The sequence below is a fragment of the Aulonocara stuartgranti genome (assembly GCF_965226115.1).
Source record: "Aulonocara stuartgranti genome assembly, chromosome: 9".
Taxonomy (NCBI): Eukaryota; Metazoa; Chordata; class Actinopteri; order Cichliformes; family Cichlidae; genus Aulonocara; species Aulonocara stuartgranti.
The window spans coordinates 254,880-326,968 of record NC_138960.1 but is presented as its reverse complement, the minus strand read 5'-3'; the positions used below and the strand labels follow the sequence as shown (position 1 = coordinate 326,968).

The following is a 72,089-nucleotide window of genomic DNA, read 5'->3' as shown; positions in this document are numbered from 1 at the left end:
TTTTATAGTCTCTAGTGGCCCCCAGCTAGTCGTAAAAGCCAAAACATCACATTCTTTCTCTGTTACAGCGCCTAAGTTATGACCTCGGCAGTTGTTTCTCTGCTTTCTGTAAGGTGGGGGTGTGGAATGTGGTCTGTCTATCTCCCCTGTCTTTAGACACAGAGTCTCCTGCTTACAACCTTCTCTTCATGATTCAACAATTAAGCATGTCAAGAAAACAGTGTAACACATTCCCAGCAGATCAAGGATACAGAGTGATGCACATTTATCTAATGAACTAATATGTGAATATGTTCTGTTAACTCAAAAGTATAACGAGAACTAAACTACATACAGCTCACACACTCTATATTAAAGGGTATAATATGGTCTACAGCAGTATTCTAATTCAACTACTTTGATTACATATATAAGGTAACATATAATAACAGAATAATATCACAATTCCCCCTTTGATCTCTTTTCTTCAAAGAGATCACTTACAACATGCACTCCAGCATTGCAAGGTCCAGGTCTTCTTGGTCCTGAGGCCCTCTGTCCACCTTTAACGGGTGGACCATCTGTGGGATGACCTTCAGTGTTCACGCAGTTCAGATGCAAGCAAAGTTAGATTTACAACCATAACAGCAGTTACAGATGACACTCCCATCACTCCCCAATTCTCCCACAGCTTTATTTTGGTGCTCCAGTTTTCCACTCCCATTTTAATGCCCCCTTATACCTTTCAAATGTACTTAGACTAGAACCTCTTTCTAAGGAGCTTTTAACCTTTATTTTTATTGCTGCAGCTACCAGTGTCTTCCAGTTGGGTGATTCTCAGCTTCTTTCTTCGACCTCCGGGGTTAGACCACCCTTTAGTCATTGCACAGTTCTGGGGATTATTCTGCCCCGATTTCAAACAAAGATCTGTGTGTTTTGGGGTCACCGGCGTGTCCCCCTTTTTGCCAAGAGCCTCTTGAACCTCGTTGGTCTGGTGTTCCTGGTTCTCGCCAACCCCTTCATGGTTATTGCTGTGTTTGTGGGATCCATCTTGTCCAGGAGCTCAAACGCCATGACACTTGACCCCAGTTGCTGTCTCGGCAGTCCCTACATCTGTCTCTGCTGTGAAGGGTCCTCACATCTCCGGGTCCCCGTCTGGTGTCTGTTCCTTTCTCTGCAAGAGACAGAAAACCAAAACACCTCTCTCCCTAGCCTTGATAATCTAATATTGTTATCCATTGTTGTTCTAATGATTCAAATTTGGTTCAAAATATTATGTTCAGGACTTATTCTAATCATAATCTATGTGTGTGTAAAAGAAATCAAAAATTAATGAACCCTTTCTAAGTCTAACACATTATAAGCTTAAGTTTTACCATAGCTACATTATTAAACACAAAAATAAACTCATAGAAATTTTCATATCACCATTGTTTGATGTTCAAACTCAACTTCCACTTCCCCCTTTTTTGACACACTCCCATGTGTCAATTCACCGGAGCTAGACACTTAAAAGAGAAGGTTAGTGACATCATATCTCAGAAAGTATCTTCAATCCCGGACATTTCCCTTCTCCTTATGTAATAAAGTCTGTCATCCTTCCATGCCCTGGTAACTGGTCCATCCAGAGCTGTAACATTTTGAAATGTACATACAACAAGCCAAACCACACCTTGGTCACACCAACCCTTTTTCTGCCCCGAAGATGTCCAATGCCATCCTAGTATGGACTGTCAAAAGTGGCTTTAACGCTGACTATCCTGACAATCCATTTTATAACGTTTCCTGGTCAGATTTGCCAATCTCTGCACCAGGGTTTTAAACTTTTCGCCATTTCCATTAGTTGTTATTTTTATTTAGTTTCGACTCCAGATTTTCAATTTTTACCAGTTGTAATTAGTTTTTACCAATTCTTTGCTAGTTTAGTGTAGTTTTTATTTTCTGAAAATCCTTAGTTTCAATTTAGTTTTATTTGTGTTTTGCAAAAATTAAGTGTAACAAAATCCCAGTTCCATCATATCAGTCATGCTCTTCTGGTTATCCTTGGGTGTTGAGACTAATAACTATTAACTCTTGCCGCACCGAGTGGTCCTAATTTTGGTTGAAGTGAATTGATAACCTTTTGAAGGCGATTGTTTCACACCTTTATTTAGATGTCCCAGTCCTGTTGTCTCGGGATACATCACGCTGCCTTATCTGGGGTTAGCTGTTTTCTGGGGATGCGGGTTGAGTGGGTGAGCTCTTCAAGGAGGGGGAGTGTGCTCCCCCTGATGAGGTCTTCTAGGTAAGCTAGGTTAACCTTCTTGTGTGAGCTTTTCAAGTGCACTTTAAGGTTAGTGGGACTTTTAGTTTTATAAATGTCCCTCATGACCCCCTGATGACCCAGTATTTCATTTTTGCACACTGTAGTACACATTTTAGTTTTTGCTTGTAGCTCGCATACTCTACTTGCCACTCCTCTAAGTCCTGATGTTTCTTAGAGAGGGCAACAGTACCTTTAAAATTATATCACATGTGTGGGGGTGTGGCCTTGCCAATTGTTTTGCCCACCTTTTCAAAATGGCTGGCGTGCCCACTAGCACATTTCATGGAAAAAGAAAGGTAAGCTTGATATTTACATTTAAAATGTTTTGTTAAACTCAGATTTTTATTTTATTCTTTTTGCAAGTACCCCTCCTCGGTGGCGAGAAACTGTTGGTGTGGTCAAGTGGGTGCTCTAGAAACAAACGCTCAGGACAGAACAGTTATCAGTCATGTACTTCCTACAAATTTTGCATATGTTTTATTTCATATTGATCCTCTGAGTGTAATGGTACATTTTAATTTGAATCTATCCAAACTAAACACAATAGGTTTTCTTTCTTTACTTTGCTCTTGTTCTTTTGCAGTACCACATCCTATCAAATGTCCCTGTCAATTATATTCTAGATCTAATAACTTACTATTTCAAATGAGAACCTAAATCACGTGGACCAATGTTTATTATTCCATATCTCTATTCTGAACGTGGCAAGCCATTCATAGGTATTATTAAGGTTTTGGCGATTTTCCTCTATAAAATTTACTTGACTTTTTACAGTGGCCTGCTATGGTTAATAATAACCTATTCCAGTCATGAGTGGTATCAAAAGTCTTCTCCACTGTAGCATTTGGCATTCCCAATAATATAACATGATACCTTAATCAAAACACAGCTAATATAGCACAGTTTTCTTAATGCAAACATCAGTAACTCAAAATCAGCAACCACAGTGTTAAGTCTGCAGTTCATACTTATGTGAAGCTACAGTCTCCTCCTCCAGTCTCTCTTAATCCTCCTGCTCCTGAAAAAACAAAACAAAGCGAAGCATCCACCCTTCTCTTGTCCGCTGGGTGAATTGTTTATTGGCATTTACTAATCCTAAAGTGGGTGCAGTCATTGTCTCAGTATCAAGTCAGTCAAAACTTTTAGTCGTCAGTCCATCACAGTCCATTCACATGCATACCTCCATACACATTCATACCAGATGTTGCTGATAATGGAGTCTCACACGCAACCTATTCGAGCATCCATCACCAGCAAGATGACGTCATCATTTTAAAGGAAAACAATTCCTTGTTGTTTTTTTTGGGCCGGATTGACTCGGTGCAATCCTTTTAGACTCAGAACTTCTCAGTGTTCCCTATAAGTGAATTTCTCCCAAGCCAATTACAATCATGGAGAAACACACTTTGCAACTGTTTTTGTAAGAATATTTCATAGCGCTTTAAATCTCAATCTTTCAGGCCTGGTTTAAAGAGCTGATTGTTAAATCATGAACTCCCAAAATATCAACATATCACCACCGGTGGATCACACCTCTCAGATTTTCTTATCTCAGTGCACTGTAACAAAAACGAAAACAGACATAACCAACAAAATACTACTAAAATAACACAAACTAGGGCCCACTGCAGACATGTCCAAGCATAAAACTATCCCTCTCTCGCTTACGAGAAAGAACACAAGCCAAAGCTCACTGATAAAATCAAGCTAGCGCTAAGCAAAACCAAAAAATCAACCAGAAATTCACAGGAACATTTTGCTTCCTGCCGGGACAATATTGTGTGGGAATGAGAACCTCAGGTGCCGTAACACCTTTCGTTCCTCCTTGAATCAAATCTCAATCACAGAAAATGCCGTACTCCGACCTAAAACTTACACTATTAATTCATCATTTTCACTCTGTGCCACTGTTCCTCATCAGGGCTGTGTGAAGCACAGCAAAGAATTCAGTCAAGGCCTTGAGCCATAAACAGACATCATGCACAGACATTGTTTTCATAACCAAACCGTTTTAGAGCTTATTCCTAAAATCTACATAAATGCCCTCTGAGTGACATATAACACATTCTAAGTAATCAATGGTAATCAATGGCTCCTCATAAAAATTATGCATTGGGATGTTTGTGTGCAGCATTTTGCATATCAGCATAAGCAAAGCATTCTTCATTGCATCAGCGTGTATGTGTGTGTGCATGTGGATCACTCTTCATTGCACAAGCGTGTGCATGTGTATGTGTGCATCACTTCTCAGTGAATCAGCATTCCAGTGTGTGTGTGTGTATATGTGTGTGTGTGTCATTTCTCACTCACTCAACGAGTGCACGTGTTCATGTGTGTATTTCACTTCATTCTGAATCTGTGTGTTTGGAGACGTGTGTGTGTGTGTGTGTGTGTGTGTGTGTGTGTTTGTTCATCACTTTCCTGTTCTGGTGTTCTGGGTAAACCACTGCCTGAAGCGTGCCCTGGGGTCCTGCCCCCCTCCTTTTCAGTTTGTTTGCGACCATTGCTGCTGCTGCTGCCCAAAGTTCTGTCCGTCCTGGTTCTGACCCCAATTGGGGCAGTCCTTTCTCCAGTGTCGATGTTCACCGCAGGTGAAACCTGCATCTTCTTCTGTGTTTTTTGTCCATTCTGAGGTGCCTTCTGACCTCAGTTACTCCTCCTGTCTCGGTCACGCCCTTTTTGCCGCCCGATCATCCGTGTTGGTCCATCACTGTCCTGCACAGTGTGAATGCAAAGTTATCAAGGTCAGCATTCTTTCGCTCTGCCTTACTTTTCATTCGGGCTTGGCAGGCGTCTCGTCACAGCTCTGTCAGCTGACGCAGTCTGGGAATTTTCCCCCGTGTAGTGAAACGGGCCTTAGGTTTAGTGCTCTCCGTCTCGGCTGCATGAGATCACATTCCTGCAGGTCTGTTGACATTCTCAGGTCGTTGTTGTGGGTCCAGCTGTTGCAGCATTTGGTCAGTGTCACGTATGGGGGAGAGCAGGAGTCCAGTCAGCCTCGGCTTTCAGGGCCGGCAAAGCAGCCTGTAATTAAATATGTATAGAAAAAACAAAAACAAAACAAAACAAAACGCGTGTGACTATTAAAATCATCGTTTGACTCAACCCTGCTGGACCAGTGTTGTTATTGTGGTTTTTTCTCTTGTCTCCATCCCCAATTTTGAACTCGTAACAGCTTGGGGGCTCGTCCTGTGGTATTGGGGTGGAAGTTGGAGGTTTGGACGGTCCGAGGTTGTCGAACGGACAGGCACAAGCCAGTGGTCTGACGTGAGTGGGCATAAGCCGGCTTATCCAAAGGTAAGGCACTACCTGTTGAATTATTTCCAAAGTGTGCCAAATTGGACATGATTAAATTAAAAGTCTACTCACTGAAATTACTGGTAGAGGGTCTGTTTTGATTTTGATGAGGATCCGCGTGTGTCTAATGCAGTTAAAGTCGGTTAAGAGTGTTTAATGCAGTCGGAAACTGCTAGGAAGAATAAATGCAGTCGGAAACTGCTAGGAAGAAATACTGGGTTTAAGTCCCATGAAATTGAGTTAAACGCTCAAGTAGTATGGTAGGGAATTGGTCATGTCGTTGGTTAAAGTCCAAATTGGTTATAAGTGTGGACCTGTGTGATTATAAGTGAGGGAAAGGCTCCATTGACCTCTAGGTTGCACTTGCCTTAGTCAGACTCTTTTATTAGGGTTTTATTAGGGTGTTGACTGTTGTTTCAAGGTGTTATAAATTATTATAGGATGGCAGTTAGAGGCTGCTAAGAAGCGCATAGCCCGGAGGTTACGCTCCCTCCTGGCCGTGGACGCGCGGTCTTGACCTGTCGGCGAACAGGGGTAGTTCAGTTTGGCTTATCTGTGGGGTACAGGGCATCCTGGAATAAGCTAGGAGTTAGAGTCTCCTCACCGTCGGAAACGGTGTGATGTGCTTTTTTGGACACAGTTAAATTGAGTTAGGGACTTTAGAAATTAGGCCAGAGACTGTGGAAACAGATACTGGGATTGGCTGCAAAAAAGTTATCTTTCTTTGGTGAGACCCGTTATGGTAAAATTTGTCGAAATTTGTTAGGTGCTAAATCTGTCAGGCCTTGCATTGGTTGTAAATATAAGACGTCTTTGTAATATAAAATAACAGAGCTTTGTGTGAGACTGTGTGTGTGACGTGCAGCTGCAGCGCTGCGAGCTATTTTTAGACGGTGTGTGAACATGCAAATGAGGTGGCTGCTGTGAAGCGCACAGAGGACTTTTGCTTGCTGTTTAGCGTGTTATTGAGTTTTATAATTATGATTTGCAAACAATGATACATGCCCGTAATTAAAACGCTGATTTTGCTGATTATGAGATTACAAATAAGGTTTTGAATGACTTCGCTGAATGTTTGATGTTTGGCTGGGTTTTGATATAGAAGTGTCACAGGCTGGGTCTCCGACCCAGCACTCTGAGTTTTCTTTGTATTTTTCTTATTTTTTGATATGTTATTAGTTTTTGTGTTATTTCCTATTTGCCTTTAGTTTAGGCAGTTATTGTTCCTGGGTTTTCTATGTTTTGGGGTTTTGTATTTATTCATCACGTATTAGGTCTGTTTAGTGGTGTTGTCATGTTTAGTTTTAGTATTTCCTGTTTTATTCTGACAGTGTCATGTGTTCTTTGTTCATTGTGTGGATGCTTTAAGCATCCACACTATTGAGTTCCTCTTGGGACTTCCGTACACTTTTTGGCACTTAACTACTTCCACAATTTTCAGCTGATTTTCACCATTCAAATTTTAAAATATTCTGCTATTTCTGCTAATTCCTGCTATGTCTTTTGGTATTTTTCACTATTATACTTTTTAAAATATTAAGCTTAATTTGTCCCATTGAAATGAATGGGAAACTTCTGCAATTCTGCTCAAATTTGCTTGTTTCTGAAACGTAACTACTTCCTCATATTTTCACGTAGAACAACCATTCAAACTTTAAAATGTTCTCAAATTATTGGGCTATTCAGGTATAAATCAGCTTTTTCAAATCTTTTACCGTTTTATTTTTATGCCTCTTAAAGTTTTGAGTTGCAAAATTGTGATTTTTCACAAAATACATGCGTTGTTATGGTTGCTATGCACTTGGCTTCCAGTCTGCCACTGAAGGTTTTGCAGTCTTCTCTTCATGTCCGAACAACTTCTTGCTACTTGCTCAATCTTCACTCAACTTCCACAAATTATACATCAAAACGTAGGTATTTTTGCTGGGTTTCCAAAAATGTCACTATCATTGTTGTGGGATTTATAGAATTTTGGCAAATCTCCTCAGACCAACACAAAGTCGCAAAACTCTCCATAGAAAGTCAATGGAGAGCTTGTTCAAAATCACCGCTTGATTTCTGTAATGAGAGGCATATTTGAATCGTCATATCTCCTTAACGAAGCAAAGTTAAGACATAAGGCTTGTCCCAGTATATCTTCAGACACTCCTGACGCTCACAATTCAAGAATTATTTTCTAACCTATTACCGTTCTGAAATGAGTTAGATTTGTTTGAAGGTAGGAAATTCGTCCTTCACTCAGATTTCTTCAGATTTCAAACTCTGGAAATGAACCACTTTTTTCTCTCGTCATATCTTTTTAATGGATTTCCACAGAGACCTGAAAATTTCCATGACTGTTCACCAAAGCGTGCTGTCTCTTACGGTGAAAGAATGATATTGATACTCCAAATAGATTTAGAGTTAGAAAGCGTTGTTTGAGGGCAAGTCAAGGCAGTTTTTGCTTTGCTCTACTCAGTTATGGTGCATTAGAAGTCAATTATCTTTAATAATTCATATTTTAATGATAAATTGTCAACACTTTAAGATTCCCCCATCTCTTCTGAACAAAACGGTGTAAGAATGACCGTTCTAGCCCCTACGGTTAGGAAATTATGGTCATTTGTTTGAGGGGAGTCGTCATTATGAGAAATAGACTGCAAAAATCCTGTGTCTCTCTGTGCTGCGTGCACCTGTTTTGGCGGGAAAAAGTGCACAGGCTCTCTGATTGGTGGATTCAAATTCAGCAGCTCCAAGGCTGCTTGACTGAGCTAGAAACTTACTTCTCTCTCTCTGTGTGTGTGTGTGTGTGTGTGTGTGTGTGTGTGTGTGTGTGTGTGTGTGTGTGTGTGTGTGTGAGAGAGAGAGAGAGAGAGAGAGAGAGGAAGCCTTTTTACGGGATGATCTCATTGTAAGATTCAAATTCAATATATTTAGACTGGTTGACTGAATTGGATCTTGTGTGTGTGTCTCTGTGTGCATGTGTGTTTCCATATGTGTCCATATTTGTGATTGTGTGGCTGTTATATATTTTTTTGCTGATTTTTTTTTCATTTAACAAGTATATTTGAGGGACCCTCAGCATGTTCAGCATTTTTTCAGCTGTCCATTTTGCTTTTCCAATTTTTCTGTTTAACTTATTACTATTGTGCTAAGTGGTGTGTGTGTGTGTGTGTGTGTGTGTGTGTGTGTGTGCGTGTGTGTGTGTGTGTGTGTGCGTGTGTGTGTGACAGAGAGAGAGAGAGAGACAGAGACAGAGAAAGCCTTTTAATGGGATGATCTCATTGTAAGATTCAAATTCAATATATTTAGGCTGAGGAATTCAAATCCACAAATCAGGGCCTACACAGCTTCCCAGGCAGCCAATCATATATGTGGGCTCAGGCATTCAAATTTGCATATTGGGGAATTCGTGGCTTCTAAGTCAACAAGTCATCCATGTCATATATCTCTAAAAATTCATATTTTAATGATAAATTGTCAACACTTGAAGATTCCCCAATCACTTCTGAACAAAACGGTGTAAGAATGATCTTTCTAGCCTCTACGGTTAGGAAATTATGGTCATTTGTTTGAGGGAAGTTGTCACTATGAGAAATAGACTGCAATAATCCAGTGTCTCTCTGTGCTGTGTGTGTAAACAGAAGCACCTGTTTTGGCGGGAAAAAGTACACAGCCACTCTGATTGGTGGATTCAAATTCAGCAGCTCCCAGGCTGCTTGACTGAGCTAGAAACTTACTTCTCTCACTCTGTGTGTGTGTGTGTGTGTGTGTGTGTGTGTGTGTGTGTGTGTGTGTGTGACAGAGAGAGAGAGAGAGAGAGAGACCAACTTTAGGGCAGCATCTCATTGTTGGAAAAACATATAATATATTTAGACTGGTTGACTGGCATAGACCCTCTGTGTGTCTCTCTCTCTGTGCATTTGTGTATACATATTTGATTTTATGTGTAATTGTTGGCTGTTCCTTCTTGTTTTTTAATTTATTTTTATTTCTTTATTTTCCACATGTGAACAACAATTAGTTTTGAGGGAACTTAACCATATTCTGGTTTTTTTTTCATCTTGTCATTTAACTTTTCCAATATTTCTACTTCAGTTATTGCTATTCTGCTCAATCATAGTATTTGTTCTAAATCATTGTTATTATGCTATATTGTAGTATTTCTGCTAAATCATTGTATTTCTACTATATTATATTTTTCTTTCTAAATATAGCATTTCTGCTATATAATTGTATTTCTTCCAAATTATAATATTTGTGCTAAAACATAGTCTTAATTTAAAATTACAATATTCATAGGTCATCACAGTGTCTCTGGTAAATCACAATATTTCTGCTCTGTTGTACTATTTTTCTAAATCATAGTGTTTCTGTAATGTTTAAGTATTTTTGGCTAAATATATTCTTTCTGTTATCTTATACTATTTCTCCTAAATTCTTGTATTTTTGAGAAGTTATCATGTTTCTGGTAAGTTACAATATTTCTGCTAAGTTCTGCTATGCTATTGTATTTCTGCCAAGTATTATGTTTCCTCTAAGATATTGCAGTTCTGCTAAATTATTACATTTTAGCAATGTTCCTTTGCTTCTGCAAAGTTTTTACAATTTCTGCAACTTTTCAGCTTTTTCAGCTACTTTTTGCATACAGCTTCAGCTTTAAGCATCCACACTGCATTTTCGCAGGAAATGCAAATTTTTCTAGTTGTATTTAGCTTTCCTCTCCTGGTCCTGTCATTAGGTTTATGTCAGTCAGCTGTTCCCCCATGTGTCTCCACTTCCCCTGATCACCTCATGTATGTATTTAAGCCCTTTGTTTTCTGCATGCCATTGTCAGGTCGTCTGTTTATTTTGACCTTAGTCTTAGTCGTTGTTAGTTTTCCTCACCCTCAGTCATAGTTATGGTTTTCGTCTGTCAGTTCTACATTAGTCTTAGTCATAGTCTTGGCCTGTTATTTTCCACCACAGTTATAGTTATAGTTTTTGGTCTTAGTACCTCTTAGTGTTTTGTTTCTTAGTGTTTTGACAGTTTGCTTTGGTTTCCTGGTTTTCCCTTGCCGTTATCATTAAAGGATCACTTTTCTGTTCAAACTTACAACTCATCGTCCTCATCTGCTTTTGGGTCCTGTTTCATCACACATCGGCGCACCCCGCCGTGACAGTACGACCTGACCAGTTATGGACCCAGCAGACTCAGCTCTCACCGAGTGTCTGGAGGAGACGGTTCGGATCCAAGCGATCCTCAACCGCGTCTTCACAGCACCCGATTTGAAGAGCAAGCTTGTGATGGTAAACATTGCTGAAGCTATTATGAAGAGGGATCCCCGCCTCCTCCAGCTCCCGGACTCACCTGCCATAGTTGATGCCTTTACGAGGATAAAGGAGATGCTGCAGGCCCAGGAACTGTCGAGTCATGTAATGGCTTCCAGCACCTACCAGTCACAACAACCCCACAACCAGTCGTCTCCACTGCTGCCTCTAGAACCTGAGTGTGTCCGTGTCGGTTCGCTGAGATTCGCCGCAGCGTCACCACCTCTCAGCTTACCAGTTTCCACGCCCTCATCACAGTCTCGCCATACTCCTGCCACAGTCCAGCGCGAGGAAGCGCTGGACACCATAGATTTGGACCACGACGAGCGTCAGACAATACTCAGCGCTCTATTGGAGGAGGAGCTCCGGTGGAAGCCATGGCTCATTCCGGAGCACGAGCCCTCTTTCTGGGGTACTCGACTGGCTCTGGGGGGACCTCGGAGTTACCAGGGACTTCCACCCATTGCTCCATCGTCTTCCACTCACAAGAAAAAGCGGCGTGCGCGCCACCGACGCTCCGCACCACGAACGCAAGTGAGTGACTATATTTTCTCCGGAGATTATTGGAACGGACACTGCCTTTCCGGGTCATGAGCCCGGCTATGATGAGACTGTTTTCACTGGAAATGCTAGCCATCAGGCTCAGCTAAGCTGTTGTGGGACTGCTATCCAGGCCGGTTTGGAGCCGGAGACGGAGGTGCAGCTTGTGCAGCCTATTTCAGTGTCAGCTGGAGGGCCCGGGGAGCCCGTCCGGCCTCACGTCTCGTTTGCTGGAGGTTCGGGAGAACCCAGCCAGCTTCATGTTTCGTCTGCTGGAGGTTCGGGAGAACCCAGCCAGCTTCATGTTTCGTCTGCTGGAGGTTCGGGAGAACCCAGCCAGCTTCATGTTTCGTCTGCTGGAGGTTCGGGAGAACCCAGCCAGCTTCATGTTTTGTCTGCTGGAGGGCCCGAGGAGCCCGTCCAGCCTCACGCCACGTCAGCTGGAGGGCCCGAGGAGCCCGTTCAGCCTCACGCCACGTCAGCTGGAGGGCCCGAGGAGCCCGTTCAGCCTCACGCCACGTCAGCTGGAGGGCAGGAGGAGCCCGTTCAGCCTCACGCCACATCAGCTGGAGGGCCCGAGGAGCCCGTTCAGCCTCACGCCTCGTCAGCTGGAGGGCCCGAGGAGCCCGTTCAGCCTCACGCTTCGTCAGCTGGAGGGCCCGAGGAGCCCGTTCAGCCTCATGCCTCGTCAGCTGGAGGGCCCGAGGAGCCCGTTCAGCCTCACGCTTCGTCAGCTGGAGGGCCCGAGGAGCCCGTTCAGCCTCATGCCTCGTCAGCTGGAGGGCCCGAGGAGCCCGTTCAGCCTCATGCTTCGTCAGCTGGAGGGCCCGAGGAGCCCGTTCTGCCTCATGCTTCGTCAGCTGGAGGGCCTGAGGAGCCCGTCTGGCCACCTTCTGCTTCACCACCTGTGGCTGCAGCGCCACCTCCTGCGGCTCCCATGCCGCCGCCTGCAGGACCACCACCTGCTGCGCTACTGCTTGCTGCTTCTGCGCCTCAGCCTGAGGACGACGCCTCGCCTGGTTCTGCCACACCTCAGTCTGAGAACTCATACAAACTCATTTCACCCACTATAGACTGTGTGTTGCTGCAACTTGAAAAGCAACCTGCCTCGTCAGCTGGAGGGCCCGAGGAGCCCGTCCAGCCTCCTGCCACGTCAGCTGGGGGGCCCGAGGAGCCCGTCCAGCCCCACGCCACGTCAGCTGGAGGGCCCGAGGAGCCCGTCCAGTCCCACGCCACGTCAGCTGGAGGGCCCGAGGAGCCCGTCCAGCCACCATCTGCCTCTGCCTCTGCTTCGCCTGGTCCAGCTTCGGCTTCTGCTTCGCCTGGTCCGGCTTCGGCTTCTGCTTCTGCTTCGCCTGGTCCGGCTTCAGCCTGTGCTTCGCCTGGTCCAGCTTCAGCCTCAGCTCCTGCTTCGCCGTGGCCTGGTCCGGCCTCTGCTTCTGCCTCGCCTGGTCCGGCCTCTGCTTCTGCCTCGCCTGGTCCTGCTCCTGCTTCGCTGTCACCTGGTCCTGCTCCTGCTTTGCTGTCACCTGGTCCTGCTCCTGCTTCGCGTCCGCCTGGTCCAGCTTCGGCCTCTGCTTCTGCCTCGTCTGGTCCAGCTTCTGCCTGTGCTTCGCCTGGTCCGGCTTCGACCTCAGCTTCTGCTTCGCCTGGTCCGTCTTCGGCCTCAGCTTCTGCTTCGCCTGGTCCGGCCTCGGCCTCTGTTCCTGCTTCGCCTCCGCCTGGTCCAGCTTTGGCCTCGGCTTCTGCTTCGCCCTCGCCTGGTCCAGCTTCGGCCTCTGTTTCTATGTTGGCCTCGCCTGGTTCTGCGGCTGTGTTGCTGTCGCCCAAGCCTCGTTTTGCCCCTCGGGATCGCCGGCCGCTTTCCGGGCCGTCAGCTGGACATCGTTGCCCTCCGGGTCGGCCCCCTGAACTTTTGACCTCTGACCTGCTGTGCTCTCGACCTCCGGGTCGGCCCCCTGAGCTCATGGATTTTGGACTGCTGGACCGTTGGCCTCCTGGTCGGCCTCCTGAACTTTTGAACTTTCTTTTGTTTTGCTGTCGACCTCCGGGGCGGCCACCTGAACCGCTTCGCCATTCTCTCCTGTTCTGCCGGGTTCATGGTCGCCCTCCTGAAGCTGGGTCTTGGACTTTTGTGCCCTTGTTGTTTTTGGCCTGTGTGCTTCTGGTGCTTTGTTTTTTGTGGTTTTGTTTCTGGCCCTCCTTCCTGGTCCCCCTCCGCCCGCCCTGGGTGGGTTGTTGTGGTTTTGTGTTTGTTTTCTGGGTGTTTTTGGGCGTCTGGAATCCGCCCTTAAGGGGGGGGGGGGGCTCTGTCACAGGCTGGGTCTCCGACCCAGCACTCTGAGTTTTCTTTGTATTTTTCTTATTTTTTGATATGTTATTAGTTTTTGTGTTATTTCCTATTTGCCTTTAGTTTAGGCAGTTATTGTTCCTGGGTTTTCTATGTTTTGGGGTTTTGTATTTATTCATCACGTATTAGGTCTGTTTAGTGGTGTTGTCATGTTTAGTTTTAGTATTTCCTGTTTTATTCTGACAGTGTCATGTGTTCTTTGTTCATTGTATTTAGCTTTCCTCTCTTGGTCCTGTCATTAGGTTTATGTCAGTCAGCTGTTCCCCCATGTGTCTCCACTTCCCCTGATCACCTCATGTATGTATTTAAGCCCTTTGTTTTCTGCATGCCATTGTCAGGTCGTCTGTTTATTTTGACCTTAGTCTTAGTCGTTGTTAGTTTTCCTCACCCTCAGTCATAGTTATGGTTTTCGTCTGTCAGTTCTACATTAGTCTTAGTCATAGTCTTTGCCTGTTATTTTCCACCACAGTTATAGTTATAGTTTTTGGTCTTAGTACCTCTTAGTGTTTTGTTTCTTAGTGTTTTGACAGTTTGCTTTGGTTTCCTGGTTTTCCCTTGCCGTTATCATTAAAGGATCACTTTTCTGTTCAAACTTACAACTCATCGTCCTCATCTGCTTTTGGGTCCTGTTTCATCACACATCGGCGCACCCCGCCGTGACAAGAAGAGACAAATCGTGCATGATTTAGACCGGCACTTCAGTCGGCAGAGTAAGATTGTGATGAAAATGATATTAAATAAATCTCTTAGTGTGTTGATACAGGTGGCTACAGGCCTGGGCCAACTGCCCCCACAAGCACAGCGGCCGAAGCAAAATTATAGTAATGGAAACCACACTCAGCAAGAATCAGCAGCTGTGGAAAAGACAGCAGCGAGGAGAGAATTAGAGGAGAAATTAAGAGAAGTTTTAACACATAAAATTGGGGCCAACAGACTTGTGGAGGTTGGGAAGGCGTCCGGAGCATCACAACAAAAAGGTGAAACAAAACACACAAGCAGAGTAATGTGAGAGAGAGGCACGTGCTAGAGGAATTCCTGGTTTGAGAAAAAAAAGTTAAATTAGCCCACCTACAAACGCACACACGCAATGAAGAAACAGCTTACATTCATGAACACGTGAAGATTTTCCAACAAGGTTAAAGCAGCGAAACTTAACACACACCTGTTGTTAAATGATAAAGTTTATCCACTACTAACAAATAAACTCTCTGGGTTGCAGGTGTAATACTCTGATAAATATCAGTGGTATTTATTTTGTTTTCATGAGAATAAGTCGAAGAGAAAATAACAGTTCATGGTGAGGTTAAGAGTGGTATAGATATGTGATATAAATGTTTGTATTAAAATGCATAAATAGTGTGTGAAAAAATCAGTTACGTTAAAAAACCATAATTTCATGGAATGTGAATGTCTGTTAAAAGAGAAGAAGTGTAACTTGTTTTGTATGCTACGTCACGAGAGGTCATGACTTGCAGATGACTTCCGGGGGAAAGAGACTCGGGAGGAAGAGAGGAGAAAAAAAGGAGGATTACTAAAATGGCATAGACGAAGCATGGACTTCGGGACTGCTTATGTCACCAAAGTTGTTCGGCAACAACATATCACCCGTCTGCGGACTTCCCGGTAATCATTCGGAGCGTTTGAGCCGGGCTTCCCGTATCTTTTGTGCTTGGCTAAGCACGAGGCACGTTTGGCTATGTTGGCTAGCTGGAGCTAGGCTAACGCCACGGTCCTGGCTAACGGAGATTCCGCCGGAGCGAAGAGACGGAGTTTGAGAGTTGTCTCGGGAGAGAGTCGCTAACCGTGGATGATTTGCTGCTATCTAAGGAACCGGAGATTCGTTGCTCGCTGCCGCGAGTGGAGACGGTTGCTACCACAACGAGCGAGTTATTCATCGGAGGAGGTGGAGACATCACGGATACTCGGAGGTATTGTTGTTATTATTAAGAGCTCCAACTAAAGCGCGCCAACAACAAAAATAAACTAAGAGTGCACTCTGGGGAAAGAATAACATTGGACAGGTTAAGGGAAAAAATACTAAAATCTATCCCCCGGGGGTTTATTGTATGTTTTGTATATGTGTTTTTTTCATGAAGAAAAAAAAAGGGTTGGATGTGAATTTCCTGCAATTGTTTAATACATTTTCTAACCCTGAGATCCTGTGTTGGGTTTATTGCATGGTGTCTTATCATTTGAGTATTCACATGTATTAGCCTTAATCGGTTAAGTGTATTTCCTTAGCCTCCGCTTGTCTGTGTAGACACGAGAATCATATGAACCTTAGACTGATATTTATTTTTCGAGATGTATCTTTTATCACAGAATGTTTAAGTAGAGTCAAGACTGCACCCGAAGGCATAAGGGGGGAGTCTTGTCACACGAGCCGGTGGTAAAAGTGTTACACAGGACAACAACTTAACTTCAAAAAGACACTGGTCTGACCAACCAGTGAAGACACAACAAATTTAGTGGTAAAAAGATTCAAATTGTGACATGTTTTCTGCTGATTGATTAATACAAGTGATTACTGAGTGAAAGAAATGTCCATTTTTGGGCTTTTAAACATGATCTTAAGAATTTTAACATGTACCTGTGTTGTCCTGTCAGCTTGGTGGGTCATGAGTGGATTATATGGTGAGAAAAAACAAAAAAAGGGGGAGAGAAGGCTTGAATGCTTGATTACAGGCTGCTTTGTCGGCCCGGAAAGCCAAGGCTGACCTGGACTCCTGCTCTCCCCTCCACCATCGTTGCTCACTCCTCTACCATCTTTGCTCACTCCTCTACCATCTTTGATGTGACCCTGACCAAATGCTACAGCAGCTGGACCCACAACAACAACCTGAAAATGTCAACAGTGCTGCAGGAAAACGATCTCATGCAGCAGAGACGGAGAGCGTTAAATCCAAGGCCCGTTTCACTACACGGGGAGATTTCCAGACAGCTTCAGCTGACAGAGCTGTGACGAGACGCCCATTAAGCCCAGATGAAAAGTGAGGCCGAGCAAGACAATGCTGACCTTAACAACTCTGCATTAAAACTGTGCAGGACAGTGACGGACCAACACGCATGATCGGGCAACAAAAAGGGCGTGCCAGAGACAGGAGGAGTAACTGAGGTCAGGAGGCACCTCAGAATGGACAAAAGCACCAGGAGAAAATAAGCTGAAGGCACAGGTGCCGGGGCTCGGCCAGGAACTGACCTCTGAGAAGAGCCGAACAGCAGAGTTGTAGAAGGCCGTGGAGCAAAGCAAGGGAAACATTAATAAACTTCAATCTGACCTGTACGGAGAAGACTCTGAGGTTTCTGCCCTCAGTAAGAGCTCAAGGCATCAGAGCAGAAACTGAGCATGGATCAGGAGGAGCTGGCTGATAATCGAACCCATCAGGCTTGGAGTCCCAGACACAGGACTTGAAATCAGGCCGGAGCTTGCTGGAGCAGGAGGTTGCCAAACCTGACGAAAAAGCTCCAACAGCAGGAGCAAGCCTTGAAGGAGCTACAGAAGCAAAGGGTCAAGTTAAGGAGGAGTGGAACAAGGAGAAGATGCAGGACACTGGAGAAAAGGACTGCCTCAATTGGGGCCAGAACCAGTATGGACAGAACTTTGAGCAGCAGCACCAACGGATGCAAACGGACTGAAAAGGAGGAGGGCAGGACCCAGGGCACGCTTCAGGCCGTGGTTTACCCAGAACACCAGAACAGGAAAGTGATGAACACAAACACAAACACCCACACAAACACACACATCTACATGCACTGACTCAGAATGAAGAGAAACACACATATGAACACATATGCACTCGTTGATTGAGTGAGAAATGACAGACACACGTGCACAAATCGAAATGCTGATTCAATACACTGAGAAGTGATCCATACACACGCTGATGCAATGAAGAATGCTTTACTAACAAATGCTGCACACAAACATCCAAATACGGAGTCGGTTACAACAATGTAAGGGGATTTTTATGAAATACAATATAATCAAGTGTGCCTTATATTCAAGTGTTCATATATTTTCACATAACCGAGCCTATTGTTAATAAGAACATGATGCATTCTTTATTTCAGTGTCTGTGATGTCAGATAAAGCATGATATACTTCTGTATTCTTTACTCCAGTGTGTGAAAGATCAGATAAGCTGAGCTAATGCCTAACCTCTCTTTGACTTCTCACAGAAGAGGAAGTACTATGTAACCTGCTTTGCCCTATAAATAAAGCAAGCAAGCCTGCACTCGGTGTGTGTGTCTTCTCAGAGACATTCACCCGTGCGCACGTTCTTAAAACTCTCTGAGTCTGGTCTGCAGTGTCTTATTTCTCTTACTTGTGAACAAATGTCTACCCCTGACAAACAACAAGAAGCCATTGATTGTTTATTGGTTAAATGCATTTCATGCCACCCAGAGGGCATTTGTGTAGATTTAGGGGACAGGGTCTAAAGCAGTTGGGTAGTGGAAACAATGTCTGTGCGTGATGTCTGTTTATGGCTTAAGGCCTCCACTGAATTGTTTACTGTGCTTCACACAGCCTGATAAGGAGCAGTGGTACAGAGTGAGAATGATGAATTAACGGTGTGAGTTTTATTTCGGAGAGAATATGAAAAGGTTGTGTCGATTTAACTTAGTTGTTTAAGTTTCTGCCAAAGCAAAGCATTTGTGTGCAACCAGTGTCCACTATTGAGTTAAGTCAATCCAACATGTTTTTGTCAGTGCAAAAAGGACTTACGGTACCTGTATTCCTGCACAATATTGTCCCGGGAGGGAGAAAAACTTTCTGGTGAAGTTTTGGTTGAGTTTTGGGTTTTGCTTAACACTAGGTTGATTCTATCAGTGAGGTTTGGATTGTTTTCTTTCTCTAAGAGAGAGAAAGATGGTTTTATGCTTGGACATGTTTGCAATGGGCCCCAGTATTTGTTACTTTATTAGTATTTTATTGTTTACGTTTGTTTGTGCTTTTGTTACAGTGCACTGAGATAAGAACATCTGAGAGGTGTGATCCACCGGTGGTGATATTTTGGTATTTTGTGAGTTCCTGATTTAACAAATCAGCTCTTTAATCCAGGCCTGAGAGATTGAACTTTAAAGCGCTATGAAATATTCTTACTGGAAACAGTCGCAAAGTGTTTTTCTCCATGATTATAATGGGCTTGGGAGAAATTCACTTATATGGGACATTGATCACATGAGAAGTCCTGAGCCTAAAAGGATTGCAGCGAGTCAATCCAGTCCAAAGAAGGAAAAAACAAACAAGGAACTGTTTCCTTTAAAATGATGACGTCGTCTTGCTGGTGATGGAGGCTCGAATAGGTTGCGCGTGAGACTCCGTTATCAGCAACTTCTGGTATGAATGTGTGTGGATGTATGCATGTGACTGGACTGTGACGGACTGACGACTAAAAGTTTTAACTGACTTGGTACTGAGACAAAAACGGTGCCGACTTTAGGATTAGTGAATGTCCACAACAATTCACCCAGCCTGTAGAAGAAAGGTGGAGGTTTTGTCTTGCTGTGTTTTGTTTTTGCAAGAACAGAAGGATGACAAAATAGGCTAGGGTTAGGGGCTATTGAGCTATTTGCAGATTACGTCCCGGATCAAAATGTGAAGTTTTACAAATCACCACTTCTTTAGTTAATATCATTTCAGTCTCAGACAACCTCGTTTCTCTTACAGAGGTTGAATGCACCTTCTGTGGATGGCGGTACCACACAGTGTGCGTGGACTTCCCCTGCACAGAAGGCAACTACAAATGCTGTGAATGCTAAATAAACAGAAACAAATGATCCCTGTTGTCTTTGCTTGATGATTGGTTTGAGTCTTGACAATCCACATTGCTGGCGTTGCATCTTTCAATGGCAGCAATGGCAGGTATCAGTGCTCAAACCTTTTGTGTTTGTTTCCAACAAGTTGCCCACCTCGGGAAACAAAAATGTGTTCTTTTACTTGTCAGATGAACATATGAGACACTTTGACTCTTCAGTGCAGTGTGGAGCCTAACAAAGATCTGTTTTGTGTCCCAGCTGATCAGCAGGAGGAGGAGAGTCTGACGGAGCAGCAGAGGAACATTTTCAGCTACTTGGACTCAGCTCAGCCACTACAGAGGAAACAATGAGCTCAACACAGAAGGTGACAGACAGAGCAGGACCATATGACCAAAGATATTTATCACCATATACATTTGAACATTTGCCATAACGATGTAGCTGACGATAGAATTGACACCAGACAAAATACTTTACAGCTCCACAACTTTATTAAAAACCCATCAATGTATTTTCACTGAAACAAGCAGCTGTTGTTTATGTGCATTAAAGTTATATAAAAATGTAACAGTGCAAATGCAAATTCCTCGCTGACAGTTTAACCAAAAGGCGTTTCCAGTGGAAACTGGCCGACACATCCTGAGCATAACCATGTATAACATCCACTAAACTTCAGAAGAGGTTATACAGTCGTGGCCAAAAGGTTTGAGAATTGCATAAATATTGGAACCTGGAGAAGTTGCTGCTTAAGTTTTTATAATAGCATTTTGCCTGCACTCCAGAATGTTATGAGGAGTGATCAGATGAACTGCATCGTCCTTCTTTGCCATGAAAACGAACTTAATCCCCAAAAAGCCTTACCACTGCATTTCATTGCTGTCATCAAAGGACCTGCTGAGACCATTTCAGTGATCGTCTTCTTAACTCAGGTGAGAATGTTGGCGAGCACGAGGCTGGAGATCATCATGGCTGTATCCCGATTCAGGTTCTGCAGCTTTAAAGTCCTCAAGGGCCGCGTACTCAAAGACCGCTAAGGCCGAAGTGCGAGGCTCGTAGGCTCGTGAAATGGGACGTCTAGCCTCCGTCGCGCTGCCCAGGTTGCCTAGCAACCATGATACTAACAGCTGGAAACGTTTCATACAGCTTTGTTTGACAGAAATGAAGGAGAACATATTTAGTTCATTTGTTTCTACATGAGCTCTGTGTGATTTGATGAGTATCTGAGGCTGAGACCACAGGACTGTGAAACATGATTGTTGGGCTTCATTTCTGTGCTGAACAGTCGTTTAAGATTAGCTGTAAATAACAATTAGCTGATGTTGTTCATGAGACTAAAGTCATCTCACTGTGGTAATGTAAATATAATATGGCCAATATTATAGTTATTATATTAATCACTTCACTCACAGACAAGTATCTGTGACAGTGTGTATACAGATGTATCATATATAAGAGACAAATATTGTTCATTTAATATGTTGGTACTAAATGTGGCTCAATGCTTACATATATGTGTAAAAAGCAAATGTAGGAGCTGTGATAACTGTGTCTGATAGAATGAAGAGTCGACTGATACATGAAATATTCCTTTATTGGGTGAGAAAATCAGACCATGTCATAACTGCTGTAAGTCACACAGAATAGATATCAGAGCCTTAAACAGGCTGACGTCTGCTAAATGGGTCAAACTGGGCAGAAAGTCTACAAACACATAACATCCTTATAGAATATGATGTAACACTATAGATCAACTTAGCTCAGAATATATAAAGCATATAAACAGTTACAGCAATATGATGCAACAAACACAGCAGCTACTGATCCAAAATACTCAAAGCTTCATAGAACTGAAACCAACATTTATTTTTAGCTCCATCCTGCTGCTGATACAGACTTTAGGTTTCTGAACATTAAACTTGTTGCTGCCTTTCATAGTGTGTAACTTGAAGGCCCTGAGTACTTTCTCCCACACTGAAAACACTGGGATGATCACATTATTTGAACATTACCTAATAAGACTGATTCAGCACAGACAGTTATGTTAAACTTTCCTAGCAGTCCTTCACAAACAGGGAACAGTCTGTCTATTCTCTCCATCTGTCAGCTGCTGGCTCTTCCTCCTCCTCTTCCTCACACACTGCTGAGTTTGTCCTGGTGGATCATCAGGGCTGCAAAGCCTCACAGATGATGTGCAGCAGTGGGTCCCTCAGTCTGTCCTCACTCTGGACACTTGCAGTCGTCACACATGGAAATCAAATGTGTGATAAGCTGCAGGATTCAAACACAAGTGTAACTTATAAACACATGTTCATACTTTTATTCCACAATCAGAGAGAAAGAAACAGAGAGAGAGTGCAGGACAGACAGACAGGTGACAGTCTCAGGTGTACACACTGCTACACAACAGCAGCAGAGAAGCAGGATTTAGTGTTTGTGTTATTACGAGTGTAAACAAGAAGAGTTCCAGATGGTGCAGTGGACACATGTGTGACTGCTGTGATTAAAGTATCTTTCTTTCAGCTTAACGAGTGAACCGTCAGCTCGTTCAAACACACGTTAAAGTGCGTTTGGCTCGACACCACCGAACAGAGGCAGCAATATAACACAGCTAACATTAACAGTGCAGTGAATCCTGCTTGTGCCGTGATGTTCAGGACTGCAAACCGAGCAGCATCACTGACTTTCAGCCTGTTGTGTTTGTGGATATATGACTGACTTTAATTATCCACAAAATCATCACATTCTCTGTAAGATTAAGGTCGACTATTGAACGGCGTATATTTTAAAGGCTTTAAAACCAAGTTAACGCTGAAAGTACAAACATCACTAATGTCACATAACTCTGCCGACAAGGCATAGCTATGGCTATGAAATGCTCTTTGTGTATCACTTCTTCATTATGAAAGATGTCATTAATGCACTAGTAATGTCTCATCTGGAGTATTGTTCAATCATTTGGTCAGCAGCTAATAAGACAGATCTTAACAGACTTCAGTTAGTCCAGAATAAGGCGTCCAGATTAGTGTGAAGATGTTCATACTATACTAATATTGATCAAATGCATAATAACCTTTCTTGGCTTCCTGTACAGGCTAAAATATTCTATGGCTTACTTGTAGTTCTAAAGAAAGCAATTCTGTTAAACACACCACATTTATTCTGCTCAGCTGCAGTATCCAGATGAAATACATCATCATATTACACAGTTTTCAACAAGCTGCAACTTAGTAAATGCTCGAGTTAAAAGTAACGTTTTGTAAAACTGTTACATTTAGAGCAACTTTTAAGTGGAATAAGTTGCCTTAAAAAATTAGAGAATTATTCAAAACTTCAATGAACACTTAAAAGCCGATTTACAGAGCTTTTAGTTGTTGTAAATATTGTAAGACATGATTTGTTTTTGAAATTTGTGTAATGTGCCTCAATGTTATTGATATTATTATTATTATTATTGATTGCTTATATTTGAACAATTGTGAAACCTCACTGTGGATGTAAGAGTGAAATTATGTGGATATCTTGAATCCACTTTATTGTGGAATATTTTATGTGAGTATTTGACGGAAGACGAGCAACATCTGTTGTGGAAGCTAACGGGGTTCCTTTAGAATAAACAAACATAGGATTTATTATCACTGAATAATTATGAAAACAAAGGGTGGTGGAGTCTGCTTCTACATTAATGAAGGTTGGTGTACTGATGTCACAGTGTTACAGAAACACTGCAGCCCACACTTGGAAAGTTTTTTCATCAATTGTAAACCGTTTTATTCACCGCGGGAGTTTTCTTCCTTCATGCTGGTCGGAGTTTACATCCCTCCACAGGCCAACGCGAACAACGCACTGTGCGAGCTGGCTGACCAGATTACTACCCTGGAGAGGAAATTCCCGGATTCCTTTACAATTATTCTTGGGGATTTTAACAGAGCAAACCTAAACTACGAACTCCCTAAATACAGACAGCATATAGACTGCCCCACCAGGGACAACATCATACTGGATCACTGCTACACCACTCTAAAAGATGCCTATCGCTCTGTGCCCCGGGCAGCTTTGGGACATTCTGATCACTGCATGGTCCATCTTATTCCAGTTTATAGGCAAAAACTCAAACGTGCCAAGCCTGTAGTCAAAACTGTGAAGAAGTGGACTAACGCAGCAAAGCAGGAACTGCAGGACTGTTTTGACTCCACTGATTGGACTGTTTTTCAAGTTGCATCTGACAACCTAGATGAGCTCACGGACACTGTGACATCATACATCAGTTTCTGTGAAGACGTGTGTGTGCCAACAAAGACCTTTTGCACATACAACAACAATAAACCATGGTTCACTCCTAAACTCCAACATCTTCGTAAGGCCAAGGAGGACGCCTACAGAAGTGGTGACAGGGCCCTGTACAAGCAAGCCAGGAACACACTGACCAAGGAGATCAAAGCAGCTAAAAGCATCTACTCCCAGAAGCTGGAAGAACGGCTCTCAGCCAATGACCCTGCGTCAGTGTGGAGGGGCCTGCAGGAAATCACCAGCTACAGACGCCCCCCACCCACTATTGAAGCAAACAAAGACCTGGCCAACGAGTTAAACACTTTCTATTGCAGGTTTGAGACGGACAGACTCCCACGCCCCACCCTCCCCTCCCCAGGGACATTGCTTCAGACATTGACCCCCAACACACCTTCCACCTCTCCCCCCTTCACCCTGCCCCTCCCCAATCAAGACTCAACGACCACCCCCACCTTCCCCAATCCAGACTCAACGACCACCACCACCCTCTCCAATCCAGACTCAACGACCTCCACCACACCTCTCACCCCCCTTTCCTCCTCCCTGAAACTAAGAATACACACTCAGGATGTGAGCCGACTATTCCAGAAACAGAAGCCCAGGAAAGTCACCAGCTACCTGTCAGTGGATCACCAGCTTCCTGACAGACAGAAAGCAACAAGTGAGGCTGGGGGAGATCACCTCTGAAACCCGGTCCCTCAGTATTGGTGCCCCTCAAGGATGTGTCCTCTCACCACTACTGTTCTCCCTCTACACTAACGACTGCACCTCCAAGAACTCGGCTGTCAAACTCCTAAAGTTTGCAGATGACACCACTGTCATTGGCCTCATTTAAGATGGTGATGAGTCTGCATACCGGCAGGAAGTTGAGCGGCTGGTACTCTGGTGCAGTCAGCACAATCTGGAGCTGAACACTCTTAAAACTGTAGAGATGACAGTGGACTTCAGGAGACATCCCTCAACTCTGCTCCCCCTCACCATATCAGACAGCCCTGTGTCAACTGTGAAGACCTTCAAGTTCCTGGGTACAACCATCTCCCAGGACCTGAAGTGGGAGACCAACATCAACTCCATCCTCAAAAAGACCCAGCAGAGGATGTACTTCCTGAGACAACTGGGGAAGTACAGTCTTCCACAGGAGCTGCTGATCCAGTTCTACACTGCGGTCATTGAGTCTGTCCTGTGCTCCTCCATCACAGTCTGGTATGGAGCAGCCACTAAACAGGACAGGAGCAGACTGCAGCGGACTGTACGGGCAGCAGAAAGGATCATCGGCGCCCCCTGCCCTCCATCCAGGATCTGTACCTCTCAAGAACCAGGAAACGGGCAGGGAAAATCATCACAGACCCATCACACCCTGCACACAGACTTTTTGATCTGCTGCCCTCTGGCAGACGGTACAGAAGCCTGCAGACCAGGACCACCCGACACAGGAACAGTTTCTTTCCCCTCGCCATCTCCCTTCTTAACAGTTGACCTGTCACACTGCTCCCACTGCCAGACTGCAACTGCACCTTATGTACATTCTGTAGTATTCATTCCACCTCATTCATTTCTGTATTTATGTATATAAGTTTAGATTCGTTATTTATAGTTGGTTTACACAGCTTTGTGTATGTATGTGTAATGTGTATATATAGACACGTGTGTGTGTGTGTGTGTGTGTGTGTGTGTGTGTGTGTGTGTGTGTGTGTGTGTGTGTGTGAGATTTACATTGCTGTGCTTGAGAGCCACCATCTACCGGAACCAAATTCCCTGTATGTGTCTGCACATATACTTGGCCAATAAACACGATTCTGATTCTGATTCTGATTCTGATGTATAAATCTATACAAATTATAGAAATATGTAATTGGAAACAACAAAATAATCTAAATTATAAAATAATGTGTGTGTGTGTGTGTGTGTGTGTGTGTGTGTGTGTGTGTGTGTGTGTGTGTGTACAATCAGGAGGGATGGGCATGATTTTAGTGTTTGAACAGTCATGAATTATCTTTAACAGCAGGTTGGATGTAATGTGTTAGAACTACCAGCAGGTGGGGATAAGAGACCTTTAAGGTGTTTGGTGCCACGCTCCACCTTCAGGTTTAAAACTAGTGTTAATGGAGTTTGAAGGTTGAGTTTGTTCCACGACTGCATTTCACTCACTGCCTCTGTTTGTATCTCTGTCACTGCAGGACCAACATGGAGCCAGAAGTCAGCGCTCTCAGGAGGCCGACAAACCTCACAGAAGAAAGGGAGAGAAAAAACACACCTGTGACGAGTGTGGGAAGGGTTTTACTGTGAGGGCTAAACTAAAACAGCACCAACTCATCCACAGTGGAGTTAAAGCGTACAGCTGTGATCAGTGTGGCAGAGCTTTTACTCGCAGTAGCAGCTTACAGAGTCATCTAGCCCTCGTGCTACCCTAGCAAAAAACGGGACCATTTTGGGTACTTTTGGATTTTCGATTTTAAATATATCAGTAATTTTAAAGACCAGTTGCATGATACTTGCCCAGGATGTGAATTTTAGGATTATTTTTAAAATTCAATGATCCCCTCTATGGTGTGGTGTATAGTAAAGGAGATTCACATATTTACCCCCTCCCTTTGCCCTTGTACCATTTTGGGCCCCATTGACTCCCATTATAATCACATATTTTTGATATACTGTAATCCTGACATGTGATAATTTTTTTCTCGTGAATACCTAATGGATCTAAGCCTCTGCCTTCAAAATAAAGGAAAAATATGTTTTGGATCCAATGAGCACAATATTAGGCACAGCACCACCATAGACATTTTCAGTGGTTTTGAATGCAGGACATGGTTATCTTACCTTGCAAAATGCATGGCAATAAAACAGCTGACCACCATAAAATAGTCTTGATGTAGTGGAACTGATATAAGAGAGTGGTGTGAATGTGATTGAGAATATATATATACTGTGTGTGTGTGTGTCGGTCACAAACAAAACGGCCCGTAGAGCCGCCTCCTTGAAGTGAACAACGGCAGCCTGCTCCGTTTTTTTTCTCTTTTCTTTGAACCTCTGTCAATGTTATTTTTCCTCACTTGGCTGAGGGCAAAAACAAGGCTCGTGTGCAGAGAAGGGAGGGGTGTAAAAGCAGCCACGTGTTTGTTGAGCAGAGGGGGGAGGGGTGCAAAAACAGCCACCTGTTTGCTGAGCAGAGGGGGGAGGGGCAGTCGTTACTCTCCCAGTGGCAAGTCAGCAGAGCTGGGGGAGAGACAGAGAGAGATCCTTTTCTATCTTCTTGGATTCAAGTGCACATTTGAAGTCTGTGGGAATAGTTTGCAGCCTGGTCTTACTAGTCATTTCTGCACAGACGCCACGAAATGCACAGATGCGTGCACGCACAAGACGAAGCGCACGGTCAATTTAGGGGAGCTTGGAAGCAGTGATCATCCTGCAAACAGCGCATTATTATCGTAACAGCTGCAAAAGTTAGGATATGTCCTGTCTGCAACATCCATCCATCTAGAGGTTCGTGCTATAAAATGTAAATTACATCTTTGTTCAGTTTGTTGTTGAGTTTGTTAAGGTCAGTTCAGTTTCCCAGTGGCACAGGAATGGAACAGGAGGGAGAGACAGAAAAAGATCATCGTCTATCCAATAAGATAGAGGATGATCATTTTTTAATTCAGGTGCACCTTTGAAGTCTGTGAGAATAGTTTGCAGCCTTGTCTTACTAGTCATGCGCGCATGCACAACACAAAGCACACGGTCAATTTAGGGGAGGCTTTTGCTGAGAAAGCGCAGCGTTCCAAAAAGCGGAAGCAGTGCTCATTGTGCAAACAGCACATTATTATCGTAACTGCTACAAAGATATATATAAGATATGTCCTGTCTGCAAAATCTAACCATCTTATGGTTCATGCTATGTATGATAATGTAAATTACATCTTTGTATAGTTTGTTGTTGAGTTTGTTCAGGTCAGTTCAGTTTGTTTTTTTGCAATAAAGTGTTATTGTTCCAAAAATAATAATGCATTCAAATCAATGTTGTTATGAATTATTTACCTATTCAAGGCTGTAATAACCTCATGCCAAATATTTCCATTTGCAACTAATTTTTTGAAAATATTGCATATTATGGGTTTTTTTCCCCCCAAAAAAACAGGGTTTTTTTTATGACAATAAAGCCATAAAAACCTAAAAAATATTTAAAAAATAATGAAAAACTTTATATCTGTGGTTAGGTCTGAAGTTGTTTAAAAGATCTGATGTGAAACAAAAAGAAAAAAAAAATCATATATGATATTGCTATATCACCTTTTGTCAGGGGACCCGTGTGGGTACGAAGGGTAAAGCATGGGTGTAAATTTTAAAAACTCTTATTACTCCAAAAATAATAATGCATTCAAATCAATGTTGTTATGAATTATTTGCCTATTCAAGGCTGTAATAACCTAATGCCAAATACTTCCATTTGCAAGTCATTTTTTGAAAATATTGCATATTATGGGTTTTTCACCCCAAAAAAACAGGGTTTTTTATGACAACAAAGCCATAAAAACCTAAAAAAATATTTAAAAAATAATGAAAAACTTTATATCTGTGGTTAGGTCTGAAGTTGTTTAAAAGATCTGATGTGAAAAAAATCAGAAAAAAAATTCATATATGATATTGCTATATCACCTTTTGTCAGGGGACCATTTTGGGTATGAAGGGCAAAGGATGGGTATAAATTTTAAGGGATGGTCAAGAGCTAGTTAGCCACTCTGGAATTAAGCCATACAGCTGTGACGAGTGTGGGATGGAGTTTACTCTGAAGGCTTCACTAAAACAGCATCAGGTCATCCACACTGGAGAGAGACCGTTCAGCTGTGACTTGTGTGGAAAGTCTTTTTCCTTGAAGGGTTCCCTAAAAAAACACCAACTCATCCACAGTGGAGTTAAAGCGTACAGCTGTGATCAGTGTGGCAGAGCTTTTACTCACAGTAGCTGCTTACAGAGGCATCTAGTTACCCACTCTGGAATTAAGGCATACAGCTGTGATCAGTGTGGCAGAGCTTTTACTCACAGTAGCCACTTACAGAGGCATCTAGTTACCCACTCTGGAATTAAGGCATACAGCTGTGATCAGTGTGGCAGAGCTTTTACTCGCAGTAGCCACTTACAGAGTCATCTAGTTACCCACTCTGGAATTAAGGCATACAGCTGTGATCAGTGTGGCAGAGCTTTTACTCGCAGTAGCCACTTACAGAGTCATCTAGTTACCCACTCTGGAATTAAGGCATACAGCTGTGATCAGTGTGGCAGAGCTTTTACTCACAGTAGCAGCTTACAGAGGCATCTAGTTACCCACTCTGGAATTAAGGCATACAGCTGTGACGAGTGTGGGATGGAGTTTACTCTGAAGGCTTCACTAAAACAGCATCAGGTCATCCACACTGGAGAGAGACCGTTCAGCTGTGACTTGTGTGGGAAGTCTTTTTACTTGAAGCGTTCCCTAAAAACACACCAACTCATCCACAGTGGAGTTAAAGCGTACAGCTGTGATCAGTGTGGCAGAGCTTTTACTCAAAGTAGCAGCTTACAGAAGCATCTAGTTACCCACTCTGGAATTAAGCCATACAGCTGTGACATCTGTGGAAAAACTTTCAGCCAGAGAGAGAGCCGAAATAAACACCTACGCATTCACACCAGACATGATGTGTACTGCTGTGAACAGTGTGGCAAACAGTTTATAACTCACACACACTTACAACAACACATGTTTACCCACACTGAGGAGAGACCTTATCGATGTGACCTGTGTGAGAAGACTTTTAAAGCTCCACATCACCTGAGACGACACCAACAGATCCACACCAGAAAGAGACTCTACAAGTGCAGCTACTGTGAGGTATGTATTTATATTGTTATCTTGTCATTTTAGCCTGACTGTTTGGAACAACTCTGCTCATTAACCTGTGTTAGCATGTTAGCAATTCTACTGCATGGAAAAGCAGCTCTGAGTGATTATTCAGATTTTCATGTCAGTTATGATTTTAGTATTACTGTAGTATTATGGTGGTAGTATTGTAGTTATTGCAGCCCAGTAAACTGAGTGTGTTAACTGAAACAGTCAAATGTAGTTGGACGTCTGCAGAGATGCTCTTTATTTCAGGCGACGTTCAAGATACAAATGTTGAAGGACTGACTTACACTGTCTTTGTGTCTTTGTTTAGAAGCAGAGCGACACAGATGGATCCAGTTCTCAACCCTGTCATCACTGTGGTGGTGGGAAAGACTTTCATTGTGACCTCTGTGGAAAAACTTTCAGTCAGCAAAAGACCCTAAAAGTACATCAACGTAGACACACTGGAGACAAACTGAAATACTGCAAAGAATGTGGGAGAAGCTTCACCACACCAAGTGAGTTAAAACAACATGAACTGATTCACAGTGGGGTTAAAAAGCACCTCTGTGATCAGTGTGGGTCATCCTTCACCACTGCAAGGGACCTTAAATCACACAAAAGAGTCCACACAGGAGAGAAACCACACAAGTGCAGACACTGTGAGAGAAGCTTCTCACAGTCAAGTAATCGTAACAGGCATGAACGTGCACACATGGAAGGAAACTACAGCTGTGACCAGTGTGACAAGAGCTTCAGGAATCTCAGTTCATACTCTGCACACAAACGATCCCACGTTACTAATAAACTGTTTCACTGTTACCAATGTGCCCAAACATTCACCTCATTGTCTGCTCTGTGCAAACATCAGTGCGATCACTCAGGGCTGAAATCACTCCCATCACTGGATCACAGTGAATCTGAAGACACAGAAAGATCCTCTGGTTTCTGTGTCAGACTCAAAAAGCTTGAGATCAGGCTCCACAGAGTTCAGATAGAATCATTTAAACTTGTGTTGAACTGAACTGGTTGCTGGGCTGAACTTCTACATAATACAGATCTACATGGGATCTTCTTTTCTGTTTTTTACTGAGTCAGTTTTGTCCTTTTTTCTCTGTCCTGGTTTTGCTTGTCTGTAAATGATTGAAACTCAGTCAAATAGTTCATTGTTCTCCAGCAAAACGTTTTGGAAACTCATGTTTAACCTTTAAAACTCTGACATGTTTTAGCACACAAGGCTTCATCGGGGAGTTCACTCATGATTGGACCATGAGAACAAAGGTTTGTAGTTCTTTCAAAGAGAGTCTTGGAGATGTTTGATGTTTCTGTTTTTCTGAAACCACCTGAAAGAAAAACTATTTTTCTTGCTTTATGTAGTGTGGAAGTTTTTAATGTTTCTTCATCTGTGATGTTCTTGAATGTGTTCACGTGAAGATGGTACAAATAAACTGTCCTTTCAGCTTTAGCTCCTAATTTATTCATTATTTATGGATGTAGCACAGCAGCCGTCTCTTGATTAACACATGGAGGGCTCGGGATCTGATGGTGTCGTCTCCCTAATTTGCCCACTCAGTAAATCTCACTCATGGCCAAGAAATTGAAATAAACCTTGTTTCCCTGCTGGATAGTGATCCACTGTAACTCTGCTCCTCCTTCCTGTTTAGGATTTCTGTGGCTGAAGTAAAATTCCCTCCATCCATCACTTATCCCAGCTAACCCAAAGTGAAATAAAGTTTTGCTCGTCTTAAAAAAGCATTACAATAATGGGCATTACCAATGCAAACTGAATGATACAGAAGATGAAAGAAGAGACTTTGATCAGTTAATAAAGCTCATGCTCTGGATTCATTGTGGCTGCTACACAGATACTTCTGGGTCACTTCTCTCAGTTAGGAACCTTCCTCACCAAACTGACTGTTGGACCACACCCCTGGTTTCATGAGAAATTGTTTCAGCCATGATTTCTCTTCCTGTATTTCAGAGTAAAGACTGAAGTGACAAATGGAAGCATGTTTAAAAAACACAATGTGAGAGAGACGTTGAGGTCCTTAGAAGTTACCCTGGGTTTTTCTGTCACCCTGCTAGATGTTACACACCTTGTTATTGGACTGATCTCTACTGCTGGACTACTCCTGCGGAGAGTAACAATACTCTTACTAATTAGCTCCCTTTCACACCTTTGGGGATATTTATTTTTGTGTTTGCAGCGCTGTGAGCCAGTACAGCGAGAGAAAAATCTGCAACAGCGACGAGCCGAATGCTTACGTGAATCGCAGCAGCTGCACATGTGCTACGCTGAATTAGAGGATATCTTTGCTCTGGATTTCTATTTCTACTTTTTCATTTCTATATGATTCTTCTTGCATCTAAAGAAAGATGATTCAATTTGCTAAATGTTGATGGCTCTTCGTGCTCAGGTGTAAATGAGACGTAATATTTGCTCTTGGTTTGGTTCTCCTGTACAGAACCTTGCAGTACAACAGAAACCTAAAAACATTATTTGTAGTTGTTATTCTTAGTTGTTCTGCTGCCTAAATACCACAGGGTCTGATTATGAAGTTATTGAGCTGCACATACTTTACGACCTGCTTAAGTTCGAGGTCACAGCGTCTGTAGAGCAGCTGGAACATAATGAAGTCTACAAGGTTAAAGTTTTCTCTTCAGTTATTGTTCTTTCTGCTGCTTGGTTTGATGGATCTGAGAGCTTTTGTTTTTATTATTGTTATTATAATTATCATTAATATTTTACTCTCTAGAAGCTTTCAAATAGTGTTTGTGTTTGAAAAAATTGATTTAAGAATTGAACAGAAACATCTGTCCTTCTGAAAATCACCCAAAGGCACGGAGACAAAGTCAAAGGATGCAACCTGTAACTTTCTCTTCCTTCATGTCAGGACCATCATCGATGATTTATATAAAATGCATATAGCAACAGTAGCACTTTAGTTTGGACTTTATGATTTCTGTAACTGGAAAATATTATTTTGTTTAAAGACAGAAGTGACCGCATAGTTGCAACATCAAAGGGAAATATTAATTAATTAGCATTAAGTATATTTGTTGCTTAAGCGTTTGCACTATAACTTAAGTAGGATTATAACTTTTAAGGAAGGAAAGATTTCAGATATTTAGTTCACTGTTTCAACGTTGAAGTGTCAAACGTCCAACATCTGGAAAGGAAACCACGCCAGTGTACTGTGATGTTTCACCAACATGTGGCAGACGCTGGTCCTGCCTTTCATGCTGACATCAGCAGAGAGCCCCGCCTACCTCAAAGCCTCCCCTGTCATGTATTGATCAGGATGATTATGAAGATGAGCGAGTGCAAATAAGACTGTAAAAGTCCACGAGCAGAATGTTTGGATGCTTTCTAATGATTCATGAATATCATGAGAGTGTTTGTGTGCTTTGTCTTTTCTTTGCTGACGTTTGTTACTAACAAAGACAATTTACGCTCTGTGTGTGTTTTCATCCTTACCAGCCGCACTCTAACTGCAATGAAGGAAACAAACTGTAGAAATGGTCGACTCAGTGACTTCATAAAATATTGAAGTGGTTCAGGTAGAGCCAGTTTTTAAATGACCATGAACACTGACCGTATTGTATCTGTACAGCATGTTTTTCTATTAGACAGATTTGTAACAGAGGCCTTGCTCTCAGTAAGTTTGAAATCCTTTTCTGATTTATTTTGTAATCTCTGATCTTTGTGTATCCTGCTCAGTTTGCATGCTGCCTGTAGGAGTTTCTGTCTTTGTATTTGAAGAGAATTCATTGAATATACTCAGCTGCTTCCCTTTGGTGCCTCACACATCACTGAAGTTTTTCAGTGTCCAGTTATTTGTTTTTAATAGCTGTTTGAATTCTCTGTATGTTTGACCCTGTAGACTGTTTAATGGACTGCTCGTCTTCCTGTTTGTAACCACTGCCTGTTTAGGACTAAAGATTTGGATTTTTGACTTTAACACAGCCTCTGCGTGTCGTCCCTTTGTGTCCTCGTCCTCTGTGAATGTGTCACAGATGTTTCCATGATAATAACACAGCTTTCCCACAGTGGCTTGCAGCAGCATTTATTCACAGCACATTTGAGAAAGGTTAGATTAACTCGATGAGTTTATATTCAGAATGATTCTGACAGTGGGCCACTGTGAATTGTGATCTTTCATCAGGTAAATGTTTAAGTTCAGTATTTCAAAGCAGGAGCTATGAACAGTCATCATGTTGGCATTAGAATTATTATTATTAATCATTATTAATAATGTCGTTACTCATGTATAACTTTGATTAGTATACATGAATTTTATCAATAGTAAAAAATAATGAATAATTCATGTATAACTTTTATTGTGTTTTGTATATTAATTCTATTTAAATAGAGATGTTGACCCTGTCTCTACAGTAGCATCAATGTAACATACATTATTGGTCCAAGCTGTCATAAATGGGGAGCCTGATCCTTTATTATGAAAACATGACGAGTATTTTTCTTGTCAGTTGGGAAGAAGTTGGTCTTTTTTTCCTTCTTTTTGCTCAGTTTGTCTTTTCTTTGATAACTGAAACTCTGATCAAACCTACTCATGTTCACAGCATGTAAAAGCAACTGACAGTCCGTGGCATTGTTGTTTGTAGAGGTGCAGTGTAGTGGGAGCATAAATCAAAAGAAAACAGTAACATTTATGTAATAAAACATTTGAATGAAAATGAACAGGCCCTTTATGAACTTTAAAGGGATCTGAAAACAACACTTTTTAAAAGAGTATCTTGGGGTGTAGGTGGTCAAAATAGAAAACTGAGCTGAGACTCTAAGTTCAATCCATCCATTCGTTTTTACTTAGGAGGAAGAAATGTCAGGCTGGTGCAGGCTGGTTAGGTGCATGTGGTTATCTTTACCTAAATGAGTTCACTTTGTGGCTGCCAGGTTGGGCAGAAGTACCTGTCCCCTGTTAGGCTTAGCAAGGTTCTCCAAGAGTTTCTCCATGGGTAGAGCTTCTAGCTCTTCCAGCACATCTGTGGCCGTGCAGGCTGCCACTTTCTTGGTTGCTCTTTTTACCCCACTGGTTGCGAGTGTCTAAATACCCCCACTAGCTCGCTTTGGCTGCAGTTAACTTGGGAGGAAGGGGTGGGTGTCCCATGACTAGATGAAAAACAATTATCTGGGATACATAAATATAATAACACATGCATATATCTCTATCAATTTTTATTTCTCTCAGAAATATTGGATCTAAATTGCAAATGTGTTCCAGTTATACTGTTACTGTGTGACAAAGTGGATGAGCTGCAATGGTCTCCATTTGTCCCATATGTGTTTACTTCTTCTTCTTCTTTTGCATATTAAACACTTTATTCTGTTTCTATGTATTTGCTATGATTTGCTATTTGTTAAGTAACATTGCTTCACTCACTATGCCGGGTTTGTGTGTGGAAGCATTCAGTTGCTGGCAAATCAAACATTCTGCAAATGAAGCTGAATACTCAGTTACATGTTTCTTTACATTTTATTATGTTACAGATTAAGTCATTCGTTCATACTTACTTTGTTTGTCTTTTCAGTCTTCATGAGGGTCAGGTGTGGGGAAACGCCCGCCCGGCATTTCTTCATTTTAAAGTCCTGCTGATGTCACACATGACATCAGCAGGTCAAACCAAGTGGAGGGGTTTGTTTGTCCATAGAGATGCTTCCTTTTGTTTGTTTTAAGGTTTAAATGGATTTGTTGAATGTGTTTCTTTTCATCAATATTGCCATTTAGTTGTGTAAATGTGCATGTTAGAAGTTTGAAGAGGTTTTGTGTTTAGAAATGTATAGAAACCAATCATTTACTGACAGCATGTCTGATGGAAATAAGTGCAGATTATGTATGAAGTATAACTGCACACAGTAACTGTGTTACAATAAGTAAGTAAGTAAGTAAGTAAGTAAGTAAGTAAGTAAGTAAGTAAAGTTTTATTTATATAGCACATTTCTAGATAGAAATCACAAAGTGCTTAACAAGATACAACAGATTAAAAAGACAAAATACAAACAAAGTTAGCAAAAAGCAATTTTAAAAAGATGTGTTTTTAGCTGTTTTTTAAAAGTAATCAATGAATCAGCGGATCGTAAGTCCTGAGGAAGGGAATTCCACAGTCTGGCGGCCACAGTAGCAAAAGCTCTATCACCCCTAGTTTTCAGTCTCGTATACTGAATGACAAGTAGGCCCTGACTACTCGACCTCAGAGACCTACTAGGGGCATAGGGCTGTAAAAGTTCAATAATATATGGTGGTGCTTGTTGTTGAAGAGCCTTAAAAGTTAAAACCAAAATCTTAAAATGGACTCTAAATTCGACAGGAAGCCAATGTAACTGCATAAGCAACGGTGTTATATGTGAATATTTAGAAGCTTTCGTCAACAGTCTTGCTGCAGCATTCTGAACGATCTGCAGACGCTCCAAAGAACCTTTGTTTAGATAAGTAAACAGGGAATTGCAATAGTCCAGTCGTGAAAAGATAAAAATAAGGACTTAACAGCGCCCTCTGCTGGAGTGTTTCAGTACTGCGTTAACTAGAATACACCACCTCCTCCTCCTCCTCCTCACACCACCTGCTACAGCTCTACTCTTCTATGACTACAGTCATCCACAGCACTGATGTAAGGTCACATGGTTCATATGTAAGGAGCACAGCTGACCTCAGGTCAGTTTAATGACTGTGAGCAGCAGCTGTGTTATTGTCACTGTGACAGGGAGACACTCTCAGACACAGCGCTCATGTCAGCTTGTTCTCATGCAGGAGGATCAGGAGCTCCATGTTTGTCTTTCTGTTTGAATCATGATGTGTTTGTGCCATCAGAGTCTGTCATGAGTACTCAGGGTTTCACAGCAGCTCTTCTGGATGCTGACGAGGACTCCAACCTCATGTTTCACCTCTCTGAGCTTCTGATGTCTGTGAACACTCGTGTTTCTTCTCTGGGCTCATCTGGACAAAAACACCTTTCTGTGTTTGGCTGCAGCCTCATTCTGACTGACAGGAAGTGTGTTATCCATGAGCTGCACTTCTGTGAGGAAGTTTCCTGCTGTGTTTCCTGTCTGTGGACAAACACGAGTGTTCCAGCTGAGGACTTGGTTCCTTCCACCTGTCCATACAGGACATCACGCTGTCTGCAGCTCTGTAAATGCAGCTCCAGGTCCTTCCACGTGCTGCTCTGTATTTGTGCAGTTTGTAGTGTGTCCTGGGAAACGTAGCACACATGGTGTTCTTCTGCTGTTTCCTCCTTTCACTGAGTGTGAAACACTGACGCTGTGCTGTTGTTCACAGAGGGGAGCTGATTCTAGCTGCAGCTGGACTCTGTCATCTAACTGAATGTGTTGGTGCTGATCACGGGGCTCTGAGGGGGGAGCAGCAGGAGGACTCTGGATGCTGACGTCAGTGTATCTGTGGAAGCTCCCACAGCGTGTCTGTCATTCAATATTGTGCTGTATATTGTATCTATGCAAAGATGAACAGACTGTGTGTTCACTGGTCTCTGTGCTGCTGACTGCTTTGCTGCAGCTCTGATGTCATCATCACTCCCTCCTCCACCCTCAGCAGTCCCAGCATGCTGCTGTGGTGCACCCCACCCTCACTCTACACCTGAGCCATAGACCACACCCTCCACCTCAATATACACCACAGTTTTCTCTGCTATGGAAATGAGATCAGGAGGAAATCATGATTATTATTATTTAATAAACGCTCACATTAATGTGGGCTTATTTGTTTCATATTAGAAACATTAGTTGAGTGTTTTTAGTATAAAATGGTCAAAGTCCCTCTTTTTGCTCCTCCCCTCACCTGTGGATGGATGGTGCTGTTACCGTGGTGACAGCTTGGATGTGTTTCAGTCCTGCCTGGTTATCACTGCAGGAATCTTTACTTTCACATTTATTACAGGTAATAACTCTGATTTTTCTGTGTATTATGAACTAAATGTATCCTGATACACACAGAGATGGATGAGCAGAGGTCACATGATGAAAGAACAAACATGGAGTCTTTGATTGATTTAGATATTTATTGATGAACGCAAACAAACCTGACACTGAACCATCGTCCAGCAGAACAAACCTGATCACATGACCTGCTGACCCAAACAGTGCAAAGCTCCATGGCAACAACAACAAACAGCCTCACATATGTTAACAGAGGCTGTTAGAAGCACAGAGTCTTTACAGTCTTTCTCCTGTTTGGACACAGATCTCTGCACATCTTCATCACAGTTACTCACAGACGTGCAGAGTGTGTGGATATCAAAGCTAAGTTTCCACCATGTTTGTAGTCTGTACTGGGACTCATGGAGCATCTCTCTATGAGCACTCAGTGCTTTAAACAGTGAGTCCCAGTTTAACCAGCAGCCTTCACACATCACACAGACATGGAAACTTCAAACCTCAGACTGAAGACACCATCAGAAATAAATAGATTGTGATGAAGATGAAGAACTGGAACAGTTTGCTGTGGTTTCTTCTGTTCCTGTCAGAAATAAGAGTCTGGCAGCACTTTGCTCTCCTTCCACATGTTTAAGGAGGAAGTGAAGAAGAGCGAGTGAGTCGTCTTCCTCTGTGGGCCCAACATCAGGCAGCAGCCACGGATTTTTAAAAACCCAGCACACTGGTTAGAACTGCATTCAAAACTATCGAGACAGTATTTTCAGCTTCTATGGCTGAAACATTTTCAAATGATGAGCTTCCAACAATGAGTGAAACAGTAAGAGCATGTGGAAAGTTTGGAAACATCCCATTAGGAAAGAGAAATCAAACATTTGGATTCATTTTAATGAGCTCAGACTTGTTGAAAATGCAGAGGAGCTGGTTGTGAACTGAGCTTCAGAGAAACACAACACACTGAGATTCAATGTGAAGCTTTGACTGGAAAAAGACAGAAAAACAACATGGGGATCCTGGAATAATGGGAGCTTCCATCTTTAAAGGACTGAAGAGGAAGAAGTTTACAAGGAATCATTTAGAAGAGTTTCAAACATCAACTGATTGAATCTATGAATCTGAAAACGTGTTTCTGAGTGAAAGAGACAGACATGTACAGACTGAACTATCTGTTCAACAGTCAGAGTGTTTCTCTAACAGGAGACACTCTTTACACTCCACTCAGCACAGGGACACTGAGGAACCACGAGACCGGAACCTAAACCCAGGATAAAGAGTTTGAGTGAATGTGGTGTTGAAGGTGTGGAGGTGGATCAGAGTGTCAGAGGAGACTCTGTAGAAGGACAGAGTGCCAGCAGGACAGTCCACATACACTGCTGCTCTGTTAGAGACAGAGGAGGAGGAGGAGGAGGAGGATGTTGATCTCTTATTGTGCCAGACACGAACAGGACCATCCTCAGTGCAGTACAGACTCCAGGAATGATTGTTCTCTCCAAAACTCACACTCATCACTGCGTCCTTTCCTTCTGATGCTTCTGTAACTCACTGATATATAAATGTCTCCTCTCCACTCGACCTCCCAGTAACAGCGACCAGTCAGACCATTTCTACACAGCAGCTGAGAATAGATATTAAATCTGTCTGGATGATCAGGATATGACTGATATCCTTCACGTGTCACCTTCCTGTTGTTGTTGGACATTTTAAGTTTTCTGCCTATGGTGTTTGTGTCGATTGTGAGTTGACAGGAATCTGATGGAGAGAACAAACACAATCCAGCTGCAGTTATTGATCCATCATCTGTTCATTGATTGACACTTTGATGATGACTCCTGACATGATGAAGATGGTTGAATGTGTGCTGCTTTGTTTTCATGAATCCCATTAAAAACACACTTACACTTCCTCAGACCTGGTCTCAACCATCGGACTCCAGCAGGCTCCACCCTGAAAGGAGGAGGGGGGTCAGAGCAGCACAGTCAGCATGCACACATGGACATTACATGGCTCTCATACACATACTGTTAGACACTGATAAAGGAACAGTCCAACATTTTCACAAATATACTTCAATCCATACGTTACTGATGATGATTTGGACTGATCCTGGATCTGTCAGTACACGACTATATTGAATGAAATATGACCGATTCAAACTGTGACCTTCACTATCTTTATATTCCTCTTCTGTTAAGCTGAAATGGACACCTCCCTGCTTTTGCTGCCAGCTGTTTTTCTCCTCTTGGTGTCAGTGTGGTTACTGTACATGACCTCTGACCTCTGAGTGAGTGCAGCATCCCCATGCAGTACAGCACACAACGATAACAGCAGAATGGAAACACAAACTGTGTGACATGCTGTTTATTTTTCATAGTTTAGAGATTTACATAATGAATTCATTGCCAAAACTAAATGAAAGGTAAAAGAGAAAAAACATGTGTTCTCCTCCCTGAATTTCTACCTTATCACGGTGGAGGGTTTTGTGTGTCCCAGGTATCCTAGGCGCTATGTTGTACCAGGGAGCAAGGGTCTCCCATGGCAAATTGGTCCTGGTTGAGGGACCAGACAAATAGCGAGACAAAAGACCCCATATGAGTATGAAATCAAAGGAACAGTTCACTCCACATGGGATAAGGGTACCCGATTACTATGACTTAGCAAATGGGACATGGAATGTCACCTCTCTGGCAGGGTAAGAGCCTGAGTTAGTGCGTGAGGTTGAGTGGTACCAGCTAGATATATTTGGGCTCACCTTAATGCACAGCTTGGGTTCTAGAACCAGACTGCTAGAGAGGGGCTGGATTTTGTCCCAGTCTGGAGTTGCCCTAAGTGAGAGGTGGCAGGCTGGAGTGGGTATCTTGGTATCACCTCAGGTTTCTGTCTGTACATTTTTTCCTGGTGGACAAGTAGGAAGAAGTTCCTTGTGCTTTCAGGTTGGGGAACAGGTCCTGATTGTCATCTGCACTTAAGTGTCCAATGATAATTCAGAGTACCCAATCTTCTTGGAGTCCCTGGGTGAGGTATTTGTGGATTATTCACCTGGGGACTCAGGTGTCCTACTGGGAGACGTCATATTTGCAACAGTGGCAAGATCCTGGAGGGAAGTGATTGGAATGAACAGCCTGCCTGATTTGAGGCAGAGTGGTGTTCTGTTACTGGACAGATTTTTCAATAACAAACACAATTTTCGAACATAAGTGTGTCCATAAGTGCATGTAAATGGTAAGTGGCCTGTATTTGTGTAGCGCTTTATGTCTGTGAAGGTGGCTTCTTTCACTCCTCTTTCAAACCATCTATCCTCGAGGATGCCAATGTTCACATTTTGGACAAAGAGGACAGATGGTTTGAAAGAGGAGTGAAAGAAGCCATTTATGTCCACTGTGACCATCTTTGAACAGAGGCGGTGGTTTACGACACCAACTGTCTGCCATCTATAATCCAGTTTTGAGTTCCCTCCCCAGATGCCTTAATGCCCACTCACATCCTGGGCCACCTGACCTCAGGAAATCACATGATAGGGTGGGGCCAGGTTTCACAATGAGCTCAACCGAAACCCTGGCTGATTGGGACCCACACCCATTTTCACATCTCGGCTGTGATTAGGTAGAGGATCATCAGGGGGTCCTTTGTCCCTCTTTGGAGCGAAACTCCCACTGGGTTTAAATCTGGGACTCTCCACCATTTGACCCTTAGAACTGAAGAAGCTTCTCGGTTGAGAGGTGAAACGTCTTCAAGCAACTTAAAGAAGTCCTTTGACTCCTCTGACTGCTAGCCCTCGCCATCCTGCTGTGTCGCAGAGGTCTGCGCCATCTCCACCACTACGCCCCCGGAGCCGCGGCGGGCAACCCGACGCTGTGGTGCAAACTCACCGCGGAGAGCTGTGCTTTACCCCGGCTCCTCGGAGAAGAGGACCCACGGCTGGCGCATCTCCATCTGAACACCCCTGGCGTCGCGGCGCGGGCATCTCAGATGGCCAACAGCCCCCAGTGGCACCTCCTCTCTCCACGCTGGTCCTCGGGGATTCCATCGTCAGGAACGTGCGGATGAGGGGGGCGCTCACGCTGTCATTCCCGGGAGCCACTGTTGTTGACATAGTGGACAGAATTCCCAACATTCTGGCATCCCACCCACAGGTTAACCGGCTCATCATCCACATCGGCACCAATGACATCCCCAAACAGCAATCTGAGCTGCTGAAGTTGGACTTCCTCCAACTCTTCAGCCTCCTTGGTCAGCTGCAGGTGAGTGCTTTTATCTCTGGGCCCACCCCCACCTGTGGCAGAGGGATAGGCCGTTTCAGCCGGCTGCTCAGCCTTAACACCTGGCTTTCCTCCGCCTGTGTCTCCCACGGCGTGGGTTTTATTAACAACTTTGATGCCTTCTGGGAGAGGAGGCATCTTTTTGGGGCAGACGGGCTCCACCTCAACGCCTGTGGACGCCGTTTGCTGTCCGCCAATTTGGCATTTGGCGTACAGCACTCCCGCACATCGCCCTGTCACTACCCCAAACTGACATTACCTGCTGATCCGTCTGCCACTGACTGATGTTCCCCTGGTCCCAGCTCCTATATTTGTTCCACTTTTAACAGTAATACACAAAACTCTGGACTAGGACCTTTCTCTCCCACAGTCAACACAATACCCGTCATAATCACAAACAGAGAGCAACAGAATTATCATAAATCCAGTAACTCCAAAAATATTAATAACCTCCGGCCTCTTCAAAAATATCAACATCCATTCAACTCTATTGTCAAAAATCCACCAGTCTCAATCAGTATGGCACTTTTAAATGTCCGCTCTCTGTTGAACAAGTCTTTTATTATTAATGATTTAATTTTAGATAATAAACTTGACTGTTTATTTTTAACTGAAACATGGCTGGGCTCGGATGCACCAGTTGTTCTCACTGAGGCCTCCCCACCAAATTTTAATTTCTCTTTTTCTATTAGAAGTGGTAAGAGAGGTGGTGGGACTGCATCTTTAGCCAACAACACACTCACCACCAAACAAATTTTATTTGATCATTTTACCACTTTTGAATTCCATGCTATTGTTTTCAGCAGCCCTCCAGTTTTATCTGTCACAGTTTACAGACCACCTAAAGACAGCGCTGCTTTTATCAAGGAATTCTCTGAATTTTTAACAAACATACATTCAAACTATAATATGATAATTTTAACCGGTGATTTTAACCTGCACATAGATAATCCTTCTGACCCTGCAACAAAAGAATTCTTAAACATTCTTCACTGTTTGGATTTTACCCAGCACGTCACGCAGCCGACTCACAACAGAGGACACACTCTGGACCTGGTCATCACCCACACTCAGAAAAATAAAGGTGCCAACTGGAATTAAAAGTGGTTCTTTAGACTGATGCCATAGAAGAACCTTTTTTGGTGCCACAAAGAACCTTTCAAACAAAAGTTCTTTGAAGAACCATTTCTTTCAGTGGTTCATTGAAGAACCTTCAAAGGTGCCCCAAAGAACCATTTCTTGATGGTTCTTTGGGGCACCTTTGAAGGTTCTTCAATGAACCACTGAAAGAAATGGTTCTTCAAAGAACCATTTTTAAAAAGATCCTTCAAATGGTTCTTTAAAAGAACCATTTTAAAGAACCTTTTTTGAGTGGTTCTTTAAAGAACCATTTTAAATCTTTCAAAATAAAATGTATCATAAATTGAATTTGAGTAGGGTAAAATAAATACAAGCACATATATTAATGGTTTATTGGCACTTTGTATTACAGAAAAAGACATTTTAATGCTAAGCACAACACCACTACTAATAATAGCATATAAGTCATTTAAACAGTAATAATTAAATATCTTTACTATAAATACATATAAATATTATACTATAGATAAAACAACAATTTTTACATTAGAAATAGCAATACTTTCATAACAGACAATTAAACAACACATTTTCATCAGCATGTTTGCATTTTCAGTAAAACTATTTCAAGAACAATCTTTTTATTTAAATTATCAATGAACTGCAGCCTTAAGTTATGTAAGTTAAGTTTAATGTGAGACTCATGGTCCTTTGTTAGTCCACACTGGGATAATTTCAGTCTCTCACCTGCACTATGCTGGCAATCTATGAGATATTTAATGCATTTGCCACTCTTTGCACAGCTACTGGTACAGGTGTAGTCAGAGTTCCCAAGTTGAGAACAAATGCCTCCAAAAAGCAAAATGTCTTTTTTAGTTCACTTGGATAGGCAACATTGTAGACATGGTACAGGGAGAAGACAATACCCATCGCCAATGAAATGTCCATTTCCCCACTGTCCAGAATCCTTTTTTGTCCATCCATCTGGACATTGACCTCAGTTGAATCACTCAAGGGCTTGCCGTCACTGCTGCTGAGTACGATTGTAGGTATCGGGCTGTGTGGATCCTGAAACAGAAATTAAATTCTTGAAATGAGGAGTATAGTTTAAATAAGTATAAACAACAGCTGTCCCAATGAAAGTATAAAACTCCTGTAAAATACTGGATTTGTTCAAGACCCCCCCCCCTCTCACCATACCAAAAAATATATAAATTTACCTTATTTATGACGAAGAGATGAGAGGCATTTTCTTTGAAAATAGATGGCAGGAGAAGAACAGCTGTGTTTACCATCTGACCTGAAAAATAAAGAGAAATATGTAAGTATTTTCTGGCCAATTTTGTTAATACAAAGGTGTAAAGGCCATATGAGTGCCTTTATCAGGAGTTGAATGTCTTGCAGAACATAAGCATTAGTGCAGTAAATGTATACCTAATTAACTTTTCAGTGTAATTCAGTGTAAATGTTAAGCATTTATACAAAACCCCCAGAATGTTGTTCAGTTCTGTAAGTTGCTAGCTTTAAATAATTTGAGTCCTAAAGAACTTGCAAAGCAAGTCTAGCTGCCACTGAACATTTTTTGGGATAAACATTGTGTGAATGACTGAAAATCTTCATAGAGTATTTCCTTGACTTATTCGAATAATGGTGTAATTAATCGTTTTTTTGATGAAATCCACACCTACTCTCCTTCAAAGAACTGGTGGAACTGTATAGTAACGACTCTACATATGTAACGATGCTACATATAGCATCGAGGGTATATCAGTTAAATCTTAAAGTACATCATTGCAGAGACGAGACAGGAGAAATGTCAGTCTGTGGATATTGTAAAGCAGCGGTCCCCAACCTTTTTTGCGCCACGGACCGGTTTATGCCTGACAATATTTTCATGGACTGGCCTTTAAGGTGTCGCGGATAAATACAACAAAATAAAACTAGTACCGGTACCGAAAAAAAGAAAATTTATTCATAACACACGTGAAAAGACCCAGGAAAACCGAGTAAACGATAAAAACGATAACAAAATAACGCTGAAAACTGATAAAAACCCTGAAAAACTATACATTTCACACCTGAGCCTCAACTCTCGCGGCCCGGTACCAAACGACTCACGGACCGGTACCAGTCCGAGGCCCGGGGGTTGGGGACCGCTGTTGTAAGGGACACTGTGTTTACTAATGTGCTGTATGTGAAACCTTAAAAAGTGGTATCTGAGATAGGAGTTAAAAATGTTTTTGCTCATTATTGCCAAGTGCCCTCACCTTTTCTTTCAGTGTCTGTCTGGCTCTCATCAACAGATTTTAAGCAGAGGCTTTTAAGGTTGCTGTTTGGGGCTATTGACACAAGCTTCGCTGCCAACTTACTGAATCCTCGGATTACTTTTTTGTCCACATCAGTTTTAAGTAACATGGAAGCCTCTTCAAGAAGCTAAAATAAAGGATAAACATATACATATTAGCTTTGTACCATAATATATACCATTATATAGCAAACCAGAACAATCATTATTTCACACATCAATTATCATTAGAGAAGAAATTATAATTTTGCATTTGTTTACTTTAATTCTCAAGTACACATTGCTGTGCAAAAGGGATGTTTAGACTATTCTTCCCAAAAAACTATCATTGGCATCAGATTAGTCCAAAATTATCCTGTAGCATGAAAATAAAACCAAAGAGAAAGACATAGTCAATGTGGCAATTTCTGTTAGTGTTCTGTTAGTGTACTTTTATTACTCATGAAATCTGCTGAGTCAGTCACTTTGCCTGTCCTGTAGGTACATGATTATTAGAAGTCTGTATAAATGTGCAGCACATCAGTACATATTCGTGTTTTTGCTGTGCACTATTGTTATTGTTGTTTTTTGCTGCAGTTTTTGATAAAACACTCACCACAACAGGGATAGTGAGACATGGGAATTCTCGTAGAACCTCTTCAGTAGTATGCTGAAGAATGTAGTGTGTTCTGTACTTCTGTATTTTCCTGAGGTGCGTTTGAATGACATCCACATTTGGCCTAGTTTTTTGGCACTCTTGCTTAATCACTGATACATGTTGGTCGGTGCTCCTTTCATCCTCCCCATCGTCAAGAGGATTGATATCCTGGTTATTAAAAAGTTTAGCAAATATTGAGAGAAAAAACAAACAAACAATACTTTTAACTTTTATGTACAATTTAAAATGGCAAACAAACATTGAGCATATTTAACTTGCCTTGGTTTTTTTCAAAAGGATACAGGGCTGGATATCTGATGATCTTTTTCTTCCTGAATTTGGAACTGAGTATTTCTGTCTCATTTTTTCAATTTCCTCTACGTCTACTAGTGGTCTTCTTTCCTTTTTAAACTTGTTCCTGAGAGACTCATGCAGAGCATCCTACAAACGATAAAAATGTAACTAATTATTCATAAATAGGTGCAACTAGGTCCTCCCTTTATGCAAGACATTTACCAGAAAACTTTGAGTGACATAAAGCTGGTAGGTTTGCTGTAATCATGTCATAACCTAATTAGTTCCTATTTACAGATCTCTTCTTTAACTCTTAGGAGTTGATCGAACACATGATATAAAGGTTTGGAGCACTTTAGATTGGCTAAATACACTATAAAAGGTAGATAAAGTATTAATGGCAATATGTCCTACAAGCATACTCGTCATGATCTTTCAGTCTATATGTTAATACCTCTACCTTTTAATAATAATGTATACTTTATTGATCCCCACAGGGAAATTTCTCTCTTTGCATTTAACCCATTCACTCAGTGAAGCAGTGGGCAGCCACTAATCAGGCGCCTGGGGAGCAGTGTGTAGGGACGGTACCTTGCTCAAGGGTACCTCAGGGTAGCCGTTCAGTTGATTCAAACCCCCGACCTTCCGATCATGGGATAACCACACTACCTACTGAGCTATCCCTGCCCTATTTTCAAATTTAATTTTTTAAATACAAAAACTACACTATCCTGATACAAAGGCAAACAGAGCTAATATAATGCTGAATTTCACACCATTCACTTGAGAATTCACAGAGAAATGAAACAATTAATTTAAAAGAGCAATTGATATTTTATTTATTGTTTGACCATACTGCACGACATCTGCCTCAAAAATCACAATACTAATACTTGTATTGTAGTGGCCACAAGGGAACAGATAACCTCTGAATATGTAGCAATGAAAATGTTAGCATGTTACACTCATTAGCCAATAATTGGGCAATTCAAAGACAATTTGTTGGACAATTGTATCAATGTTTGCTTTTCAGGAATACTTACATATCCAGAGCCATAACTCTCCTTCAAAAAAGGAAAACTCAGAAGGACAGTCCTCAGAAGGTCTACATACTGCACATGAGAGGGATACCTGCAAATTTTGAATGATGAACTTAAATTCTGATGTACATACTGTATTTTAAATGGATCAAATCTTAATTATATATAGACTTACATTGTCTCATTACTCAAGTGGTCAAACAGTGCTTGAATAAGCATGTTTTTGAGTCTGTTCTTGGTGGGTGACTTTAGTGCTGCATCTTTATTGGTCAACGCAGTGAGCACAGCTGGAGGAAACTGCACTTTGCAGTTAAACATAGGTTGGAGTGCTGACACAGTATGCTTTTCTTTGTGTTGCCTTCCACTGCAAGAAGAAGTAAGAAGTATGTTTAGAGTTTGTTACAAGACATGAATATACGTGTCCTTGTGTCCTGCATCAGGAATATCCGCATATTTAAAACGTACAATAACAGCTGCTGAACTACAGAAACAGAATCATAACAGAGAGTAAGAGTGGCTGTGACATTTCAATTTGAAAGTAAATGGGTGTGTGATGCACATCAACGCTGGAGAAACAGAACAGGGCTTGCGTCAACCCCTTGCCCCCCACCCTCCAACACCATAAACCTAGGGGAGGGGAAACACTGGATTGTATGAATGTACAATTCAGTGAATCAACCAGTCAACTTAAGACTCACTCTTTCAGCTTCTCTACAGCAGACAAAAATTTCACTTGGTCTTTCACTTTTGGAAAAAGACGCTCACTCATTCTTTCAGTCATCTGCAGAAGTGTCGATCCATCGATTTCATTGTCTGTGGCACAGAAAAACAATAAGACACGATCAAAACAGAAATGAGCATGTCGAAGATAAAGAATAAAAATATTATAAAACATTACTAAAAAAACAGCTATGAGTTCATTAGTGACTATAGATGATGACAGACCTGTGGAATAGCCAAAAAGTGGTTAAAATCATTTTAACAGTGGTTGACAACTCCTAACTAAAAAGTCATGGTTTAGGATGTATCTTACCTAACTTTGGTATGGACTGCCTTAAAAGGTCGGTGGATCAGTGTAATGAAGTCTTGACCATCACATCTGTATGCGTCCAAAGCATGAAAGTCTACCTCATCCCCAGGCTTGAATATCAACAGATCATCAGTCTCTCTGATGTGGTATGATTGAAGGTGTCTTATAAACTCCAGTGTTGTGAAAAGTCTTCCAACAAGAAACCAGTTGGCCCTGATATACACAATCAGGACTATTTTCACAAACAGTGGAATTTGCTCTGCATGCACAAGTTCCAAAATGAAGAAATCTCCAACTGCATATTTTACAGAGTTTAAAATGATGCATTTACTTGTCCAGAGTTTCTCATCCACAGTAACGGCTGTCTCCAAGTTTTGCAAACAAATCTGCAAGTTCACTGGAAGTTCTTGAAGTGATAAGTTATTAACTGCTGCTTGTGTATGATCGCTCCTGATGATCCGTTCAGGCTGCCACTCCCAGCATTGACGAAGCTGATTCCTCTTTGCCAAAGTCTGACAAATATTAATATAGTTATTGGTGATTCTTGCTACTGTCTTGAAATATTGATGTCTGGCTTCAAACCTCATGCACCAATGAGAGCGGAGTGACCCATAATCAAGGATGAGCTGAGGATAATGTAGCAGAAAATGCAGCTTGGGTGTAAACACACCAGGAAACAGATTGATGAAATCTGTCAAAAAGTAAGTGATCAGTTCATGTAGATTACTAATCCAGTCAGTGCTGATGGTTGGAGCAAGAATAATCTCTCCTATTTCTCGAACCAAAAGATAAAGCTGCCAAAACTTGTTACCCTTTTCAATCCTGGAGCCTATGACGAAAGGCAGAGTCCTAAATAATGTCCATTTCTCAACAGCAGTTCCAGAGATATTTCCATCCAGTGCTACCTTCTCAGATATTAGAGCAGGTTTGGAGGTGCAGTCATTCTGTCCAAAACTAAAAGTCCTTATGCTGTCATTCACCTCTTGGATAGTAACGGTTTTGTCCTCGTGCAAGGCTTTTACAACAGACTTCAAAACAAGAGGAATGACCCCCTCAAGAAAATCATGCATTACATCAGGTGGGAATGCATTTGTGGTATCAAAATATGACAGCTTGTTGAAGGCACATGGGCCAGTTACACCATACACTGACCTACAGTGGGGGTCATCTTCAACACATTGCAGATGGTATGTGTAACCAACTTTAAGGTATAAAGGTGAATTACAGCGCAATAATTACTTGGGCTCGTAATAAGACCCTGGCCAGAATCAGAAGACACCAAATTCGTATGGAGCCAAAGTATTGAGCAGCAATAATGACCTGGACACAATGTTAACTTTTGAGTAGCCACTCTTGTATTGTTACAAAGTATAACAGGTATTTGTCCAATTTGTACAGATAAAGTATAAAATAAAATAAATAGTGTGCACACTCAACAAAATAAAAGTACTCGTTGGGGCCCTTTAAGAATTTCGAGTTAAGCTGGCGATAGCCAACTTCAAAGGTCCTTGTGAATGTAACTGGAATGTATGAGTGTGTGGTGTGTATCTTCTTTGGGGTAGATCGTCCTCAAAGTGGTTGGCTCGCCATCTATCACAACCAGAATATCGTCCTGGTCCTTGGACTTTTCCGTCCTCTCCAAAAAACCTGACCTATAATCCAGGTCATAAAATGTACATTCTAATCAGTCTGTTTCAGATGCATTGTTTAAGGTTAAAATACAAAATCAAAATATTGCATCACCTCATATTCATTGCATCACATCTTAAATCTTATCAAATCTCACAGTTCTGTTGTACAACATTCAATTTTCAAGCATATCAAATATGAGAACTAAACATCTAAGTTGCTCAAATATTTCTCTATTCATGTAAACATTAATTAAACAATACTTATGGTAAGTAACCATTGACACTCAAAATACAATACACCATAACAAATTCAGAACTATGTGCAAATAAGCAACAAAATATACATATGAGTTCAGTTCAGAGGCATTAAAGCAGTGTGCTTAATTTCTCCACACTATAGGCCTATTCGTGAGAGAGAAATGCACTAAAAATTACCCTCTAGATTACTTTAAACTCACAGTGAACTGACAAAATTTAGCTTTAGAGCAGCTAAGAACATGTTGCTCACCGTTGCTCTGTTTCACAAAAGCCCAACACACACTGGCGTTGGAATTGCAGCAGCTCTCCGGATGAAAGGTGAGTGGTTAGCCTGTGAGACACCGAGCTAGCATTAGCATGATCGCGACGGTAAGTCTCTACAAGTTTTTTCCATCAGAACAACACTCGTCTTACCGACGTTGCCTCTCTCCTTCATCCAGCCACTCGACTCCGGACTTCCAGCAGGTAAGTAGGCTGGTTTTCCTTCCTCTCAATCCTGAGTTTTCCTCTCTTTTGTCTGTGGATTTCTCGGTTTGAGTAGCAGATGCCTCCACTCCTCTTGCTGAGATAAGAAAAACCCGGGACACCATGCACCTCCACCTCACTTCCTGGCTGACAGGGTCAATGCGGCCTGGGTAGGCTCTGATTGGTTGCTGAGCTAGGTGCCCTCACGTGGGGTGAACTGAGAGGTGCATTCAATGGTCATAGGAAATACGACGCTTGTTGATGTGGACAGTTAATATAAAGAGAATAAGTATGATATTTTTCCATCTGGGCTACACCCTCCCCTCCTGAACTCATGCACGTCCCTGTGCATGGTAGACAGTTAAATGATGATTATTTGACGGGTCAAGGAAGAGGGCGAAGCAGGCTCTTCACCATCACTGATGACATCGGCCCAAGCTGAAGACAGTCCTTGCAAGAATGATTTTGCTGCAGTGATCAGAGGATTGCCTAGCTCCGTATAGTCAAGCCGTCGTGGCGGACGACGGTTTCTCTCAGATCTCCTTACAGAATCATTTGTACCCATGTTTTCCCTTGTATCCACTGGGACTATCTCCTCCACTCTCTCCTCAGAATTCGCACCTCTGGTGCCAGCCTCCTGAAATGGAAGTTGCCTTTCTTGGACGTCTGGGTCATCAACAGGTGAGTCAGTTTCAGTTAAGGTTATTTCATCCACTTGTTCGGTCGGTGTGACTCCATTGGTAGATAAGTACTCAGTATCATCTGTAGTACTGTTAGGCATATCAGGTATGTTGCCAAAATCAGATTGGCTGTCAAAAACAGGTGGGTTGTCAATATCAGGAACATTTACAGGACTCTCACTCACTGTGTGGACTGGGGAACTCAACCAAACAGGAATGAGCAAATCATCTTCTTCGTCTGAGGAGTTCTCTTCCTCTAGCGCTGGATTTGCACGGGTTCTTGGCCTGCGTGACACTGGCTTCTGTACATGCTCACTGCTTTCCTCCACAGGTAGGTAGCCACATGGCAGCAACAGATCCCGGTGTAGTGTTCTTAGGGGACCATCTTTGTTTTCAGGCTTAACTGTATATACTGGGAGGTTGCCTGCCCTTCTCACCACTACATGCACAGTGTGTTCCCACTTGTCTGAAATCTTATGTTTGCCCCGGATACGGACATTCCTGACCAATACCCGATCTCCAGCTTCCAAGTCTGATGCAGTTACATGTCTGTCAAACCTCATTTTGTTCTTGTGAGCCATCTTTGCAGCCTTGTCCATAGCTAACTTGTAGCTTTCTTTGAGACGTGACTTGAGTTTTTGCACATATTCAGAGTGAGATGAGTGTTGTTCCTCTTGCACTGGCAGGTTGAATGCAAGGTCAACTGGCAACCGAGGTTGGCGTCCGAACATCAGTTCGTACGGGGAGAAACCAGTCACTTCATTCCTGGTGCAGTTATAAGCGTGGACCAGGGGTCTTACATGGTCACGCCAACAGGACTTATCTTGATCACGGAGAGTTCCCAGCATATCAAGCAAGGTACGATTAAATCGTTCCACAGGATTGCCCCTAGGATGGTATGGGGTTGTCCTCACCTTGTGGATACCAGCCACCTGACAGAGCTCCTTGATTGTGCGGGACTCGAAATCTGGACCCTGGTCACTATGCAATTTTTCTGGGATGCCATAGTGTACCATAAAGTTCTCCCACAGACACCTTGCCACTGTGCGGGCCTTTGGATTAGGTGTTGGGATAGCAACTGCAAATTTAGTGAAGTGGTCCGTGATCACCAATATATCTTTGGTTCCACTCCTGTCAGCTTCCAGGGACAAGAAGTCCATGCACAAGAGTTCAAGAGGTCGTGTCGTATTAATGTTGACCAAGGGGGCCGCTCTTTCAGGCCGTGCCTTCCTCCGCACGCACCTGCCACACGTCTTCACTTTCCTTTCCACGTCCAAAGCCATCCTTGGCCAATAAAATCTTGACCTTACAAGGTCCAGTGTACGGTCGACTCCCATGTGACCCATATGGTCATGCAGGCTGGTGAGAACTGTGTTGCGAAGCTCAGCTGGAAGTACAAGCTGGTAGGTTTTCTGGGACCTCTCTTGGCGTCGCCGGTACAAGACATTGTTGCGGAGCTCAAGACGGTTAAGCTCTCGGAGGAGCAGTGGAAGCTCAGGGAGCTGTGTGCGCACGGTTGGAGGTGGTGTGTCCCCATATTCGATCTGAGAAATAACATGCTTTATACACTGATCGGCTCTTTGCTCGTCTGCCAGCTCTGCCTCAGTTAGATGGGGAATGGTTGGCAGACCTCCAAACTGTTCCTCTTGCCCATAGCTATCAGGTACAGCACTAGGAGACACAGCAAGCACCTCCACCAAGGCAACACAATCTGCATCTGCCTCTCTTTCATTGTCAGGACTGACGCTGTAGGTGAACTGCCTCTCACAGATTGCTTTCACCACAGACTGATTTACAGCATTGATGTTGTCTGGATCACAAAGGTGATCTTGAGTGAACTGTTGTATGCGTTCAATCTCTTTTTGTGATTTCAGGTCGTCCGCTAGCCCTCCGTGTGGTCTGCGTGATAATCCATCCGCATCTCCATTCTGCTTCCCTGGACGATAGAGGAGTTTGAAAGAGAATGTGGACAGTGCTGCTAGCCACCTATAGCTAGTTGCGTCAAGTTTTGCTGAAGTCAGAATGTAAGTCAGCGGATTACTATCCGTTACAACAGTGAAGTGGTTGCCGTAGAGATAGTCGCTGAACTTTTCTGTAACTGACCACTTGAGCGCCAGAAACTCCAACTTGTGCGCTGGATAGCGATTTTCGCTCCGTGACAGCCCTCTACTTGCATAGCCTATGACTCTAAGTTGTCCCTCTTGCTCCTGATACAATACAGCACCAAGCCCGGTGGTACTGGCGTCGGTGTGCAGTATATAGGGTTTCTGGGGGTCAGCGAAGGCAAGTACAGGGGCAGTGGTGAGACTTTGGATGACTGACTCGAAGGCTTCCTGGCAAGCTGGCGTCCAGCGACCTCCGAAAGGGTCTTTTGGGTCATGGTACTGATGTGCACTTTGTCTTGCGTTTACTTTTGATTTCTTGTGGCTAGGTGGGTACCCCGAAGTTAAGTTGTGGAGAGGTTTCACAATGCTGGAATACCCCTTAACGAACCTTCTATAATACCCAGCAAAACCAAGGAACGACTTTAACTCTCGCAGGGTCTGTGGGACAGGCCATGTTTTAAGGGCCGAAATCTTCTCAGGGTCAGTCCGAACTCCATTTCTGGAGACCACATGTCCCAGATAACGGACTGAAGTCTGGAAGAAGACACATTTCTCTGGTGACAGCTTTAACCCAAACTCTTTTAGACGAGTGAGCACTTTCATGAGTCTTTCTTCGTGTTCCTCAAGGGTTCGGGAGAATACTATCACGTCATCAAGAAAGACCAATGCATCCTTCAAATGCATATCCCCCATGCACCGCTCCATTAACCGCTGGAACGTGCTGGGGGCGTTCGTTACACCCTGAGGCATTCTGTTGAACTCCCAGAAGCCGAGAGGGCACACAAAGGCCGTCTTCGGTTTGTCTGCTTCTTCGACCTCGATCTGGTAGTACCCTGATTTTAGATCAAGAACAGAGAACCACTGTGAACCATTGAGGGCTGAGAATGTGTCCTCTAGCTTCGGAAGGCTGTACGCATCTTTTATAGTCTGAAGGTTTAGACGCCTATAATCGATGCACAACCGGACTTGGCCGTTCTTTTTCCGGACCACCACTATGGGTGACGCAAATGGGGACTCTGACTCTCTAATAACTCCTGCATCAAGGAGTTCCTGAATGTGCTTCCGGACAGCCTCAATGTCCCGTGGGTGGATTGGCCGGGCACGTAGTTTGAAAGGCGTGCCATCCGAAAGTTTTATATGATGTCGCACCTGGTCCGTCCGGCCAAAATCCAGGTCGTGCTGTGCAAACACCTCAGGCATGCCGCTGAGCTGCTGAGTGATGCGCTGTTTCCATTCCAATGGAACTGGGGAGTCACCAAAATTGAAGGTTATGGTGGGCTCTTGGAAAGACGGAGTCTCTGGAGTTCTCTGGGATAGTTCTGACTGTTTGGTCTTGTTGTGTTCCTTTAATAGGATGGTCTGATAAGCACTAACCTCTGCAATAGTACACTTGGCAGGGATGACAATGTCGTGGTCAGACTCGTTGCTTATAACAACTGGCAACTTGTGGGGCCGCCGCTGGGGAAAGTCCACCAGACCGGCTTTAAGTAGCAGGCCACCGGGCAAGGGGGACGATGATGGGTACTCAATTACAACTGATTTTTCATCCTGAAGGCCCTCGCCAAGGGCGACTCCCTCCACCACTACAGTTGAACCAGCTGGAATGACTTGAGGCATCTTGCCAAGTAGCTTCACTACCCCCTGATGGGTGTCACTTGTCTGCTTCCGTCTCAACTCAATGATTTTGAAGACTACTTTGTAGCCATGTGGGAGGGGTTGACGATTGGCTAAGTCAGTCTCTGAGTAGATGTCGAACAGTACATCTAGGGTGTTTGTGCCTATGAGCATGAGGGATTGTGAAGTGTCAGGGACGATTAAAGCAAGTGTGTTTACATCTACTGGAACACCTATAAAGTCCTTTGGAAAAGTTATGGTCATTTCTATATAGCCAAAGTAAGGCACTAGCTGGCCATTAGCACCTTCCACTTCTAAGAGGTCATGTAGTGGCTTGATCTTTTGCTCTGAAAGGTGCTGCTGGTAAAATGACTCAGGAACAGTGGTAACTTGGGAGCCTGAGTCAAGAAGACAGTTGACTTCTTCACCTCTCACAGTCACTTGAGCTGTACTTCTGGTACCAATCAACTGTTTAGGGAGTTGGAAAGATTGGTTCTGCTCTGAATGGTTTAAGCCAGAACATGTTTGTGCTTTGACAGTCTTTGCTGGGGTACTTACTTTGTTAACCTCAGCTGTGATTTTGTCACCATTGTTTACGTCTGAGGGACGTTGTTGACTCTCCTCAGCTCCTGTTTGTCCCACAACAGGAACTGTTAGATGTTTAAAGGTGAATCTGTACAATCTCGCGCTTCCCACTGGCGTTGTTTCTCCTCCAACTGCTTCTTTTTTTCTGCTACTAGGTTGGGGTTAGCGGGGTCAACACAGCATGGAGCGATATGTCCATCTTCACCGCAGTTGAAACAATACCAGGGCTTGGGTCTGCCCCTTTGCCTCTTTGAAGTCTGTCTTTGCATACGTCCATCTACACCATGTGGCTTTGACATCTTACTCTGCGGCTTCCCTGCAGGGTCCTTGCTGTTTGCAAACTTTGTTTTTTTCTGTGACATGAATGTAGTTAGTTGACTTTGCAGACTCGCCACCTGCTTTCGCAGATCCTCAATAGCAGCAATGCTACTCCCATGTTTCTCCTCTGGTTCACAAACATGTGCACCCTGGAACTGTAACTGAGTTCTCTGCTTTGTGGTGCCAATGTGTTTTCTCATACGGTTAGTTTTTGCTTGCTGTCGATCTTCCTCAGAGCGAATCATTAACAACAGGTCTGAGAATTGGGGTGGGCTGCTCTTCTTTTGCTCAAGTTGCAGGGCGCTGAGTAGGTCGTTGTCCCAACATCCCCTGCAGAACTGTTTAAGTAGATGTTTGTCCACTCCTTCACATGCGACTCCCCCCCTCTTCGTGGCTCTGTTTAATGCTAGCTGTAGCCGGTGAAGGTAAGTGGATGACTTCTCACCTGGATCTTGAAGGGTGTTCAGGAATTGAGCGAAAAGTTCCTCACCATCTTCTACAGTGCCAAAGGCTGAATCTAGAAGCTGCAAATAAGTCACAGGTGGTGACTCAGGCCGCAAACTCTTAACTATATCAGCTGCTGGTGGGAGCAGGCTCTCATGGATCTTTCTGGATATTTGCAGGGGGGACATGCTGGGATCATTTTGGAGCAGTTCAATTTGTGTGCGCCATGTGTCATAATCAGTTTCATTGTTAGGTCTGGGAACCTTACCGGAGAAGGAACGGAGTCTCACCTGGGACTGGATGTGTGGGACAACATCTTGCCTTCGTACGATATGCTCTACCACAACCTTCTGAATGTCAGGTGGGTTCAAGTCACTTACTGAGAGGGACGCTGCTCTCCTTCCATTAGTGAGGGGAACATCATCAGTGGCACCAGTATCACTTGGTGTAACATCTGAATGTGAGGTGTGACACTGTCGCTCTTTAGAAGCGGGCGGAGATACAACAGTGGTCTCGACATACGTGGGAGAAGGTTCTTCAGTGGTAGGTCGCATGGCTTCAACATCCTCCCCAATCTGACACATCATCTCCTTCAGCACCTCACCGTAGTCTTTGCCACTCAGCTTGGCTAGTTCCTTGAGTTCCGCCAAGTAGGTTTTTGTAACATTACTCCCAACCGTGGTAGTGTACATGCTACTGAGTGTTTTAATTTCATAGACAACGCTGGGATCAGCTTGTGCTGTGTATGTGTATGGTAAACGAGGTTCTAAACCTTCTAAGGCTGAACTGCTAGAGTATTCTACGATCAGGTTTTGGTAGAAGTTGGACAGTGAATCATCAACAAAAAGGACTCTTGTGATTTTACCATACTGTTTCAGAAAGTCAATGACCTGTTCATCTTTCTCAGATACCTGTGTTATCCCAGCGACAACAACCACATTAGGTATTTTGACACCAGACTTTTGTATGAAATCCATGCTGGTCATTGCCTCAATATTGATGCTCAAATCAATTGGCTCCTGGCTGGCTCGCCACTTCTGTAACCAACTTTAAGGTATAAAGGTGAATTACAGCGCAATAATTACTTGGGCTCGTAATAAGACCCTGGCCAGAATCAGAAGACACCAAATTCGTATGGAGCCAAAGTATTGAGCAGCAATAATGACCTGGACACAATGTTAACTTTTGAGTAGCCACTCTTGTATTGTTACAAAGTATAACAGGTATTTGTCCAATTTGTACAGATAAAGTATAAAATAAAATAAATAGTGTGCACACTCAACAAAATAAAAGTACTCGTTGGGGCCCTTTAAGAATTTCGAGTTAAGCTGGCGATAGCCAACTTCAAAGGTCCTTGTGAATGTAACTGGAATGTATGAGTGTGTGGTGTGTATCTTCTTTGGGGTAGATCGTCCTCAAAGTGGTTGGCTCGCCATCTATCACAACCAGAATATCGTCCTGGTCCTTGGACTTTTCCGTCCTCTCCAAAAAACCTGACCTATAATCCAGGTCATAAAATGTACATTCTAATCAGTCTGTTTCAGATGCATTGTTTAAGGTTAAAATACAAAATCAAAATATTGCATCACCTCATATTCATTGCATCACATCTTAAATCTTATCAAATCTCACAGTTCTGTTGTACAACATTCAATTTTCAAGCATATCAAATATGAGAACTAAACATCTAAGTTGCTCAAATATTTCTCTATTCATGTAAACATTAATTAAACAATACTTATGGTAAGTAACCATTGACACTCAAAATACAATACACCATAACAAATTCAGAACTATGTGCAAATAAGCAACAAAATATACATATGAGTTCAGTTCAGAGGCATTAAAGCAGTGTGCTTAATTTCTCCACACTATAGGCCTATTCGTGAGAGAGAAATGCACTAAAAATTACCCTCTAGATTACTTTAAACTCACAGTGAACTGACAAAATTTAGCTTTAGAGCAGCTAAGAACATGTTGCTCACCGTTGCTCTGTTTCACAAAAGCCCAACACACACTGGCGTTGGAATTGCAGCAGCTCTCCGGATGAAAGGTGAGTGGTTAGCCTGTGAGACACCGAGCTAGCATTAGCATGATCGCGACGGTAAGTCTCTACAAGTTTTTTCCATCAGAACAACACTCGTCTTACCGACGTTGCCTCTCTCCTTCATCCAGCCACTCGACTCCGGACTTCCAGCAGGTAAGTAGGCTGGTTTTCCTTCCTCTCAATCCTGAGTTTTCCTCTCTTTTGTCTGTGGATTTCTCGGTTTGAGTAGCAGATGCCTCCACTCCTCTTGCTGAGATAAGAAAAACCCGGGACACCATGCACCTCCACCTCACTTCCTGGCTGACAGGGTCAATGCGGCCTGGGTAGGCTCTGATTGGTTGCTGAGCTAGGTGCCCTCACGTGGGGTGAACTGAGAGGTGCATTCAATGGTCATAGGAAATACGACGCTTGTTGATGTGGACAGTTAATATAAAGAGAATAAGTATGATATTTTTCCATCTGGGCTACATATGCATGAACAGTCTTTGTTCTAAGAACACAATCTCCCTCACTAATGATCCTAGACAGGTCCTTGTAATGACACATACAAAACCTGCATATTCTACCATTACTGAATGAGCAGCTAAAACCTGCAAGTGTGTGAGAGGTTAGGTTGTCTGCAGATATTGTGGCCAGACCACCTTTGATGCAGTACTGTCTGTCTTCAAATTTTAATCGTAATCCACGTTCTTGCAAAACCTGTAGGTCACAAATTAATGGTTCTAATATTTTCTCAAATCCATATGTTTTCACCAATCTATGTTTGACAAGTATCAACAGATGAATATGTCTTAAAACAGATCTGTCTTTTGGTGGAATATTTCCCAAAGTAAAATAAAATGCAGACACTTTATGTAGACGTTTCTTTGATCCTAATGGATTAGCAACTTCAAATTCATCACTGTACAACTGAATTCTCAAATGTGGGTTGTCTGTGTTAAAAAAATCACTTTCTTTGTAAATTTTCCCATCACTAAAATCTGTTAAGGTTTCAGGAGCACGGGATTCTGGCCTAAAAATTTGTCTTAAAATGTTAGGATCATTACATATTAATTCTAAGACTTTTAGAAGTGACATATACTGAAAAGTGTCCTGTTTCCCAGTAAAAGGATCTATCCCCAGGATACATTCAACAGGTTCAATCAAGTTTAATTTCTCAACACAGTATCTGTCTAGTTGATATGTGTTGCTGACTGCACTGAAGCAATGTTCTACCAAACTATTGTCATCAATATAATGAAAACTTGATATATCAAAATTAAGAGTCTGCAAACATTTAGAAAATATCTCCCTATAGTTTTCAATAAAATACTTGAAAAGTGACTCTACTTCAATAAGAACAAATGTTTGAACTTTTCTATTTACAATACTTTTCTCTTGAAGATTCAAGGAAAACAATGCCAGTTGTTTTCTCACAGTCTCTGTAAAGTTCTCTACAAGTTCACTCAGAGTTCGTTCAGATGATTGGGGAAATTCAACAGTTTCCTGGATGACAGGGTCACAGTCTGGGGCAGACTCTAATCCTTGTTTCTGATATTTATGTTTCTTCCTTGTGTGATTTTTCAAAGATTTCACAGACAAAAACTTTCTGGGACAGTCTTCTAGTCTGCAGACAATGAAGAATCCACATTCACTTTCATGGTATATCTGTTGATGTTTCAGCAGTTTTTCATATGTTGGTTTTCTTGTGGAGCACTGTGGACACTGATATGGCACATCCATAGAAATGCTCACCTACAAAGACCTGTTGATAATCTGCCAATTCATTTTCCCCAAGCCAAAGAGATACTTCTCCAGCAGTCCACTGCTGAGCCATGATCTGTTAAAACAAAACAAAATTCCATTACATTGTTTTATTCTGTGACATCAAAAACTTATTTATTTATTTTTTGTTCATTCATTTTCCAAGCCGCTTTATCATCATAAGGATCGGAGGGGTGCTGGAGCCTATCCCAGCTGTTTTTTTTAGGCGGGGTAGACCCTGGACAGGTTGCCAGTCCATGGCAGGGTTGTCATTCAGATATGTATGTTTGGATTGTGGGTGGAAACCCACACAGAAACAGGGAGAACATGCAAACTCCACACAAAAAGGCACCCGGTTGACCCCGGGAATTGAACAGAGTCTTTCTAGCTGTGAGGCAGCAGCGCTAACCACTATACCACCGTTTATTCTAACTTTTAAGCCTTCTTCAGATAAATATTGATTATTTTATGCTTTCGATTATCTGGTCTTGTTAGTATAATGACCTCTTTTTTGCCTAATATATGATGTTGGATAAATGAAATGTACATAAAAAAAATTTAACTATAATAAAAACGGACATTATCTTGGTAACATCAAATGACTGGAGCATAATTTGTCAACTACTCTGAAAATAAGTTATACAGTAACAGTCAAAGACAACTTCTCATGTGTCACATTTCTGTTTATTCAAAACACTTATGCATTGCTGTATTTTATACAGCTACTCCACAATTCAAAGTACAGGCTACTGAATTTCTGAGTTTCTAGACCAGACACAGAGCTCACACAACAGGCTTCAGGCGCCATTTTGGTGACTTTAACCATATTATTAATTTTAATATCTGTCTAGCTGACATTAGTTTATGTACGCAGCATGCAATATAGCCACATATTTTACAGGCCAAATTAATTGGGAGCACCTTCACTTAATTGTAACAGTGGTTTTGTTAGGAAAACAGTTCTTTATACCAGATACTAAACTGCGTTAACGTCAAAGGCTAACGTATCTAACCATTACTGTTAGCACAACATTAACAGCAAGCTACAATGACGAGTAACAAAAACAAAACAATAAAAAGGTTTTATGAAAATGTTTTACCTTTTCCAACAGTCCAGGAATCCAGAATCCTTTAAAGACCAGCAGGTACTGAAGACTGTTATCCACTGGCAACGTCCGAGAGAAAGTTTTCTTTCCGTTAGAAAGTTCAAGGCTCGCGCGATCTGTGTGCGCATGCGCATCCCTACAGTTGCCCCCCCTTTGGTTGTACTGCGTGTTCTAACGTCTCTCTCTCTCCCTGTCATTTATTTGGCTTGACACATATAATAATAAATTGCGCAGTGATAAACAAGTACTCAGATCACATGTGCAATTATTATTTACTTATATTATTTTATAATTTGACTTTACATACTGCTGGCTGGTTTGTAAAGTTCACAGTAACTAGTATTATCATTATGATATATATATATATATATATATATATATATATATATAGAGAGAGAGAGAGAGAGAGAGAGAGAGAGCGAGAGAGAGAGAGAGCAAGAGAGAGAGAGAGAGAGAGCAAGAGAGAGAGAGAGAGAGAGAGATCTGATATAGATCAGTATCTGAATCTGTCTAATATCCCCCGAATGGATTGTTAATTTATAAATTCACCATATTCATAAACGGCTTAATAATAAATTCTATATTCTGTTACCACATTATTTGTGATCAGTGGGTTTGCAGGGTGGGTGCTGGGGGTCTTCAGGCTTTGGCACCCACCCCTGCCATCAGAATATTTTTAAGCAAGTGTTTCTAACTTTAATTTGAATATTCAGTATCCCACCATCTGTTTTTTAACATCACCGGTTTTATTCAGCGGGAGACCTCAGTGCGAACTGTGAGGAGGCGCTATCTAACCTCTGAAGTGGCTGCAAATTTTACCAGGGTTTTAGACGAATGCCCCCCTGTGATTTTACCTGCACCCTGCGATTTGATTTTTAGTTATTTCAACAGCAAACTGAAGAAAAGCCTTGACTCCGTTGCTCCACTCACCACCAAAAAGATTAACGTAAAACATGTATCACCCTGGAGAAACGAAGAAGTCAAAAAACTCAAAAGAAATTGCAGGGCAGCAGAAAGGAGATGGAGGAAAAATAAAAATACTATCAACCATCAAATATTTTCCGAGCAACTTAAAATGTACAATAATACATTAAGGAAGTCAAGAAATTCATACTTTGCCAAAATAATCAGTATTAACAAAAATAATCCCAAGGTCCTCTTTTCCACCATAGATCATTTATTTAACCCTGATTTTAAAAGCTCCAAAAGAAGCTCACAGACTCGCTCTGTGAGCAGTTTGCAGACCACTTCAGGGGAAAGATCAGCGCCATCAGATCTGATATTTTATCTAATCGCGATATGATTTTAAACACATCTGAGGGCTCGATTGTACCTGAGGAGACACTGGACAGCTTTGTCCTGGTTAATGCTGAGAACTTTCAGAAGGTTTTCTCCACAGTGAGACCCACCACATGTCTTTTAGATCCAATCCCTTCTTCACTCTTTAAAACACTTTATGGATTTTTTGAGGCTGAGCTTTTATACATGATGAATTGCTCTCTTCAGTTGGGTGTCTTCCCTGCTGCCTTTAAAACGGCGGTGGTGAGGCCCCTTCTGAAGAAGAGCAATTTGGATTGTAATGATTTTAATAACTACAGACCTGTATCCAACTTACCATTTTTAAGTAAAGTCTTAGAAAAACTTGTTTTTACTCAGATTACTGATTTTCTCAATGATAGACAGATCCTGGAGATATTCCAGTCTGGATTTAGGGTGACCCACAGCACAGAGACGGCTCTCCTAAAGGTTTTAAATGATCTTAGATATAACTGGGACTCCCAACAGCTCTCAGTCCTGGTGCTGCTGGATCTAAGCGCAGCCTTTGATACAGTAGACCACGCTATTCTTTTAAACAGACTAAAACACATGGTGGGCCTCTCTGGTGCTGTACACAACTGGTTCACTTCCTATCTCTCTGACAGAACTTTTATGGTGAGTATGGACACATGCTCCTCTAAGATCCATAAAATGACATGTGGTGTGCCTCAAGGGTCGGTTCTAGGCCCTGTACTTTTTAATTTGTATATGTTGCCTCTCGGCGGTGTCATCAGGAGGCATGGAGTGAACTTCCACAGTTACGCTGATGACACGCAGCTGTACATCTCCGTGTCTCCTGATGACACCAGACCAATGGATGCCCTCTTTAACTGTATCTTGGATATAAGATCTTGGATGGCAGAAAACTTTTTACAGCTTAACCAGGACAAAACTGAAGTTTTAATTGTCGGTCCTGAGGCTCAGAGAGAGAAACTCTTGTCTAAATTAGAGGCATTTTCACTATGTCCTTTGCTACAAGTGAAAAACCTGGGTGTTATTTTTGACTCTGAGCTTGGTTTTATCCCACATGTTAAACATGTAACCAAAATTGGATTTTATCATCTAAAAAATATAGCCAGAGTCGCCCTATTCTCTCTCGGGCCAACACGGAGATGCTGATGCATGCTTTTATTACCAGTCGCATTGATTACTGCCCTGCTCTCTGGTCTTCCTAAGAAGAATATTTCAACTTTACAACTCTTGCAAAACTCGGCAGCTCGTGTGCTGACGAAGACCAGAGGGCGGGCCCACATTACACCGGTTTTAGAATCGCTGCACTGGCTCCCCGTGTGTTTCAGGATCGATTTTAAAGTTCTTTTATTGGTTTTTAAATGTCTTAATGGTCTTGGGCCTTCTTATCTCTCAGATCTGCTTTTACCATACGAACCCTCGCGGACCCTGAGGTCCTCTGGTACTGGCCTTTTGATTGTCCCTAAAGTCAGGACACATACTCACGGAGAGGCAGCTTTTCAGTGGTATGGTCCTCGTCTGTGGAACAGCCTGCCGGAGGAGCTCAGGGCCGCAGAGAACGTACATGTTTTTAAGAACAGGCTCAAGACCCACCTTTTTAATTTAGCTTTTACTTAGCGTTTATTTATTTTATGCTTATTTATTCTATCCTGTTATTCTATTATTAATTTAGGATTTACCTAATATTTGTTTGATTTTATTCTTATTCATTTTTTAATCTTCTTATTCTATTTATATTTATATTGTATCCTGTTCTTATTTATTTTATCATTTTACCCTGTATATATCGTATTGCGTCATATCTCCAGTGTTTCCTCGGAGGGCGCTCTCTGCACCGGGGCTGTTATTGACCGTGGCTGCTGGGTCTCTGGGGGTCCTCTCAGCCTGGCTGGGGGGCTCCTTGGCCTCCCTCCTGCTGTGTGCCCAGCCTGGAGGCTGCGGTCTGTGACCGGCTCCCGGTGCAGACGGCTCCCTGTTATAGTGTTTCCTCACTTGGCTCATGCGAGCTCAGCCCAATTTTTACTCTTTAAGTGTGTGTGTGTGTATGTGTGTGTGGGTGGGGGGATATATGTGTATTGAGAGTGTGGGGAGTGAGTTGGAGGGTGGGGTGGGCTGCTTTTAACTATGTAAAGCACTTTGTGCTACATTTTCTCTGTATGAAAAGTGCTTTATAAATAAAGATTGATTGATTGATTGATTGATTGATTTAAGAAGTCGCTTTTCTTTCCAAGCTCCTTAGAGTATAGCACTTTACTTAGTCCCTATGGACCCCAAGCGCTTTACTCTGCATTCAGTCATCCACCCATTCACACACTGAGGATAGCAAGCTACATTGTAGCCAAAGCTGCCCTGGACCGCACTGACAGAGGTGAAGCTGCAGGACACTGGCACCACCGGGCCCTCTGACAACCACCAGTAGGCAATGGGTGAAGTGCCTTGCCCAAGGAAACAACGACCGAGACTGTCAGAGCCGGGGCTTGAAGCAGCAACCTTCTGATTACAAGACAAACTTCCAACTCTTTGAGCCACGATCACTAGGTTGATGATCGATTTTGTAATCGTATCATTAGATCTATGGCCATATGTTCTGGATGCTTGGGAGAAGACAAGGGCTGAGTGCTCAACTGATTACCACCTGGTGGTGAGTTCCTTTTTACCCAGAGAGAACCCACGCAAACACAGGGAGAACATGCAAACTCTAAGAATGAAAGAAAGAAAGAAAGACCCTGGCCTGATGGTGGAATTGAACTCAGGACCTCCTTGCTGTGAGTCAACAGTGTTAACTATCGTGCCAATGTGCTGCAGTCACGTGAAATTTTTAAGTATATTTTTTTAATTTATATGCATATATTTTAAATTATATTTCCCAATATTAAATCCTGTCTTTTTATTTTTTTAAAGAAAACCTGAACATGCTAAGAAAAATCGTCATATGAATTTGAATATGGATTGGCTTAAAATATTTAATTGGTTAATTTTAGTGGTGTCAGCATTAATCTCATTAAAATGACATTAACGCCATAACCGCAGTTGCACAGCAAATCTTCGTTAGCAAGTTAATGCGGATTGCCCCGTACATGGGGCTGCATGGCATCAAAGAGTTAGCGCAGTTAGCTCGTTAACGCGGTAGTGCCTTGCAACCCCATGCACAGGACGATCTGCATTAACTTGCTAATGAAGATTTGCCGCATTAATGCGGTTATTACGTTGATGTCATTTTAACAAGATTAACGCTGACAGCACTAGTTAATTTTAAAAATACAAAATGTAATTTGACCCGACCTCAGAGGATTCAGGTTACAGTTTAAATTTTGTAGTCCCACAGCCAGAAGCTTCACTCCTGAGTCATGCAGGTTTTTGATACACAGGTCCAGCTCTCTCAGACTAGAGTCCTGGGAGCTGAGAACTGAGGAGAGAGCTTCACAGTTTTCCTCTGAGAGTTCACAGATGTTGAGTCTGAAAATAAAAACATGAACAAAGTGTTAAAGTATAACCAGGGTGTAATAACTAATGATGTATTTTAAAGTATGCTTAATATCTTGTCCTCAACAGGTTAGTAAAATTTTACTTTAACTTAGAAATGATTAAAAATGTTAAGAAACAACAATACATGGATAAAGTTTGCCTTTACTGGTTAATTTGTTTCATTGGTTTATTTTGTGATTTGATAAAAAGAAGAAACAAACATATAAACAAACAAAACAAAACAGAATACATATTGATCTGACCTCAGAATATTCAGTTTGGCATGTGGACTCTCCAATGCAGCAGACAAAAGCTTTACTGCTGAATCATTCAGCCTGTTGGTACTCAGGTCCAGCTCTCTCAGACTACAGGACTGGCAGCTGACGACTGACAACAAACCTTCACAGCCTTCCTCTGAGAGGCTACAGCTTCTCAGTCTAAAAAACCCCCAAAAGGAATATTTGAGATCAAATCTCTTTATATGTTGAACCTAGATAATAAATCAAATATGCCTGTGTACACTACAACTCAAAATTAACTTCAAAAATGATAAAACTTAAGTATGGAAGAAAAAAAAGTAAATTAAATTTATAGAAACACAATTGTACCAACATATCTAAATTGCAACCAGTGATCTAGTGACACTAGATCAGTGTCTGCAGACATGCCTGTGGGTACTAGAGTACTACAGATACTACAGTACTGTTGGTCACTTTTTCTAATTCTAATATCTGCAATAACTGTAAATGTAGCTATAAATAATGGATCACATGCTGGACTTGGTGCAGACTCTTGTTTGATTTCTGTCTACAACATGCTGCTTTGGCTCATTCCCTTTAAAGTCCCGGCCTCCCTAAAGGGCAACTTTCTATTGCTTTGATAATTTCATAAAGCACACTGAAGATCAGTCATTACAAGCTCCATCTACTCAACCTTCTAGTTTACAAATTCTAAAAAACTGTAACCCACATTAAAACCTGATTGGAAATAAAATCTTCTCAAATGCATTTTTACATTTTAGATCCACAGTAACAAAGTTCACACGTCTTTGTTCAGTAATTATTATGTTCATTACCTGCATACTGTGAGTAACACTGGATTTTAAACAATACCTGTATAAAACTCTTCCTGTTAAAGGTGTTTATAAAGGGTATGAGCTGAAATGCTGACTTCATGGAGAATGTTTGGTGTCAGGAAATATCAAAGGTAAAGCAGTGATCCATCCAGTCTCTTCCATTTGGCCCACAGAGAGACAGACAAGCATTCTTACTCACACTTGCATGAAGTTTAGATCACCAGTTAACCTAACTGCATGTTTTTGGACAGTGGACAGAAACTGTAGAGTACCATGAGAGAACCCACTGTAATTGGTAACATTGGTTATGGTGACATTACAGTTAGATATGGTTGCTGATGAGAAACAGAACCTTAGTAGGAATTTCAAATATAAAGCACAAGTATTTCCCTCCATACTGGATATAGTCAGGACAGCCACAGCTGATTTATATATATTAAAAAAAAGAGAGATTGAACATTGAACATTGTACTAAAGCTGAGACAAAAACCAAAACTTGGATTACGAACACCAGAAAAAGATGAAGGTGTAGTCTGGTAGCGGAAGTATATGCTTTAGAAAAAAAGGTACAAAATTCCTGGAGTTGGGGACAAGTAAAAAGCCTAAGGACAATAAACTTGATAAAGGGGCTGAAGGATCAGAACTCATGTTTTTATAGACTGGGTCTAGATTGCTATTTGATTTGAGTTAAAGAGAAAAATGTTTCAGAAATGCTGAAATGTCCTGCTGGAGGTAAACATTAAACGTATCAAATATTTGTCTGAGTGACTAATGATCATTGTTACGTGCCAAGAGATGTGGCTTTGCTTTTGTGTTCTTTTTATCTTTCAGGTGTCAAGCCTCCACCTATTGGCCAGTTCAAAGTTGATTGGCATGTGTCTATTGGCTGGTCTGGGCACAGATGGCCAATCACTCTCCGAGGATCACTACAAATGAGCAGCTCCCTGGCCAGCTGCTGGCTGCTGCTTTATGACAAACATTTGCAAACAGGCTTTTTTGTATTTTGTGTGGTGGGAGGCTGGACAGGTAAGCTGGGGTACCCTATACACTGGTTGCAGGTTTTAAACTGTTAGTCACACTAGGTTATGCGGTTGACGCCACTCTTGTATGTTTTCACTGACCTTTTGTCGAGTAGCTAGGTAGGCCTTTTGTTTTGCATTTTTTGCTTCAGTTAGGCCCTGGAAGCTATCGACCTCTTTTTGTTTTATTAATTTCTTTGATTTGGCTCAACCGCCCAGCCCTCCTCCCCCACCTCTTTTCTTTTGTTAAGTTTGACTATCAAGGCAAGCAACCAATAAATCCTGCCTGATTCTTAACAAAAAACAAATATATACCCATTTCAATTATTTATTTTTACCAGTGACACCAATATAACATCTCCACATTCACAAATATACATTTCTGACATTCAAAAACAAAACAAAAACAAATCAGCGACCAATATAGCCACCTTTCTTTGCAAGGACACTCAAAAGCCTGCCATCCATGGATTCTGTCAGTGTTTTGATCTGTTCACCATCAACATTGCGTGCAGCAGCAACCACAGCCTCCCAGACACTGTTCAGAGAGGTGTACTGTTTTCCCTCCTTGTAAATCTCACATTTGATGATGGACCACAGGTTCTCAATGGGGTTCAGATCAGGTGAACAAGGAGGCCATGTCATTAGTTCTTCTTCTTTTATACCCTTTCTTGCCAGCCACGCTGTGGAGTACTTGGACGCGTGTGATGGAGCATTGTCCTGCATGAAAATCATGTTTTTCTTGAAGGATGCAGACTTCTTCCTGTACCACTGCTTGAAGAAGGTGTCTTCCAGAAACTGGCAGTAGGACTGGGAGTTGAGCTCGACTCCATCCTCGACCCGAAAAGGCCCCACAAGCTCATCTTTGATGATACCAGCCCAAACCAGTACTCCACCTCCACCTTGCTGGCGTCTGAGTGGGACTGGAGCTCTCTGCCCTTTACCAATCCAGCCACGGATGTGGTGGTCCCCACATCCTTCATCATCATTCCCGTCCCCAAGAACCCAGAAGTCTCAATGTTCTGGCTGAGCAGGAGAGGACACTGCAGTGACCATGACAACCAACTTATGCATCCCACTGTTGCCAGGAAGAAGGATCATATGAGGACAAACAGCAGAGCCAAAGGAAAGAGATCATCTCTCACTCATGGCTCTACTCCACTTTACTCCACCAGGGGGTGCTGTAAGCAGCCTGGTCTACAGGGGGAAGTAGCTGTGGCCAAAGCCCTGGCTCCACACATCAGGATCCAAAACCAAGACTGAACAGTGTGCCACCATCACCTGTAGAATGTCACAGCCTGGTGTCAACACAGGTAATGGAGACATTTCATTGGCCACACCCACATCAACAGGTGCAATAACAGGACTAATGGTTTGGAAAAGACAAGTGGTGGTGACAGTGGACTCATCTCTGTGCTTGTCCTGCTAGACCTCAGTGCAGTAGAAAAGAAAGTGGTGGATCTATGTTTCTGAGTGTGGGGCCATCAAGAGGCCACAATATTCATAGAGGGGCCAAGTATTACTCCAGCAGCATGTACAATGCTCATTCTAACTGCTGTTTCCTTCTTATTTCTTTGTATACATGCAGCTCACACTCGACTGTGACTCCTGACCGTGTTTATGGGACAAAGGTTTTGTTCTTTACATTGTCTTTCTTCTATATAATTGTTAAACATTTAATAAATATGTCTACAAAAAAGATTTTTAAAAATCAGACATTTCACACAGACACCCAAATGATTTCTGCCTGATGAAGGGGGCTGAAGGTGCCCTGCTCTTGCCCAGCTTCTGCTGCTCTCTCCCTGCTCACTGTCAGCAGCTGGCAGGCTCAGGTCCTGCCTGAGACTTTTCATCTATCAGTGCCAAAGAATATGGGAAATAGCAACGCACAACATGCACATTACAAAACAAGTACATGAACCAGCATTACATTCATTAGTGAAGTGCTGACGTTCTCTCCTAAACTTTGGGCCTTAATTGATTGATTGCTTGGTAATTTATTTCAACATGTGAACAATATACAACTACATTTAGAAAAGAAAATAAGAGAGAAATAAATACTATACAAATTACATACAAAAGAAAACCGTTCTGGTTAATTTACATGTTGAAAGGGAAGAAGTACACACTTATTTGATCCCACCCCTTTGCCATAAATAACAGTGAATATTTAGTCAGCTTCCTTACTTATATAATTTGTAATAAAAATAGTGAACAGATTTCTGATATACTGTATCCTATAATATCACATCATGAGTTTTTTGTTTGTTTGTTTTTAAATAGAGACATTCACTTAATTTAAATATTTTCCTTTTCTTTATAGTTCGAGAAGATCATACTTTTATAACTCTTTTTGAACAGTTTTGTGTTTGGACGTTGCTTTAATTCCATATTCAGACTGTTCCACAGTTTCACTCCATGAACAGAAAAACAAAAGCCTTTTCTTGTAGTACGTACGTGATTTTACATTACTGTTAACTAATGTTTGCTTTGCTTCTTAACCAGTGAAGCAGCGAGGGGCTTTCTGAGGTTCCTGCTCGTAAATGCCCAAAATGAGTCGAGTATTTCTCTGCAACTACAAACTCTTTTTTCATCAGAGGTGTAAATATTACAGCACTGTGTCAGAGCCACTGAGGCTGGAACACAGAAAAAGAAGTGGATGGATTTATTTTTAGACTTTATTGCCTGGAACCAACCCTTGTGTTGTCCTTGGGTTTTTTGTCCTCTAAAGAAATCTTTTGCTATCAAAAATTTGTTTTTCATTCATCAAATGGTCTGAAAATAACAGAAGTTATTCATTACTATACTATGCATGATTGCAATAAGTTTTAAGTAATTTGATTTATTTATGTGGTTTTTATTGAATTTTATAACGTTGGTGGTCCTCGTGGACAAAAATGATCCCAAAGTACAAAGTGTTGCAAAGAGCTGTATTTTCACAACATACTGCTTTCAAACATCTTTGATCTTGGATCACTGATGTGTGGGGTCAAGCACTGGTCATAACAACAACAACAGGCAGCACAATGAGGAGGCAGGTGCTCTATATTCAATGGAATTTTATTTATACAGCGCCGAATCACAACAACAGCCGCATCAAAATGCTCCATATTGTAAGATCGAGGCCTGTAAACATTAAGAAACACAACTTTGGATGGGGCCTTCAGCTGTAAAGCCACATATTCAAAAGACTGAAAACTTCCAGGAGATAGCTGCTTACATTGAAATGATTCATTAAATAAGACAGCAACCCCCCCTCCTCTCCTGCTCACCCTGACCTCACTGATAAAACTGTAGTTAGGAGGGGTCGTCTCGATGAGAACAGCTCCACTGTTACTTTGGTCCAACCAAGTTTCAGTTAAAAACATAAAATCAAGGCTGTGCTCAGTGATTAAATCATTAATTAAAAATGTTTTCCCAGCTAAAGATCTAACGTTTAATAAAGCCAACTTAAGTGTTTCAGAGGTATTACTTGTCCCCTCGTGTTTGGGAGCAGTCTGTGGCACACAAGGTATGTTTACTATGTTTAAAGGTCTTTTAGAGTGCACCTCTCTGTGTTTTGACCAGGCCACATGTCTCCTGTCACCTAAAAGTACAGAAATTTTAAAACCTTCTAGTAAACAGGGTCCCAGCTTCTCCTGGGAAAAGTCACCACTGCCATAATCCTCACAGCCCGGACCCTCCACACATCACGCATCAGACTGCGGAGACAGGGCATGAAGAGGAACTAAGGGGGGCGAGGCTGGGCAATGTGACTTCGATTGCTCTGTTGAGGGTGGGGCTCGATGGCGAACCTTTGGCCGCTCTGGTGGGGGGTTTATGGGGGACAAAAAGGGATTGGGCTGGGGGTAGATCTGAGCCCAGCATTGATGCACCGAGTGGTCAGTACATGCTGATATAAGCCATTTATTCAGTGTAAACAACCTGCTGAATCTCTCGTCTCCTCCTCTGACCGGCGGTACAGGTCCACTGATGAATACAGCTGCATTCAGAGAGTTTACAGTGTTTAGTAATCCAGTAAAGTCCCGTTTCAGAACCTCCGACTGTTGTTTGGAC

The 72,089-nt window shown here is 42.3% G+C and overlaps 1 protein-coding gene and 5 long non-coding RNA genes across 6 annotated transcripts; 2 read left to right on the top strand and 4 right to left on the bottom strand.

The window, feature by feature from the left end:
- Positions 1 to 14,982: 14,982 nt before the first annotated feature.
- On the top strand, positions 14,983 to 26,184 carry LOC309714446. Its single transcript, XR_014278931.1, has 3 exons — positions 14,983 to 15,688; positions 19,779 to 19,884; positions 25,985 to 26,184. It is a non-coding gene; the product is annotated as an uncharacterized lncRNA (long non-coding RNA).
- Positions 26,185 to 28,760: 2,576 nt separating this feature from the next.
- LOC309713858 lies at positions 28,761 to 31,114 on the top strand. Its single transcript, XR_014278712.1, has 2 exons — positions 28,761 to 29,655; positions 29,981 to 31,114. It is a non-coding gene; the product is annotated as an uncharacterized lncRNA (long non-coding RNA).
- Positions 31,115 to 38,416: 7,302 nt separating this feature from the next.
- LOC309713913 lies at positions 38,417 to 39,611 on the bottom strand. Its single transcript, XR_014278738.1, has 2 exons — positions 39,447 to 39,611; positions 38,417 to 39,298 (listed from the first exon to the last, which is right to left on the bottom strand). It is a non-coding gene; the product is annotated as an uncharacterized lncRNA (long non-coding RNA).
- Positions 39,612 to 43,291: 3,680 nt separating this feature from the next.
- LOC309714871 (sterile alpha motif domain-containing protein 3-like) lies at positions 43,292 to 61,328 on the bottom strand. Its single transcript, XM_082547585.1, has 10 exons — positions 61,182 to 61,328; positions 60,073 to 60,157; positions 47,860 to 47,974; positions 47,337 to 47,525; positions 47,165 to 47,252; positions 46,107 to 46,268; positions 45,786 to 45,995; positions 45,153 to 45,318; positions 44,106 to 44,185; positions 43,292 to 43,953 (listed from the first exon to the last, which is right to left on the bottom strand). The coding sequence occupies exons 2-10, from the start codon at positions 60,152 to 60,154 to the stop codon at positions 43,651 to 43,653; spliced, it is 1,395 nt and encodes a 464-aa protein (XP_082403711.1). The 5' UTR covers positions 60,155 to 60,157; positions 61,182 to 61,328; the 3' UTR covers positions 43,292 to 43,650.
- Positions 49,524 to 51,095, bottom strand: LOC309714873. The gene is made up of 3 exons (XR_014279067.1): positions 50,495 to 51,095; positions 50,331 to 50,411; positions 49,524 to 49,843 (listed from the first exon to the last, which is right to left on the bottom strand). It is a non-coding gene; the product is annotated as an uncharacterized lncRNA (long non-coding RNA).
- LOC309714872 lies at positions 57,470 to 58,796 on the bottom strand. The gene is made up of 3 exons (XR_014279066.1): positions 58,441 to 58,796; positions 58,277 to 58,357; positions 57,470 to 57,789 (listed from the first exon to the last, which is right to left on the bottom strand). It is a non-coding gene; the product is annotated as an uncharacterized lncRNA (long non-coding RNA).
- Positions 61,329 to 72,089: the final 10,761 nt, after the last annotated feature.

Excerpts from the sequence above, each read along its gene's own strand:
- LOC309714871 (XM_082547585.1), bottom strand. The coding sequence starts at position 60,154 with ATGGCTCAGCAGTGGACTGCTGGAGAAGTATCTCTTTGGCTTGGGGAA. Across the intron at positions 45,996-46,106 it reads TCCTTTTGAAAAAAACCAAG|GATATCAATCCTCTTGACGA; the intron begins GCAAGTTAAATA and ends TTTAATAACCAG. Across the intron at positions 43,954-44,105 it reads ATCTCTTCGTCATAAATAAG|GATCCACACAGCCCGATACC; the intron begins GTAAATTTATAT and ends TTTCTGTTTCAG.